We start from the raw sequence: 72,089 nt of genomic DNA, 5'->3' as shown, positions 1-72,089 counted from the left end.
ATCACTGTCTTCAAGCTTTTTACTTCATATTTCAAACAAAAAATTTTTTCCCATCTTTCAGGAATTATTAAGTTCATAAAACCTGACTCAACAATAAAATATAATCTTGATTCATGTAACACTGCCTTGTATTTCAGTTACAGAAACACTACTTGCAACAAGCTATTCTAAAATCAATTCATTATTCCCCATTTCCTTCCTCATCTTAACTGATCATTATTCCCCATTTCCTTCCTCATCTTAACTGATCAAGTCATTATTCCCCATTTCCTTCCTCATCTTAACTGGAGTGCATTTTAACAAACCACTTAGTTTGAACTACAACATTTTAAAACATGTGAGTACTTCTTAAACATGTCTCTTAAACCAATTCTTTATAATGTAGGAATTTTCATTACAGTTCATTTGGTTTTCACAAGTACCCTGTGAAAGGGCTCTAGAAATCATAAAGTTGACTATTCTTAATTTAGTTATTATCTTTACACTACTATAATCACAAATGAAGGCCCACAGCCTTTCTAGGGAGTCAACAAAAATCCTACCTGGAAATCTTTTTTTTTTCAGGAAGTCAACTGATTTCCAGTGAAAAACCTTTTGGAATCAGCAATTTGTATAGAGCTTTACAGTTTACAGAACACATCCACATAAGTTATTATTTCATTGCAACTTCATTAACAATTCCCTGAAGCAGGAGCTAAAGCAAGTAATAAAATGATTCATCAATGGTGCTCCAGGCCAATGGCAACTAGACCCCCAAAATTCAGCTTTTTCATCTTCTTCCCTGGGTGCTTCCACTCCACATGCTGCTATTTTTAAAATACTTTTCATTAAATGAGTAAGTCAGGAGGATAAAGTCAATGGTATTGTAATAGTCTTGTATGGTGATTGATGGTAGCTACACTTGTGGTCAGCATAGCATACTGTATACAGTTGTCCAGTCACCACTATGTTGTACACCTGAAACTAGTGTAACACTGTGCTTCAACTATACCTCAATAAAATATACATAGTAATAAGAAACAAATAAAAATACCTTTCATTAGCTCAATTATTTATAAGGAATTTGTACTTGGTAAAAAATGTCATACTTTACAGACCACTAAACGTTAATGGTTATGTTTCCGCAGTCACTGGATGCTTTCTAAGTGCAAATCAAGTTTGAAGTAAAACTGTTTAGTGGCTTCTTCATTACATCAGAAAACAGTAAATGCTCCAAAACTCCTTACCTGGGTTCTGAGCTTTAAATATGGGTAGCTGTTCTTTAGAAAATCGAACGTATGAAGTCAGAGGCTTCTTTGGATAACTATTCACGGTGGATGAAAAACATCTCGGTACATATGCAAAACTACGTATAAAGAAAATAACCAATATCAAGTATTTAAGTGCCAATATTCACTTTTAGATGAACACAGATTCCCCCCAAAAAGACACCATCAGGATGCTATATATGGCACGGTGTTAGTGACTTTTAAAACCCTGTCCTAACCAGAGAAAAGACCTGCAAAACTGAACTCTCAAAGCTCCATCTATGCCTGTTAAGAAGGGCAGAGTGGAGGAAAGCATCAGCACTTCAGCTCCTGGACCCTGCCTCCTCAACGCCTCTACTGATGGAGAGAGACTCTTTGGCGCGCGACTTCGCAGAGAACTCTGAACGAGGGCTACAAGGTTGGACAGCGCGGAGCGGCGGGAAGGAAGAGGAAAGGTGGAGGGTGGCCGGAAAGTAAGACTGCTGGATAAGGCCTGGTCGCAAAACCACCAGCCCCTTCGCAAAGTCGAGGCATGATTCAAAGCGCCACGGTGGCCCGGACCACCTAGGAGACACAAAAAAGTGTACGAAAACGTCTACACTCCAACCCAGACCGTCCTGAGCCGTGCCGCCTCCTGAAGTGCAGGCGAGAAGTCCTTACCTGAAGGGAGAGCGCAGCCGACTTCCACAGCCCGCGCAGAGGTCCGCTCCGGACTTTCCCAGTGCACTCAGCACGCTCCACACGCCCCGGAAAAGCGCCATTGCACCAACTTACAAGGCAGCGACCAGGCGCCACCTTCCTACACCCCCGCGGCACAACAGAACTCCAACAATGACGAACAGAACCCGCTGGTGACCCTCTGTAGTTTACTCTCATGCCCGCCACTCGCAAGGCACTATGGGAAATCGGCTAACATCCGGTCAGTAGCTGGGGAACTAGGCAGGGCAGAATTGACGCAGGCGCCGTAGTAGCTTCCCGGTGGGTGGGGCTGCAAAGGAGGAGGGCTCGGGGGCGGAGAAGGAAACCGCAGCCCGGCTTGCCTGCGGAGGGCTCTGGCCTAGAGGAGGCGCAGCTGAGCCACCTCTGCCCCCGGCCCTCCCCTCCGCATTCGGTTCCTCCGCCCGGCCTGGAGGCTGATGGAGGCACTGTGGCCACCTCACCGCGACAGTGCGAGGCTGGCTGGCGTCCGCCTGTGACGACCGAAAGGGCCAGTACGTAACAGTTTTACCGCGAGGACGCGGGATAGCTGTGCGGCCTGCGCTGCTCCGAGGTCAAGCTTGGCGGGTGCTGCGCGACCAGCAGAGCCGCTGAGTTCAGGCCCCAACTGACGCTCAGTACCCAAAACACTGATGGGGCGGGGGAAGTGGGGCACGTTTCAAACCTAAAAATGCAGATTTCCTGGACTTGCTGCAGTGCCTGATTCAGTATATCTGTGAGGCCCATGACTCTGTTTTCAACAGGTTCCTCATTGTTTAACAATTTCTGATGCCAGTGGTCATAGGACCACGTTTAAAGCAATACTGAACTAGACCCTCGTCCCCTCCACTGCAACTATCCCAGACCCAGTCTTCAACGCTGTCATCCAACCCTGCTTAATTAGTAGGGAGGAAACTTTGGCTGATTAGTCGTGCAAAGACTCTATTCCCATTATTAACGTTAAAGTCTTGATCCGAAAATGTAGCATTCCCTAAGACTCACTTTCCCTCATTGCAGATGAGGATGTTAGACTAGATTAGTTCTTTCGAAGTCCTGAGAAAGTGTGACAAATATGCCTTGAGATATTGATCGATATGCTGTATAACCATTTTCTGTGTCGGCAATAACATGAAAAAGATTGGGAAGACCTAAACGTATATAAGGATCAGCTTTTATATTCCAATTATTTCCTTCTGAAACAGCCTCTATTGGGTAGCTATATTTGTTAGAAAATTCTTACCACTGTAATATTAAGCTGAGAGTCAACTGCTTTCTGTAGCTTTGAAACATTGGCCCTTGATGCAACAAAGGAAAAGCCCACTTTTAAGTGGTATGTAAACAACTATCACTACTCCCTTTTCTTAGTCTCTCAGGGTTGAAAGGAACTTTCCAGGTCATCTGTTCAAACTTCTCATCTTGACATGGGAAAACAGCTTTTTTTTTCTGATTACGTAACTACGTACAAGGCCCCAAACTTAGGTAAAAGACACGACATTCCCCCACTCCCAATAAAGTCTGACAGAAGGAAATAAACAATTATAATGCACTGCCAAAGCAGAGGTAAGTATAGAATATGCTTCCTTATAACATTTTAGCTGGGTTCTGAAATAATTTGTTTTCTCCATATTTTCTAGAATATTTTTGTTCTTTCAGTTATTTGCTAAAAAAACTATTGCAGGTTTGGCTTATCACATTGGGGTCACCAATCGCAGGTTTAGCCTATCATCAATTGTGGGTTCAGCAGAAAAGATTACTCAAGACTCCATGCAAGTCAAGAGAGATGAGAGGGAGGCTAAGGGAAATCTCCCCGACATGATCTCCAGCTCGTGTATATATTAAGCATACATTATAGGGAGAACATTGCACAATATGTCTTTGGCTATGTGCCAGTAAGATCTATAGAAAGTGTGCACAAAAAACAAGACATTCCCAAGACCACCAAAGAGCAGATGCAGAAAGCAGGGTGGAGAACAAGATAAAATATTCCATAGATAACATGGTCTAAGGAATTCATGAGCACAGGAAAGACCCAACCCCTAAATATGCACTAACTAGATACTGGTCAGCTGTTTTCAGCAGGGCCAGAAAGCAGTGTAATGCATTCCCTATAATCTCCTTAACCAAGACATAGCTATTTGATTTCCCACAAAACTTCTTTTGGATATTTAAAAAATCTTGTTGTTTTTTTAGAGTGTCATTTTGATCTTACTGTAAAGGTCTTATAAATCTGTTCTATAATATTTGTTTTCAGCAAATACCAATATTCCTTAACAGTCATTTACATTGCAGCAAAATTTTATTCCAAATGCAGCATTTACAAAGAAAATATAATTCTACCTGTTACTCAAACTATCTTTGAGTTTCACTTATGAAACATGAAGACTTACCACAGCCCTTCCTAGGGTTCTGTTCTTTTATTTTGTTTTAAAAGTTTATCTACTCCCATGACTTCAGCTATCAGTTATATCCTCATGGTTCCCATATCTTATATTGAATCCATTTTAGTCCCAAATCTACATAAACACTGTCTTCTGGACATTTTTACCATCATGTCTCACAGATACTTCAATTTTTCATTAACAGAATTCACTATCTTTCTCCCGTTTTGAACAACTTCTCTTCTTAAGAAGCACCTGTATCCCATTTGAATCATCCAAGATAATAACTTGATAAATCATTTTATAATATCTCCCATTGACACTGTAACTGAACTAACATGAGTTTGGTCTTTGGCGAGTCACAGATAGAAACTATACTAGATGGAATTGTGACACAAAGTAAACTTTTATTTGCAGCAAATAAGGAGATGATGGGGAATAAACTTCCAAAGCTATGACTCTCTGAGCAAGGGTGAATGAGTTCCTTTTATTTAGGGTTAGGATGAATATTTAGATAGGGAAGCTTTGTCATTGTATGTAGAGGTGGGCATAAGGTCGTGCGTGCACCTTAAAGAAACATGCCTATACATACATCATATGTAAATGAGATTTGTGTTCCTCCTTGGATGGAGATTTTAGTATTATAATGAGGTAAAGGTAACTGTCAGTCATTCCATGGTCCATCTGTGCAGGTGTGAGTTGGGGTTAATCTCAAATTAGTCTGGGCTGACTGAACTCTTTGCCCAGGCAGTTGTCATTGCTTGAGAGGTAGTTTCGGTTTCCTTCCCCTTGTGTCTTTTGCCTGAATTAAGAGAGAAGCTAGAAAGAAGAGCTTAAGGAAAAATGTGGGACAAAGGTCAGTAGGTACTAGCAGGTGAGCAGTAAAGGTCAGGGGTCTAGCTGGTGACATAACTTCTCCCCCATCAACCAGCTAATGATAAGTGTTGATGATTCTACCTCATTAACCCCTCTAGTAAGTATTCCTTCTTCTCCAGTCCAATTGCTGCTGCTTTTGTTCAGGACAGTAATATGTTGGTAAGTCAGGTCTCAAAAAGAAAGCCCTAATTTGTGTTTGCTGAGGTCTGTGATATAGACACTCCTACCATGGCTGATTTCAAACTACCAACTTGGTATCATTACTCCTGAAGTTGGGAAAAGATATATATAATTGATTGTCCAGGCCAGTACCAGCCAGCTCCTATGTGCCACTCACTGGTTCAGGCTCTGACATCTTTTTCCAAACTCTTACAAGTACTTTTCCTACTTTCAGGCTTACTTCCCTCCTAATCATATTCCACTCTGTCACCAAGTCAGTCTTTCTAAAAGGCAAATCTCATTTATTCACTTGTTTATTAAGACAGACTCCATGCCAGGCAATGATCATGCTTCTATATTTGAAACCTTCAGTGGCTTCTGATTGCCCATGGTATCAAGTTTAAGTTCTCATACATGGCATACAAGCCCTCCATGAACTGGCTTTTTTGTTTCCCCTATAGCTTCATTTCTCACTTCACCCTTGCTTAAAAATAATTTATTATTTAAACATCTATTTCTTCTGACTTAAACCACTTCATTTGGCTCTGAGTTTACCATTGCATGTTGTGTGATATGCCAAAGTTATGGAAATTACTGGATAAGAATACAGACTCAGAAGTTAGATCTAGGTTTGAATCCTGCTTTTGTTATTTACTAGCTGAGTGACCTTGCCAAATGACAATTTCTGTGACCCAGAGTTTTCCCTTCTGTGAAATGGGGATAATAATGTTTGATTCTTTGGATTGTTACAAAGATTAAATTAGAAAATGTACAAAAAGTTCTTAACAGAGTCCCCGGGACATAGTAAGAGGGTCAACAAACAGTGGCTATAATTATCCTTATATTACTCATAACAATTATTATTAGCTTTTAAATAATTATAGGTATAGTATGAATTTTCCCCAAAGTCAGATTTGCATCACAAACCTGTCATTACTTTGTCATTTTCTGTCTCTATTAAATTACATACACTAATTAGTAAGTTGTGAATGTGAAAACCTGGTCTTCCAATTCATTGTCTTAATGCTTCCCCCATTGTATAAGACTATCCCTCAGACTCATTCAACATACATTATTCCAGCCCCAAATATCTTCTTTGAATCTTCTATAGTGTGTGAGCTTGTATTATTTACTTGTGACATATACTGCTCTGGTGTTTAACCTTTTTTTATGTGCAGATGTGTTTTTTTTTTTCCTCAATAGATGGTAAGCTCTTGAAGACAAGATCAAGTCTTATACTTCTTCCAATCACTTATCAGTTGTAGTACCTAGCATAGTATATTAAGCATGACAGATGGGTAAGAGGGAGGAAGGGAGGAAGAGCAAGAAAGAAAATGTAAAAAGATTTGTATCTGCACAAATTACCTATATGCAAATTTGGCCTTGTAGAAAATAGCAACTACCTGTTAGAAAATAGCAGCTGCCAATAGAAGGGACAGTTATGTGTGGAGATAGGAACCATGTAAAATTTTGGAAAATATATATGAAAATAATGATCATTGTTTATTGATACTTGGTACAGTTGAAGATAGCAACAATAAATAGCAGCAACAATAAATAGCAGCAGAGACCAAGATAATTCCCTACTGAATAATGGAGTTAGATACAGTGATATCACTCAAAGAAAAAATAGTCCTAAAAGAAAGCAGTTTTGCTTTTGTAATTATAATGAATAAATAAACTCACTAAAATAAGAGCAATCACCTGATAGGTTTAGCACAAGGAATAGATGCATTCTGAACTCATAAGTAAATGTAGAAATAAGAAATAAGATTATACTGTAAACACCACATGTAAAGACAATTTACTCAATTAAATAGCCCTGCATAGGTATTGGAAGTAGCACAATAAGTAAAAAGCTTACCTTTTCTATAAATCAAGATTTTAATTAGTTACAGTAGAAAACTGTGTATGTAAGTTTTTCTTTCAAAAAATTTCCATTTGGGGCGCCTGGGTGGCTCAGTCCGTTAAACATCCAACTTCAGCTCAGGTTGTGATCTCACAGTTCTTGGGTTTGAGCCCCACATGGGGCTCTGTGCTGGCAGGTCAGAGTCTGGAGCCTGCTTCAGATTCTGTGTCTTCTCCTTTCTCTGCCCCTCCCTCACTCACACTCTCTCTGTCTTAAAAATAAATAAACATTGAAAAAAAATTTTTTTAAATACATTTTCATTTACTTAGTGTCTATTATGACCACACTTGAGTTTGCCTTAAAATAGTATACAAAAGGATAGAAGGGAGAGAAAAATTAGAAAGAAAGATCTATTGCATATTAACAGTTCCCAGATATCCAAATTGGTTTATAAATTATTTCTCAAGTAGAGCAAAGTGTAGATGCAGCCTTAATTATTAACAGCATATCAAAGTTATTTTTAGCCATTGCTGTGGCAGCATTATGCAAAATAAATATAGCTTTTCTATTTTAAAGTTGATTCTATGAGTCAGCAGGAGGTAGGACAAGTAAAACAGGATAGCTATAATTTTATGCAAATTATAAAACTCAAATTCATATTGCTGGATATTCCTGAAAGCTGACATAAAGAATGGAAGAAATACAGAATGATTATATTGATGGAATAATGCTATTAATAAACAGGATAACTTAGAGTATTTGCCCTCACATTATTATAAAAACCTGATTGATTCAAATTATAATTTATTGCTCAAATATGTGCCAAATGTTTTATTTCTTGGCTATTTACATACTTTTTTTAAGTTTTTATTTTAATTCCGGTTAGTAAACATACAGTATTATATTAGCTTCAAGTGTACAATATAGCAATTGAACACTTCCATACAACATCTTGTGCTTATCACAACAAGTGCACTCCTAGGGTGCGTGGGTGACTTGGTTGGTTGAGCACCTGACTCTTGATTTCTGCTCAGGTCATGATCCCAGGGTCATGGGATTGAGCCTCGTGTCAGGCTCTCTACCTGCTTAATATTCTCTCCCTTTCTCCTCTGCCCCTCCCCTGCTCACACTCACTCACTCTCTGTTTAACATAAACTAAATAAATAAATAAATAAATAAATAAATAAATAAATAAAATCACAACAAGAGCACTCCTTAATCCCCATCACTTATTTAACCCAACCCCCCACTCACCTCCCCTCTGGTATGTGCCAAACATTTTAATACATTATCTCTAATCATTCAAAATCCTACAAGTTGGAATTCTTTGTATTATACAGACATAAAAACTGGTATTCAGAGAGAGAGAGAGAGGAAGGATTCTTGTTCTTGTTGCATCTTATTAAAAATTTCCACCTGTGAATCCATAGTTTGCAACTTTGAAATTATATTTTATTGTATGTAAGGACAATATAAGCTAGTGAGTCATCAAGTTACAGTAGTTTATTTTTTCAATACTCATATACTGTTCTTTTCTATCCCCTTAAAGGCTTTCTTGACTTCTTTAACTAATGAGTAGACTGTTAAAATAACATCTTGCAGTCTGTGGGTTCGAGCCCTGCGTTGGGCTCTGTGCTGACAGTTCAGAGCCTGGAGCCCGCTTCAGATTCTGTGTCTCCCTCTCTCTTTCCCCCTACCCCACTCATGCTTGTCTCTCTCCATCTCTCAAAAGTGAGTAAACATTAAAAATAATAATAACATCTTAAGCTCCTTTATTCACTCATTCATTCAAAAACATTTAGGCTTGAATTTTTTTTGACTATGCACATACATCCACATGTGTGTGAATGCATTAAAAAGTATGCAAAATAATACACACAAAATTGGGCTTACTGGTGATTATACCTGAGAATTGCATGAGTGTGTAGATGGTACTCACTTTTTACTGTATATAAATCTGTATTGATTTACATTTTTTCCCAAAATATAACAGTAATATTAATCTTTTATAATATTTTTTTAAATACTGCAATAACTTCTAAAAATACAAAGATGACTAAAGCATTATCCATCTGTTTAAATCTCCCTGGGGGAGGAGGGGATGGCTTCATAAAGCAGGTGACATTTGAACTGTTTTTTCCAAGTCGGGAAGGGTGGAGGTGCATTTCAGAAAAAGGAAACAGTAATTTTCAAGTCACAGATATACATGAGAGCATGGTATACTTTAAAAATCTGTATGTATGTAGAAAGGAGTTATATGACACAAATCCAAAAGGTTGTGAAGGTCTGTGTGTAATATGCTAAGGAGTTTGTTAGCAAAAGATAAACAACTTTTTAGGTAGGTTAAACTTGTTTTTAGATAAATCTCTTTGGTAGGAGCACAGAAGGTGATGGGAATGAGGAAACTTTAAAAAAGAGGAGTGAGGAGATTATTGCTATAATCCAGGAAAGAGATTGAAATTCTAAACTAGCATGCTGCTACAACTCAAAATCCAAAGGCATTTCTCAGTACAACCAGCAAGCCAAGAATGACTTTGAGGATTCTGGTATGACAGACTGTTCCAATTTAAATCCTATACTGTGGTAAATAAATATCCCTAAACAAATGCTCTTATTACATAAGTTTTCTGGCTAAAAACTTACACTGACTTTTTATAGGCTATCAAATCAAGGTTTCACATCCAGTAGATCTGCCTTCTCCGCCTAATCTTTTCTCTCATTAATTGCACACAGACCTCCAAGGCCACTATTTATTTCTCTTATTTCTACTTCTACTTTATTATCTTTGCTTGGTTTCACTTATCTTAATTAATGCCTTCCCCATTTAAATATGCCATTAAAAATTCCAAGTATCTTCTGTTGCCTAATTTATTTATTTATTTATTTATTTATTTATTTATTTATTCAATTAATAATTGAAATCTTATGTGCTAGATATTGTGCTAAGTGCCAGGGAGTAAAAAGTGGAAAACACAAAGTATTTCACAGTTAATGATACTGATAATATAGCATGGTAAGGGCAATTATAAAGATACACACTGGGGGTGGAGTGATGTCAGCATTATGGCTGAATAAGACATCCCTCATCTGTGTCCCCAACAATTTGACATCCATCCATGAATACAAGTGCCTAGGTGGGAGCTGTGGAATCTAGCACTATTTGCCAAGGGATTTGGGAGGAGTTCCACCCACCTGTGTGATGGGTAATAGGCATATTGACCTTAGTGTCAGCTGTGGACACTGCAGTGGCCTGTGAACCACTCCAGCCCCTCTAAGCCACAGTCTAGGAGTCCCTGCAAAACACTGCCTTAGACAATCAAGGCCAAAAGAGCCATTGTAGAAGTCCAGGTTTCCAGAAAAAAACTTTCAGCAAAAAAGCAAACAAACAAAAAAAAAGTTTTGACACATTGGAAAAGGTAAGAGGAACAGAGTCATCACCTCTTTCTTAAGACAGCACAGCATAAGGCCAAGAGAAATCTGAGCCCACACTTTCTCCAACAAGGGAAAGTGACAGTATGTGAGTGAGCAATCCACTTCCCCAGCTGTGTAGAACACTGTTAAAGGAGCTCATTCCAGAACACTGAATCATAAACTTCAGGACTGGGGAGTAGGAAGAGGCTGAGAGAGTGTCAGATAGGATTCTCAGAGGGCATTAAAGGAATGTGAGTATTACCAATGGTGTTGTGGACTCCATCAAGAAACCAGCCCATCAGCTATTGGGGATGCCTCACCCATGGATCCTCTCAACTGCCATGGGCACCCCCCAGCCCTCGTTGCAACACACACACACACACACACACACACACACTACACACACAAATTTATGCCCTGTGTCCAACTTCCTGTGTGCACTTCTGATGACAGCAGTAAGAGCAAACTTTGACATATGGCTAGTGAGCACTCATGGAGAACCACGTGGAATCTACAGGCCAAAGAGAGACCACAAACTTGAGCTTTAACGCCACCTTTGGGAAAACAAAACAGAAGCTATCAAGCACTCAACCTGGTGCATTACAGAATCAAGATAAGGCATATAAATTTAAGAATTCTGCCACAAGAGGGAGCAAGAAGCATGGAACAGGTATATCCATAATCTAAGAAAGCCTCAGAATCCCTAGCAGGGCTGATGGAAGTTATTTCTCTCCTGAAGGTAGTTAGTAAAGACTAGAGGAGGTACTATCTCAGATGTGAAGGTGGCAATGCAAAACTTTGAGGAACATTAAAAAAATCAAGGAAAACAATGCCACCAAGGATCACAATAATCATCCAGGAACTGATGATCCCCAAAACATAGAGATCTGCAATTTACCTGGTAAAGAATTCAAATAGCTATTTTAAGGAAACTGAATGAGCTACAAAAAAGGGGGGGTGGCACCTGGGTGGCTCCGTCAGTTAAGTGTCCGATTCTTGATTTCAGCTCGGGTCCCGATCTCATGGTCGTGAGAACATGCCCCAAGTTGGGCTCCATGCTGGGCATGGAGCCTGCTTAAGATTCTCTCTCTCTCTCTCTCTCTCTCTCTCTCTCTCTCTCTCCTCTCTCTCTCTCCCCCCACCCCCCGCAAAACACACATGCGCACACAAAGACAATTCAACAAAATCAGAAAACAATACATGAAAAAAATGAGCAGTTTAACAAAGAGATAAAAATCATAAAAAAGACTAAAACAAATTCTGGAACTGAAGAATTCAATGAATGAAATGCAAAATGCTATGGAGAGCATCAACATCATAATGAACAAACAGAAGAAAGAACCTGTGAGTCAGAAGACAAGACCTTTGATGTTATTTAGATGGAGAACAACAACAACCACAATAAAAACAATGGAAAAGAATGAAGAAAGCCTACATAATCTATGGGATATCATACGAAGAAACATTCTGAAAATTATCGAAGTTCTAAAAGGAGAAGAGAAGGAGAAGGGGAAGAAAGCTTAAAGAAATAATTGCTGAGAAATTTCTAAATCTGGGGATATTTGGATTTCCAAGTTCATGAAGCTCATAGATCACCAAAGACCTTGAGGTCTTTCATCCATTTTGAATTTATTTTTATGTATGGTGTAAAAAAGTGGTCTAGTTTCATTCTTTTACATGTCGTCATCCAGTTTTCTCAACACCATTTGTTGAAGAGACTGTCTTTTGTCCATGGATAATCTTTCCTGCTTTGTTGAAGATGAGTTGGCCATAAAGTTATGGGTTCATTTTTGGGTTTTCTATTCTGTTCCATTGACCTATGTGTCTGTTTATGTGCCAATACCATACTTCCTTGATCACTACAGCTTTGTAATATAACTTGAAGTCCAAAATTGTGAAGCCTCCAGCTTTTTTTTTTTTTTCAAGATTGCTTTGGCTATTTGGGATCTTTTGTGGTTCCATATAAATTTGGGGATTGTTTGTTCTAACTCTGAGAAAAATGCTGGTGGTATTTTGATAGGGATTGCATTAGATGTATAGATTGCTTTGGATAGTATAGGCATTTTAACAATATTTGTTCTTCCAATCCATGAGCATAGAATATTTTCCCATTTCTTTTTTGTGTCATTTCCAATTCCTTTTATCAGTATTTTATAGTTTTCAGAATACAGATCTTTTATCTCTTTGGCTAGGTTTATTCCAAAGTATCTTAAGGTTTTTGGTGCAGTTGTAAGTGGGATTTATTTCTTGATTTCTCCTGCTGCTCACTATTGGTATATAGAAATGCAACTGATTTCTGGATATTGAATGTGTCCTGTGACTTTAGTGAATTCGTTTATCAGTTCTAGCAATTATTTTGTGAAGTCTTTTGGATTTTCTGCAAATGTCATCTGCAAATAGTAAAAGTTTGACTTCTTCCTTGCTGATTTGGATGACTTTTCTTTGTGTTGTCTGATTGCTGAGGCTAAGACTTCCAGTACTGTGTTAAATAAAGAGTGGGCATCCCTGTGTTGTTCCTGACAATAGAGGAAGAGCTCTGTTTTTCCCCACTGAGGATGGGTTTTTCATATGTGACCTTTATTATGTTGAGGTATGTTCCCTTTTTCTCTACTTTTTTGAGGATTTCTGTCATGAATGGATGTTGTACTTTGCCAAATACTTCTGCATCCATTGAGAGGATCATATGGTTCTTTTCTTAATGTGGTATATCACATTGATTGATTTGTGAATATTGAACCACCCTCGCAAACCAGGAATAAATCCCACTTGATCATGGTGAATGATTATTTTAATGTACTATTGGATTGATTTGCTAGTATTTTGTTTAGAATTTTTGCATCTGTGTTCATCAGGGATATTGGCCTGTAATTTTCTTTGTTTTAGTGGGGTCTCTGTCTGATTTTGGACTCAGTATAATGTTGGCCTCTAGAATGACTTTGGAAGTTTTTCTTCCATGTCTACTTTCTGGAATAGTTTGAAAGAATAGGTATTAACTCCTATCTATCTATTATCTATCTATCTATCTATCTATCTATCTATCTATCATCTAGCTAGCTAGCTATAATTAATTTTATTTATTTTTAAAGATCTTATTTTTAAGTAATCTCTACACCCAACATGGGGCTCAAACTCATAACCTCAAATTCAAGAGTCACATGCTCCACTGACTGAGCCAGATACATGCCCCAGTATTGACTCTTCTTCAAATGTTTGGAAGAATTCCCCTGTGAAGCCATCTGGTCTTGGACTTTTGTTTGTTGGGAGATTTTTGATTACTGATTCAATTTCTTTGCTAGTTATTGTTCTGTTCATATTTTCTATCTCTTCCTGTTTCAGTTTTTGTAATTTATATGTTTCTAGGAATTTATCCATTTCTTCTACATTGCCCAATATGTTGACATATAACTTTTCATAATATTCTCTTATAATTGTTCAGATCTCTGTGGTGTTGGTTGTTGTTTCTCCTCTCTCATTTGTGATCTTTTCTTTTTGATAAGTCTGGCTAGGAGGTTATCAATTTTATTTTTTCAAAGAATCAGCTCCTGGTTTCATTGATCTGTTCTGTTGTTTTTTTTTTTTAAGTAGTTTCGTTATCATTTATTTCTGCTCTAATCTTTATTATTTCCCTTATTCTGCTGGTTTTAGGCTTCATTTGGTGCTTTTTTTCTAGCTTCTTTAGTTGTAAGTTTAGGTTGTTTATTTGAGATTTTTCTTGCTTATTGATGTAGGACTGTATTGCTATATGCTTCCCTCTTATGACCCCCTTGCTGCAACCCTTAGGACCATCATGTTTTCATTTTCATTTGTGCCCATGTATTTTTTTTTATTTCTTCTTTAATTTCCTAGTTGACCCATTCATTCTTTAGTAGCATGTTGTTTAAGCTCCATGTATATGTGGTCTTTCCATTTTTTTTTTGTGGTTGACTTCAATTTTCATAACATTGTGGTCAGAAAATACGCATGGTATCATCTCCATCTTTTTGTCCTTGTTGAAGTCTGATTTTTGACTTAGTATGTGATCTATTCTGGAGGACATCCCATGTGCACTTGAAAAGAATGTATATTATGCTGTTTTAGGATGAATTGTTCTGAATATATCTGTTAAGTCCATCTGGTTGAGTGTCTCATTCAAAGCCCTGTTTCCTTGTTGATTTTCTGTTTACATCATGTATCATTGTTGTAAGATGGCTATTGAAGTCTCCTATTATTGTATTATTATCTATGAGTTGCTTTATGTTTGTTACTAATTATTTAACATATTTGGATGCTCTCAAGTTGGTAGCATAAATATTTACAATTGTTAGAATCTTATTGGATAGTCCCCTTTATTATGACATAGTGCGCTTCTTCATCTCTTATTATATAGTCTTTGTTTTAAAATCTAGTTTGGGGGCGCCTGGGTGGCGCAGTCGGTTAAGCGTCCGACTTCAGCCAGGTCACGATCTCACGGTCCGTGAGTTCGAGCCCCGCGTCAGGCTCTGGGCTGATGGCTCAGAGCCTGGAGCCTGTTTCCCATTCTGTGTCTCCCTCTCTCTCTGCCCCTCCCCCGTTCATGCTCTGTCTCTCTCTGTCCCAAAAATAAATAAACGTTGAAAAAAAAATTTTTTTAAATCTAGTTTGTCTGATATAAGTATTACTACTCTGGCTTTCTTTTGACATCCACTTGAATGGTAAGTGTTTCTCTATGCCCTCACTTTCAATCTGCAGGTGTCTTTAGGTCTAAAATGAGTCTCTTGTAGGCAGTATATAGATGGGTCTTGTTTTCTATCCAATATGATACCCTTGTCTTTTAATTTGAACATTTAGTCCATTTACATTGAGTAATTATTGGTAGATGTGTATTTAGTGCCATTTTATTACTTGTTGTTTTGTTGTTTCTGGAGATTTTCTTTGTTCTTTTCTAGTCTTTGTCACTTTTGGTCTTTCCTTCCCATTCAATTAGTCCGCTTTAATATTTCTTGTAGGACTGGTTTAGTGGTCAAGAACTCCTTTAGTTTTTGTTTTTCTGGGAAACTATCTCTCCTTCCATTCTGAATAATAGACTTCCTGGATCGAGTATTCTTGGCTATAGATTTCCCCCATTCAGCATGTTGGATATATCATGCCACTCACTTCTGGCTTTCCTAGTTTCTATGGAGAGATCTGCACCTAGCCTTATGGGTCCTTCCTTGTAAGTTAGGGACTTCTTTTGTCTTGCTGCTTTAGGATCTTTTCTTTATCACTATATTTTGAAAATTTAAGTATGATATGTCTTGGTGTTGGCCTGCTTTTGTTGATCACGATGGGAGTTCTCTGTGCATCCTGGATTTGGATATCTGTTTCCTCCCCCAAATTAGGGAAGTTTTCTGCTATTATTTTTTCAAATAAACCTTCTGCCCCCCTTTTCTGTCTTGTTCTGGGACTCCTATGATACAAATGTTATTATGCTTGATGGAGTCAGAGTTCCCTTACTCTACTCTTGTGATCCATCATTCTTCTTTCTCTCTTTTGTTCAGCTTTATTATTTTTCATAATTCTATCTTCTATATTACTTATTCATTCCTCCACTTCTTCCATGCTTGTATTTATTATGTCCATCTGTTTTGAATCTCAGCTATTGCATTTTTCTTTTCTGTTTTAATTCTATCTCTGCAGTAAGGGTCTCTCTGATGTTTTCCAAGCTTTTCTCAAGCCCACCAAGTATTCTTATGATTGTTGCTTTAAATTCTCCATCAGGCATATTACTTATATCTGTTTCACTTAGATCCTTGGCCCTGACCTTTTCTTGTTCTTTCTTTTGGGATGAATTCCTCCATTGTGGCATTTTGTGTTTCTTGCTCCTGAGAGTGATGTCTTTATAAAGAAGGGGTCATATAGTGTCCAGGGCCTGGTGCTTCAGAGAATGTCTGATGTGTGCTGTGTGCACTCTGCTGATGTGTTTTGGCAGCCTGTTCCTCAGGTCAGTCATATGCAGAGGTTCTCCTTGCCAGGAGTGGGTATTTTTGGACCTTGGCCAGAGTATGATGAGTTTTAACTAGGGGTACTATGGTCTCCTTGTTAAATGAGACCTGATGATACTTCCACTAGAACTGAAGCCTTGTAGAACTCTATGGTGGTAGGCAAGGTGCATGCATGGTTTGTTCTATTCTTCTGGAGAAGGGGCCTGTTGCTCTAGTCCCTAGGCACACTTGCCTGAAAAAAAGCAGTATCAGCAGAGCACAGCAGGGCAGGACTTGCTGTAAGCCAGTTAGGCAACCAGTGTTTGTGTTGTGCTGTTTATTGAAGTTGGTTGATGCTGAGGGGTGGGGAAGGGAAATGGCACCAGCCAGCTGCTTTGTCCCCTAGAGGGGAGCCCATGCTTCTTGCTCTCAGGGAAGCACTCCCAGAAGAGTGAATAATTTCCCCTCCTGCATCCCAGGCATTTTTCAGATCATTGTTTTCATGCTGTCTCTGGGTTGCTTGCCCACCTGAAGCAGAACAGTGCACTTTGGGCTCTATCCCAGCCAAGCCTGGTGACTTTATAACTCCAAACTTTAGGGTCCTTGAAGGGCAGGGATACTTGCACTAGTCTTCTGGGGGTGGGTCTCACCATGCTGCAACTGATGCAGGTTTGACCAACAAGGGCAGTGGCACTCAAGTTCAGGGGTATGGGATTTGGAACAAAGCAGACTAAACAGCCAGTATCTGGGTTAGTGGTCCTCAGCAGGTCTCTGCACCTATTCTGAGGAGCAGGGGGGGGGGGAATGGTGCCCCCCTCATTCTTTGGTCCCAGGAGAGGCTTCTCTGTGAATGCTACCTCTCACAGATGCACTCCAAGCAGAGCAAACATTCTCTTCCCGCACACCTTAGGAGATCTTCAGATCATGCCCTCTGCCCCGAGGTTGCTTGCATGCCTTCTCTCCTGGAGCAGGGCAACACCTTCAGTGATCTATCCCAGCCAAACCTGCTGACATCTGAAACTCCAGTCTTTGACCCCAATGGTTGCAAAAACTCATGAAAATATCAGTGCCTCTCGTTTTCCCAGCCACTGGCTTTGGGGAGGTGTTCTCCTTATGCATATCCCTGTGCACTCCATTCTGTCTTGCCTTTCTCCTCGACCAGGGCTCCCTCCCCTCCGCAGCACTTACAATTTGTTTCTTCTCCCACTTCCTTCCTGTGGCTGACCTCTTCTCTCTGTCTAGTTGTGCAGTTTGTTCTGTCAGTCCTCAGGTCAATCTTGGATATTCAGCATTATTTGATAGTTATCTAATTGTGTTTGAGGATGAGCCAAGCCTAGGGTCCTCCTCCTATGCCACCATCTAGCTCCCACCAGAAGTCAGCGGTTTTAGAAGAGGATAATGCATCTCAAAGGGGGTTTAGTCCAGAAATGTAGAGATAACTTAACATTTGAACATCAGTTAACGTAATTCATACTACATTGAGAAAAGGGATAAAAAGCACAATAATAATCTTGATTGATGTAGAAAAAGTACTCAATAAAACTTAACATGTAACTCAACAGTGGTAAAAATTATCCATAAATTAGCAATAGATGGTAATTTAGTAATAAACAGACATCATATTTAATACTGAAAAGATGAAAGCATTCCCTCAGAAATCAAGAAAGGATGCTTGCTGTCATTTTTATTCAGCATGATACTGGAGGTCATAGCTAATGCAACAAGGAAAGAAAAGGAAATAAGAGACATATATATTAGAAATGAGGAAGTTATCACTATTGACAGGTTACATAAATATAATTGCAGAAAACCTTAAAATTCTACAAACCATTAAAAAGGAATTGAACAAGGTTGCCAGATACAAGGAAAATATTATAAATTGATCTCTATACAGTAAGAACATAGAAAATGAGAAACATTTTAATACATTTTAAAAATCAGATACTAGGAATAAATCCAGTGAAAAATATGCAATACCTCTATGCATAAAACTATAAAACATTCAACCATTAAACATGAATATATATTCATGTAATGGAGGAATTCATAAGATATGGTAGTGACCCCAGATTTTCTCATGGAAAGGTGGGAGTCTATGTCACCTTCCCTTTGAGAGGGCTTATAACTGCTTCAACCAATGAAGTACAGCAGAAGTGACACTGTAACTTCAAAGGTTAGATCATAAAAGGTCATGCAGCTTTCTCCTGTTCTCTTGGAACACTGCTCCCCAGATGCTCCCTCTTAGAGCTGAGCTGCCATATTGTGAGAAGTTCAAGTCACATAGAAAGTCTTTTAATAAGTGCTCTAGTAGACAATACTTGTCCAGATGCCAACATCTGAGTGAAGAAACCTCCTGATGGTTTAAGCGTCCAGTCCCTAGTTGCCCCCAACTGAGGCCTAAGTATCATGGAATAGATAAGCCATCCCTACTGTGCCCCATCCCAAATCCTTACCAACAGAATCCATGAGCATAATAAAAAAGGTTTTTCCTTTACACTACTTAATTTGGGGTTATTTGTCATTCAACAATAAATAACCAGAACAAAAGCTGTCTTTACTAAAACCTCTCTATAGATTCAATACAATCCCAATTAAAATCTCAGCAGAAGTGGAAAAGCTGACCCTGAGATGCATTTGGAACCACAAGGGACATGAAGAGTCAAACTATCACAAAAGAACAAATTTGGAAGACCCATAATTCCTGATTTCAGAAGTTACTACAAAGCTACAGTAATTAATATAGTATGGTACTAACATGAAGCATGTAGATCTTAGAATATAGAGTCCAGAAATAAACCTGTGTCTAGTTGATTTTCAACAAGAGTACCATGACCATTCAAAGGGAAAGAAAAGTCTTTTCAACAAACGGTGCAGGCCTGATCTTTAGAAGGGCTTGCTTACAAGATTGACCCTCAGCAGGCATCTAGAACTTGGTTTTGAAATTTTCTTTATGTGCAAAGGTTGTATAGGCTGTGCTAGCCTGATAAGACTGTTTAAAAAACAATATGATTTATGGTGAATACTTGCTTTTCTTTTGGGAGATTAGGATTTTGGAGGGCAAAATGTGCCTATATGATTTAGTCTCCAATAAAAACCCTGGACTTTGAATTTTAAACAGGTTTCCCTGGGGAGAAACAGTGTGCCCAGATTAATGCATTGTTGGAGGGAGTGCACTCAATGTGGCCCCTTCAAGGACAGCGTAGGAAGCCTGAACATGGATTCCTCTAGACTCTAGTCTTTTCCTCTTTCTGATCCAGCTGTGTATCTTCACTGTGTCACTATAATAAATTTTAGGTAGGAGTATGATCACATGCTTAGTCTTATGAATTACATTGACACGTTGAATGTGTGGGTGCTCACGGGACTGCTAAAATGAGTGGGTCAGAAGTGCTAACACAAGTGGTGTCACAACTGTTTCTCATAATATGTATATTAAGAATTTACAATACTGTATTTCATACACAGCTCATCGTGATCCTTTGCACTAAAGAGATTGTCACACAAATAAATTATATGGGGAAAGCATAACTCAGAATAATAAAGGCAACTTCCTCCTGAGGTAAAAAAGGCACATCCCTTCCTCTACAAGTAGAACCTAATAGAGTGCTAAAGTAAGTTTTTAAAGAAATATATCTTATTGTATAAAAATGCCTCCAAATGCTAATAGTTTTAGGTGAATATTCCCTCCTCATTTATAATTTAAAACTACATTCTTTTTTTTTTTAATTTTTTTTTCAATGTTTATTTTTTATTTTTGGGACAGAGAGAGACAGAGCATGAACGGGGGAGGGGCAGAGAGGGAGACACAGAATCGGAAACAGGCTCCAGGCTCTGAGCCATCAGCCCAGAGCCTGACGCGGGGCTCGAACTCCCGGACCGCGAGATCGTGACCTGGCTGAAGTCGGACGCTTAACCGACTGCGCCACCCAGGCGCCCCTAAAACTACATTCTTATATATAACAGGATAATGGCAGCAGAAATTTAAATGTAATATAATACAACTAAGTGATTTAATGCTTAGGTTGTCCTGAAGATACTTTTACACTAGATTATTTCTACAACCAAAAACATCAGCTGTCCACAAATTTTTAATTGTCACTACTACTGAAAAAACTTCTGGTGAAAGCACATCAATTGTGTAGGAAGTTTGCCAACATCACTCAACGCACACACACACACACACTAGTTATCTATACATAGCAATTTTTACAAGTGAAATTAGATGAATCTTCTCTCATCTGTGCAACTATTAGAACTATTAGAGAAGCACTATTAAAAAAATGAGAACGGGGCACCTGGGCGGCTCAGTCGGTTGAGCAACTGATTTCTGCACAGGTTATGACCTCACAGTTCGTGGGTTCAAGCCCCGCGTCAGGCTGTGCTGACAGCTCAAAGCCTGGAGCCTGCTTTGGATTCTGTGTCTCCCTCTCCCTCTGTTCCTCCCCTGCTCGTTCTCTGTCTCTCAAAAATAGATAAACGTTAAAAAAAAAAAAAATGAGAACTTTAGGGTTGTTTGGTGGCTCAGTCGGTTAAGTGTCAGACTTCAGCTCAGGTCATGATCTCCCGGCTTCTGAGTTCGAGCCCGTGTAGGGTCTATTCTGACGGCTCAGAGCCTGGAGCCTGCTTGGATTCTGTCTCCCTCTCTCTGCCCCTCCCCCACTCACACTCTGTCTCTCTCAAATTAAATAAACATAATAAACAAAAAAATTTTTAATGAGAACTTTCACAAATGACCTGCATTATCCTTTAGGGCTAATGAATTGCATTTAAGCCTCTGTTTTAAGCAAACATTTTTTGAAAATCCTACTTTGGTAGAGTAGGATACTCTATCAAACCAACAATCTCTTTCATGACCAACAATCTCTTTTAATCTAAGAGGAAAATTAATATCCCCAATCTTTCCATCTTAAAAATACAGAACTGTGAGAGCAGGATCCTGCATAACATCAATGACTGAATCATATACAAAGATAAACAGATCACTGTGATAAAGTAATAAAAGAAATAAACTACGTGACATTTTTTTCAAGTTTTTTTAGAAGTTACTCTTTTGAATATTAACTTTCAGGGTTCCTCTTGTTTCTGTGTTTCTTTCTCACCTGATGCTTTATGATCCTTTGCAATTTATAAGTAGTTGATCTACAAAGTAAATTTTTCACTTTCCTTAAACAGTTTAAGGATCGGGGCAAGGGGGTAACTTAAAGCAAAAATGAATAATCATATATGGTTTACATAGGTAGGTGTAAAGCCTGTACCGCAGGAACCACATGCTTTTTAGTTGGGGGATGCAAGTCAGGTTACCCTTAAAACTTGTATTACTGATTTACTATATGTGGCAGTTACAAGTGTCCAGAATCCAATTTGAATATGGTTTCCAACTGTCTTGGACCACCCAAGACTTCAAAAGGTTAAAATCCTAAATCTCCAAAGACTATTCATTTTCCTCACTCCAAAGCAGTCCCTAAATTAATGGTTAATCCATGGAGGAAGTTCCCTGCTTTGAACTTGCAGTTGTACAAGGTAATTGATGCACTCTTTGTCAGAATTAAGCAAAAACAACACAACCAAAATGGTGACCTGGCTAATCATTATGCCACTGTTGAACTCTTAAGGTTTTTATTTAATTATGGTAACTTGTGTTCACTCTTCCAGAATCTGGTCGTATAATTCAGATGTAAGCAAAGGCAAACAAGAGTTAGACGACTTTCAAAAACTTTAATAAAGAAAAAAAAAAGCCACTTCCAAAAATAAATGCCACACAAATCAAAGTTTTAAAAAAGTGGAAGATATTCAAGAAACAAAATCCTTTACTATCAAAATACACTAAATACTGAAATCTAATGATGTTGAGTGTTCAAATTCTGGGTGAATGTAGCTTATAATCATATAGGTAGTAAAGCAGTGTTTTTCATGATATGTCTGTTTCAAGACATTACTTAATAGTACTTTTTAAGCCTCTATTTTCTTAAACATCCACTTCACAATTCATTTAATTATTTTTACATTCATTTATAAAAACACATTTTCTAACAACAGGTTATTTTGTGCTTTAATAATAATGATCCATGATAAAATACTTAAGTGATTTAAATGCTTTGCTAATGACTACATCAATCACAGATTCTTGTACACTTACACAGCTACTGCAATAATCCAAAGAGCTACAACTCTTCTTAAAAATGACACCCACTCAAGTTTGGTAAGCATGCTAAATAATTAGAAATGTATTTTTTTCAAGTTAAAACATTAAACTTTCTAGCTTTCTTTAAAATCTGCAAAGATAACCTGTTTATTTAAATCACTTTTTAACTGGAAATTTATAAAAACAGAGGAAAGCATCATTTTAGAATTTTCTTTATAACATCTTTAGTAAAAAATGGATGTCCTCTTTCAAACTGTGATGACACCAAATGATAAAAATTCTAGCTTTTAAAATGTTAAGAGATACAATGTCTATTTCATCTAGAGGGGCATTTTAATGAATTAAACTAATGTATTTTTCAGGTCTATACTTTCGTCAATGTGGGTGACACTGCCTTATACTCATCACAGTACTTTAGTAAATAATCTATTTAAAATGTGATCCAAGACAAACCTCAGCGTATTCTAAATTCTCTTCTATAACAAGGGACCAATGTATATCATCCTCTAGACTTTTAATACAGTAAACAGATACAAACCTAAAGAAATAGAATTTTTAAAATCAATGGCAATTAATGCTAAACACAACAGACCTCATTCCCACAATTTGGAATTAATTTTCATGCAAAATTTTATAGTTTTTATCCTTACTTATAGATAATTTATTTCTTTAAGTAATCAAGACAAATAGTAGAAAAAGCATTTTATTTATATGGAAAAAGCTACATTAATATCTGTAAAAGATGTCAATATAATATTGCCTATACAGAAAAAAAAATTCAAATGTGAATAGCAACAAATAAAAGTTACACATCTTCCTACTTAGCAGTGCAATTAATTCACATTGCAATAAAGTTAAGTCAAGTATAACAAAATCAAAACAAGTGTTTCTCCATAATCAGGATACTGAGAATTACAGTGTAAAGATCATTTCAGGTTTAAGAAATCTGCACTCAATCTACAGAATACCCTAAAACAAGGGAGACAGACAGTTAATTCATTTAATTACCAGTTGTTGGGTTTTTTCAATACTGTTCACAGGAAAAAGGTAACGAGTTTAGGTACATGTACATAGAATATATTTAGTCTATACAGTAAAAAAATACAAATTATAAAGTGAGCTAACAAAGAATGAAATCTGAATACAGATTTATAAAACTGATAACATCTTAGACAACACATACAGTATTTCTCATGTAAAAACATCTAGTTTCAGCAAAAAATAATTTGGTTGCTTTTCAGATGCACTGCAGATCTTGTAAGCTGAAGATGCAGATGTCCAAGTATCTTAAAAACCATAATAAATGTCTTTCTCAATGCATACAAAATGACAAATGCTCTCATCACAGTCTTAAGGATATTTTTGGAAGTCTGTCTTGCTTCAGAAATACATGTAAAATGGATAAAAATCAAAGATTTCATGGTACAATGAAACAGTAAACAGTGCTCAATTTACCGCTAATGTTGAAAAAAACCTAGATTTTACAGTACTCTGGTATATATGAAAATTTTTTTTGTTTTTACATTGCATATTTCTGAGTCCATTCTCTTGCATGTCTGTTGTATCTGTGGGCATACAAAAGGGATATAGTAAAAACATACAAATTGAACCTTTTAGAAGACCTATTTTATATAAAACTGTATATTCTACCATCTTATACTTAATTGCAATAATCGTTCATATGCCAATTATTGGGTCAATGTTAGACCATACATTAAATAAAACAGAAAACAAGTGATTTTTTAACTGATGGATTTCTCTACAACCAATATAAAAAAATACCTAAGTTATAAACAAAAAAATGAAGAAACCAATTTCTAACAAATCTATAAAAGCCAACCCTGAATGGGCATTAATCTGTAAACTGTAAATGAATCAATGGTACCAGCAAAATGAGGCAGCTTGAAAATTAGGTCAGGGTGGAGGCAGTTAGGGATATCTTCTCTTCTGGGGAGAAGATAAGGAATATAGTATTCAATGCTTTCCAATTATCAAATACTTTTATTTTAAATTTATTACCTAGAACTATGTATAGTTCTTTCTATCAAAAAACATGACATATCATGCAAATATAAACATGTACTATTAAATAGTAAAGGATTAAACACTATGTAGGAAGGAACAATATTTTTTATAAAAATATTTTTAAAAGATTTAAAAAAGATTTTTAAAAAATTTTTAAAGGAACAATATCTTCCTTAATAAGCACAATTAAATGGACTTAAATATATTAATAATACTTATGTTTTGGCAGACTACCTAGAAATACTTCTAAGCAGAAACTAATATAAGTAAACACTTACTTTTCTTTGTCTGATTTATAGATTTGTGCAATATCTGGTACTAAGGGGTCATCGGGATTAGGATCACAAAGTAGAGAACATATGGACAATAAAACTAGATTGAAAAGAGAACATCACATTAGATAATGATCTATTTTATACAATCACATGTATGAAAATGACTTTACTGAATACAGACAATGAACTTACAAAGAAAACAAAATAAAATAAACATTAAATTACATTTTAGATTATCTTTGGTTAGGAGCAAGTATTTTTAATATTTAAAATTATAAAATTACCATACAATGTATATAACAAAAAATTACTAAAACTTTTGAAGTTTTAAATTCTATTTGAATTTGTACTTATTTAAAAAATGTGCATCTCTAAAGTAACTATTAACAACATTTAAACTCGAGAGTTCTCTACAAAAATATTTTTAGGTAATACGTATACACCCCAAATATGGTACCTAATCAAAACATTGTTAGAATGTATCCTAACTTTAGATATTTCTTAGAGATATTTTTGTATTTTAATGAGAAAATTATCTAATGCAGAAGATCTATGTTCTAATCAATTCAAATTAAAGCAATCAAATTACAGTTAACAGTCCACAAACCATTTCGGACTCATGTTTATGCACTTTTTTACTTTGACTTGGTGCTATAGTTTGCCTACCAAGAAGAAACATTTGTCAGATTTTTTAATGAATCTTTTATTCCATACACATTTGTATCACTCATTTAAACATAATGTGAACAGTTATCAACACATAGCTTGTATAGTATATTAAAATATAAGTGAAAATTGAAAAAGTAGTTGTTTACTGCCATGTCAAAATACAAATTCAAACAGCTACATTTAAAAAAAAATCTAAGTATCTGAAAAAGTAAGGAACAAGGACTCTGGTTCCTCATTTGTCTGCTTCAATTGCATGCTACCACTTCTGAGGGGGTACAAGGAGTCTTTGGAATAATATTTCATCTTCACCCACCTCTATGTTCCTTTACCTTTTCCTACTCTTACAAATCCACAAGTGAATGTATAAAGCAGAGTTAATTCTTAAATGATACAGACAAGGGGTTGCTCAGGGCTAATGAGAAAACTAATATTTTATTCATCTTCCTTATCTGCCCAGTGAAATTTTATGCCTTGTATATTAAACCAATAGGGTAGATTATCTGGGCCCACATCCCTAGAAAGTTTCCATACTAAACTCATGATAAAAAGCAAAATAAACCATTTAAAATATTAAAAAGTGAAAAATGCACAAATGAGCAAAAGTATAAGCTACCCTATAAAATAACCAAGAGGGAAGTTCTTCATTCCCCACTCTTGCTGTCAAGAGCCAGGTGCCCTGATTTCACGATCATGCACACAAATCAAATGTTTTAAGATAAGGAAAAAGGTAGTAATAGTTAACAGTCATTTGAGTGCTTACTATGTGCCAGATGCATAGTGACCTTATATGGTAATACTATTATAATCCCCATTTTACAGATGAGGAAACTGAGGCTATTAGAAATTCTTCTTAAAGGATAGTTTCCAGAAGCCAACCATACTAATTAATATTTATAAAAAGCTGCAAGAGTTAGGAGATAAATGCTTAACATCTGGCAGTCTGCCATTTCTTTTATATGTGTAAGTACTTAAGCACTTATGCCAAATGAATTTCATTTTGTGATACCATTCCAGGAAAAGAGTATATTAATTTGAATAACCCTTCGACAGAAAATTTTTCCTACATCTACTGCATAACAGTTACACTATGTGAGATTTTTAAAAAAGACACTAGAATCGACATGAACATTTTAAACAAATATTTTAGGTCAGAAAAGCTGCCAGTCATAATAACTAGCTGACCTGAAGGGCTACTACTTACCTAATATTTGAAATAATTATGGCTGTGGATGCTGCTTCCTATAATCCTTATCACTTTTATAAAAAATAAGTTAAACATTCAGGTAGCATTTATTTAAAAGACATTTTAAATGACCATAGATTCCTCCCCTGAATCCTTCAAGAGAAGTAAGTTTTCCTAAATTTTAAAAAAATTTTACAAAAAGGGAAAACTACCAAGTTACTTCAGGGGCAGATGCTTCTAACTCAAAACAATATTTTGAACAGTCAGGTTCTCTTCTGCTAGAGAAACAAGACATGAATTAAGAGGGCTGGCACAGCAAATAGTATTGGCTAATAACAAAAAGGCTTCAGACAGTCTAGGGTACATATCTGATAATTTAGCAAAGAACAAAACTATATATCTGTGAAAGATGAGAATCCGCAGGGATTAGGTTATCAGTCATTACAATAATGTTATTGATTATTCAAAGTTTAGACTAACATGCTAAATGTAGAGCATTATTCTAAAGAGTGAAATGTGTCATTCATTTTAAATCAGTTATCAGCCTACTCAGGTATTTCCTAGATGAAGTAAAAGATACAAAGCTTTACTCATTACATCAACAATCCCACATAATAAATGAGGCAGCTGGTCCCAAAATCTTATTTTTACTCTATCTCTGTCTCTCTCTTTAAAGCCCAAACTAAAGGGGCAAAATGTCAACAGGCTTATCCAAATTTCTAGCTCTAACATTTAAGATTTCTCTCATTTTATCATTTATATTTGCCCATCAACCCCTCCCCATAAGTTAACTGCTAAAAGCAAAAGAGTAATAGAAGAACTAGGTAAGAAAAGCAAAATCAAAGCAGGAGAAAACACAGATTATTTTTTTTTTTAACTTTAGTCCCTGAATACTTCTGCTAATACTTCCCTAAATATTTAGTCCCTAAATATTTTTTCTGTCTCAATGTTATCAGCTGTTATAAATCTGATAAATAAAATTACCTTTTGATACAGTCAGAGCTGGTGACCATTGTGACCTCAGGATATCAAGACAAATACTTCCATTACTGTTTATGTTTGGATGGTAAATTTTTGTTGTGAAAGCAATCTAAAAACAAAACAAAAATGTGACAATCCATGATCTATGAACAAAGAGAACCAATTTGCTCTAGAATTTTATATGACCTTAGAGGAGAAATGTATTCAACACAAATTGAGCATCTACTTTGTGCATACATAGCTACTGGGAGTATGAAAGCAAAAAGAGTCAGTATCCCCTTTCCCCGCCCCCCCCCCCCCCCGGGGAATTGAGAACTATTTTTGGAATATAATAAATAAGCCTATAATAGCTGGTATGACTGGCTGAGTAGTACCTGAATAATTAACCATGGCTTCCATCATCTCTCAAAGTAATCCTTTTCTTAATTTGAAAATCACTGATACTTACAAGTGATGCCTGGATCTACAAATAGAGTGCTGACATTGTTCCAGAGGGAAGTTGAGGGGCCTCAGCCTGTTACTTATCCTAAGGAATCTGCTAACAATTCTAATCTTCCACAAGAGTTATTGTTATATTGTTTCATACATATAATGTTAATCAGGTGTTCTTAAAAATATAAAATAATTATTTCAAGTGACAGAATTTGTTAACAAATCTGTCCCTCCTTGATGTCACCATCATTTATTTTCTCTTCAGGTCTAGTCTAAATTTAATTTAATAAGAACATGTTTTTATTTTCCCTACCATACTTAATAAAGGGGCTGTGTCATATTTACTTTTGTAGTCCCCAATGTAACAGAACATTGGAGGTGCTCAATAAATTTTTGTTGAATACTTAAGAACTGAGAAATAAGGTCAACTTTGGAAAGATAATCCTCTGAACAGAAAAGTCTGATTTTTGGGGGCACCTGGGTGGCTCAGTCGGTTGAGTGTCCGACTTCGGCTCAGGTCATGATCTCACGGTCTGTGAGTTCGAGCCCCACGTCGGGCTCTATGCTGACAGCTCAGAACCTGGAGCCTGCTTCGGATTCTGTTTCTCCCTCTCTCTCTGCCCCTCCCCCGCTCATGCTCTCTCTCTCTCTCTCTCTCTGTCTCTGTCAAAAATAAACATTAAAAATAAAAATTAAAAAAAAAAAGTCTGATTTTAGATCATTAAAAAATTTCCCAAACTACATATATATCTAATGAGGAGGGGGGAAAAAAAGGTAAAGAAGCTAATTTATAGTATATCAGATACCACCTTTTGTTTTACAGATATAGTCCATTATTTGAGTAAGAAAGCATATTTTAGATTCAGTGATTTTACAGAATAGTTTGAACATGCTAATTTACCCAAAGTCTCTGACATCATGAACATATCTTGGGGTAGAAAGTAAAATCCTTGATAAAGGAGTCACACCAATCATAAAACTAAAAATACCTTTGGTGGCTTAAAAGGATAGTCTGTCGGAAAATGTACAGTGAGAAAGAAGACTCCACCTTGATAGGCGCTATCAGGCTGAAATTACAAATATTTGCATCAGTGTTTGGTTATTATATTTATTTAATAACCTAAGATGATTTCCCCCCAAATATATTTGAAAAAAAAAATGCCATCATTTTGTCATAAGTTCAAATCATTTACCTTGAAAACAGGTTTCCCTTTGCAGGTATGAAGGAAGACAACAATCATGATGGTTAAACATAAAAATCGCACACACACAGTGGTGTGACTTACTCAAACAGGTCTGTTTGTGAGTAAAGAGTTTTAAAGATCAGTATACACGCAAGATTGCTTTGAGAAAAGAAGAATTTTCTGCAACAGTAATCAGTATGGGAAAAAAGGTTAGGGCTATGTTTACCTTTTTATTTATAAAACTTAAGTTCTGATAGTCCTATAAGAAAGGGGCAAGAATAGAGATAAACTAAAAAGACCAAGTTATAAAAAGGAAAGGCTAAGTAACACACAATGCAGACCTCCAATCTTCACTTAGTAACAGTTAAACCCTAAAATTCTATTTTGACTCCTTTATATTTAATTAAATTTATCATGTTAAACTACCACTTTGGTAATAACAGCAAGACTATCATTACTTCCTTAAGTTTCTGCATATACATTAGAGAACTGTACAGTGTAATTATTCTTACTAGTTTAATTCTAGTTCATCAAAAATTATAAGGAATGTGGAAAATTTAAGTAATTACAATCAACAGATATGGTCTGCTCAGATATTCAAATCATATTATAGAGTGGCATGTATGCATTACTAAAATAAGGGGGGATGAGTAACATCATTTGTAACCATTTGCTACATGTGATTCACCTAAGAAATATCTGTGAAGGGCTATAATTCAAGTGGTTAGGGTGGGCCTTTTAATAATAGTATTTTGAAGGTTCTTAGTAAGCAATGAAAAACAAATACCTAGATTCTTACTGTTGTTATTTAAATAAATATGTTGCATTTTACCCTTTGGTAAGCTAACTTAATATAACAATTTAGTAATTTGAGACATTTTCCTAGGACTCCAGCTCTGAAAATTCAGTAATTGCTATTGTTTTTAAAAGTGAAACATGGGGCGCCTGGGTGGCGCAGTCGGTTAAGCGTCCGACTTCAGCCAGGTCACGATCTCACGGTCCGTGAGTTCGAGCCCCGCGTCGGGCTCTGGGCTGACAGCTCAGAGCCTGGAGCCCGTTTCCGATTCTGTGTCTCCCTCTCTCTCTGCCCCTCCCCCGTTCATGCTCTGTCTCTCTCTGTCCCAAAAATAAATAAACGTTGAAAAAAAAAGTTTAAAAAAAAAAAAGTGAAACACAAGGCAATATGATTAAAACCTCTATGGTTTACTAGATACAGCTCTTTCAGGGGAGGGAAGAGAGAATGATGTTCATGGAAACATGCTACTAGTATACTCTCACCCAGAAGGTTGTCAATGCCCATTCTTATGCAATCAGTTTTTTGTGCACGAAAGAAAAGCCTGTTTCAAGTCATAACTGCCTCTTAGGTATAGAAAGAAATAATCTTAACAAAGGTGGTTAAGTGTTAAGAAAAGCCAATCATAAAATCACAGGTAATTCTGAGTTCAGTACAATACACCAAAACTAAAAACAACCAATCGTGAGGTGGCAAAGACAGATCCATTGCAATATCTCATCCGTTCTCTCACATATGCGAACAGTGAAGAAAGTTATTGTAAACAGGTGCTTGTTACTTGCAGGTATTCCATTACTGAGTTAATGAGACTCATTTCTAACCTACAAAACTTGGTGATGTGACAATAATGCTTAGTTCTGAACAACTGACTTTTGTGTTTAAAAACAGATGGGGTGCCTGGGTGGCTCAGTTGGTTAAGCGGCTGACTTTGGCTCAGGTCATGATCTCGCGGTCCGTGAGTTTGAGCCCCGCGTCGGTCTCTGTGCTGACAGCTCAGAGGCTGGAGCCTGTTTCAGATTCTGTGTCTCCCTCTCTCTGACCCTCCCCCGTTCATGCTTTGTCTCTCTTTGTCTCAAAAATAAACAAATGTTAAAAAAAAAATTTTTTTTTAAACAGATAAAGCAAATACACGGCCTGGTTGCACTATGCATGATCCATGACTGTGTAATGATCAAGGATGTGGCAAAGGAAAAATCACAGTGATCCTAGCAAGTATTTGCCACCATTGCTTTAGAAAATTATCATAAATCCTTTAACCGTATTTTTCTTCCTGAGTGATTCAGAGTACAAAAAAACTCCACCTTAGCCACAAACATCTGATCACAGGTGAAATGGCAAGAATGAAGTATGGCTGAGAGAATTAATTTCATATTTGTGAATCATACTTACAGGTCCCATAATAGTTGCTTGCCAGTGGAACACTGAAACAAACAAAGGAGTTTTGGAGTCATTAACAAGTGTTCAAACCTATATGATTAATGGTAGCAAAATCCTAGCAAGAAAGCAATGCTTACAGTCATCTCCCACAGGTCCAGCTGAACAATGAGCAGGTGGGTCACGTTGTAGATCACTTAATTCCTGTAGCAAAGCAAAAATACTTAAGGTTAATTGTTTTTCCAGTGACACAATCATAATAATTCATGAAGACACAAACTATTGTCTTTGTATAGAATAGACACAAACTATTCAAAATAATTTTAGGCAGTTCTATTCAAAATATGAAACAGTCAATGTACTGACTGGTAGAAGAGGATGGGAGGTATGAAATTCCTTCGTGAGATAGCTCCAAACCTTGAAAAAATTAAATTGATTACAATAGTTTTTCTCTAATATTCCTAAGACAAAAATATTTATGAGTATCTACTGTATGCAAAGTAATATATGTAAGTGCTAGATATATAAGAATGCTATAGAGGTGTCTTGGTAGCTCAGTCTGTTAAGCATTCAACTCTTGATACCAGCTCAGGTCATGATCTCATGGTCATGAAATTGAGCCCCATCCCTGCTTGGGATTCCCTCTCTGCCCCTCCCTTGCTCATGCAAATGCTCTCTCATGTAAAAAAAAAAAAAAAAAAAAAAAAAAAAAAAAGCGCCTATACTATAAGAATATATGAAGAACAACTTCAGTAGGTTTACAACCTACTTTGGGAGTGATGGCTGACAGCCAAATGGATTTTGAAAGAACAACCTGAAGATTAAATGGAAAGAAAGGAGAGAAGTCAGGCCATATTTGAAAGCCTGGCACATTGATTCATATGCTCTTTTCTGCTCTCAAGGCAGCAAATGAAGGATCATGGAAATGACAGTTGGCCAGTCCTGGGTTGACATTCTAGTTCTGCCATAACTAGCATCACAAGCCTTGGAGAAATCATTTAACTTCCTTACCTTCACCCCAAATTTGAAAGGTATAAATTCAATATAAAAGATTATACATTAGGACTGAAGTACCCACTTCAAGTTTGGAAGATCAGAATGTCTTTGAGGAAGTGGCATCTAAGTTGAAAAATAAGGATGAATGGGAATTTGTTTTGGGAGAAATGAGTGACACTGTGAGGTAGAGTGGCAAAAGATGAGGCTGAAAATGTAGGCCAGGCAGACAACTGAGAACAATACACATCATACCAAGGATTGGGGGTTTTAAGAAGCTGCATGATCTGATTTGAAAGATGGCTGACTGGTCTTTGTATAGAACAGATTAGAGATGCAAAAGAGGAGAAGCTATTAGTATAGGTCAGAAAAATGAGGGCTTGGGGTGGAGAAGTAGCAATGAGATAAAAGTGGATAGAAATGAGATGTTTTGAAGAGCTTACCTCTCACAGGGTTTCATGATGAAATTACATGTATAGAGTTAAGGAGAGAGGTCACAGATATTTATCATGAAGATTAGTGGCAGCTAACATGTACTCCATGTTTTATTGTCGTAACCACTTCAGGGGGTAGGTGTTATTATGGTACCCATTTTACAGGTGAAGAATAAAGGCAAACGTTTCACTGTGTCTCTTTATAACTAGTATAGGGTAGAAGTCGGATTCAAAACCTGGCAAACTCCTAGCTTTTTAGCTTCACAAATGTAGATTCCATTACTGAGATGGAATACTAAAAGACAAGTTCGTTTGGAAAGTACACATATTGAAACAGGGATCCCTGTGGTATCAAAGGGAGATTCAGTTAATCATGCATGCAGATCTGGACTTTAAAAGAGAACTAGGTTAGAAACTGGAAAATCGTTGTCTCTACCTGGTACTTAAAACTGTTGGATTGATATAAACCTTTCCATGGGAACACATTTAAATACTGTGTTTCATCAAATCTAAGATGCCATCAAACATAAATTACATCCTTATTTTCTGTACCAACAATTAAGGAGAAATGCTACCAATTAAGATACTATCAATTATAAGATGAATCTAGATTTTAGACATGCTACAATGAAAAATATGTGCACCTTAGAATCATTGTATAATTACAGCAATGAGTTCAGTGTTCTAACAGAGACAAATATGGAAGAGGATGTGGTAGGAAAGGCCTTCCTAAGAAAGTGACATATGAGCTTAAAACTGAGCCAAATGCAAACTCTGGTCTCCTTCTTCCAAATCTTCTCCAGTATATCTTGGTACTTTCATTTTGTTTTTGTTGCTGTTATCTTCACAGCTGGTGCTATATTCTTCTTCCTGATAAGAATTTAACAGTTAGCAGCTTCTTTGCTCCAGGTATAGTTGAACAATAAAGAGGAAGATTTCAGTCTTTGACTTAGCAAAAATGGTCAAAAAGCAAGGCTTGGAACTTCAAGTCCAGGTGCCATTACTCACTTGCCATATGATCTTGGGCAAAACATTTTTTTTTTTCCTCTCTAAACCTTCAATGTAAAGTGGCATTTGTACCTTTATCCATAGTTTCTATAACAAACAAGAGAAATGATACATGTGAAATGTACAGCAATCCCTGACATGTAGTAAGCATTCAAGTAAATGTTACGTTAATACGGAATGGATAACTGTACAATTCTCTAGTAGCAGAATGCAATTATTGAACAGTTTAAATGATTGGGGGAGGGGTGTTCCCAAGTCACAGATCCATTTTAGATGACTGTGCTTTATTTAATAGTTTTCTAATCTGGGCTTTTAGGAGATTACTTCTGAAAATATTAATCACGTTGAGTTTTCTAAACATTAGTGTAAATGGATAAATAGGACTAGTTTGCCCTTATCTTAACTACAAAACTAGTTGTTTAGAAAATGAGTTTCCATAGTTAAAAAACTGGAAGTTATAAATAACTTCCCTACAGCTTTTACAGAACTATTGTATGTGTGAATATATCAAATATACATAAATACATAAATTTATTTTGTATACTAACAACTCCATATTAATTTTATTTGTAATAGCCTTGAATCATGTTCAAATTTTAAATGTTAAACTGTTCTTCAAATCTCCTTAACATATTATAGAAAAATAAAGGTTATCTTGTTTTTATATTTTTGTGCCCTGATTCTACCTCCTGTTAGGAGCAGTTAGAGCTCAGGACAAGAGAGAAAATCTCACAACTGAACTGTAAAGGTTACGTTCTTAAGTTGTCTATTTAAAGCTCACTTATTATAGGAAAGAAGCAGCTGACAGTACATCAAACATTCTTAACAGTGAGATTGATCATTACTTACTAATAATGACACTAATGCTTAGGTGAGGAGACTAACACATCCTAGACTTTTTAGGCGTCTAAATATCTAAGGTTCTATACCTTTCTTAAACCACATCTCTAGAAATATGCCCTGATATATTTGGAAATATATAAATGGAACTATTTTGTCTAGGTACAGACAGAACCAACAGAAAACAAAAGGCTCAAAATATACTCTCCCTCACCCAGAAAACTACAGATTCCTAAAACTGAATAAAGAAAAATGAGGAATTCTGAGACTTGCTAAGGGGGTGAAATATATAACAAACAAAAACTAAAACCAAAGAAACCAAAACCCCACCCTTTTGTTCTTAGTCTATTCAGCAGCCAGTGTACTTTTAAGATAGGAGACACACACACACACACACACACAAAACAAGAACCACTTATCCTTGTTAAATTGTCTCTTCTGATTTAGTTTACTCCAAGTTTTTCAAAAACTGTCTTATTACTGATTTATAGTTTTTCTGATTTAATTGGCATTCTTACTTATCTACTTCTATCATCACAGCCACATAAATTTTCTATTAAAAATAATTTAGTGATTCTTATGTTATTTCAAAAGGAAATTCTAGGATTAGTAATCTCTTCCTTTGCTCCTCTCTCCACTGTCTCTGTAAGAATCATCACTGAATTATACAAATTGCTCAAGTCCATAAGATCCTCATGTAAGAGCCAAAACCTAACTTCACATTTCTTACTGCTCATGGAAGCCGCTCTAAAATACAGTTCACAACCCGACCCTGGCTCTGACTTCCTGAACACTTCTTCCTATTCCACCAAGTACCTCGAAATCTAGGATGTACACTATATGTAGTCTCCAAATTACTGTTTCATTTTAATCCCTTGCCTAGGCCTCCTCATGGCCATGCTTTTACCTCATACTGACTAAAGGCAAAAGGTCTCAAAGACAAAGCATTTAAAACCATTTATTTTTTTAAAATATTTTTATTATTTATTTTTGAGAGACAGAGAGACAGACTGAGAGCAGGGGAGGGGCAGAGAGAGAGGGAGGGGCACAGAATCCAAAGCATGCTCCAGGCTCTGAGCTGTCAGCACAGAGCCCAACCCGGGGCTCGAACTCACAAACTGCAAGATCATGACCTGAGCCGAAGTCGGACGCTTAACTGGCTGAGCCACCCAGGCGCCCACTTTTGTAACTTTTTAAAGAAAAAATAGTGAAATTTTATTCAGGTTCTTAGGTATTTTTAAAAAGATGAAAAGATACTTTTTTTCCACTACACTTAAAATAAATATCTTCTCTTTTCACTAAATAATTTTTGTAAGAGGAAAACCGAGGAACTATCTTAGTACATATCTTAATACATATACAATATATGTACTAAGGAGACATAACAAATAAATTCAGTGTGGGGTCCCAGAATGGATCCTCAAATAGGAAAAGAACAGTAGAAAAACTGGTGAAATCTGAGTTAGGTCAGGAGTTTAGTTTATAGTATTGTACTTAATGTTACTTTTTTCATTTTGATAGATGTACTATGGTTATGTAAGTTGTAGATATTAGGGAAAAATAGGTGAAGGATACATATGAATTTTTTGTATCATTTTTGGTAACTTTTCTCTAAGACTAAATTTATTTCAACGTAATAATAACGTAAAACATTTTTTTTTGTAGATTTTGTACATTTTTCTAAAACTTAATCCACTACTTTCCTTCTCAAGCTTACTTCTTCTCCTGTGTTTCCTAGATCTACTAATAGAGTATTAGTCTCCCAGTCACAAGGCTCAAAAATCTCAGCATCGTTTTGACTCTTTCTCTTGTCCTTCATGTATAGTCAGATGAAGAGTACAATATATTCTCAATATCTGTTACACTGCTTATCACAGTTACCTCAACAACCAATTATAGTACAACTATAATTGCTTCCCAAATCTATGCATTATGTGTAGAATAATCTTCTAAAAGCACAGCTCTATTTCATCTTCCCTTAGAAAATTTCAGTGGCTCCCACATTGTTTATTAAAACCAAACCTAACCAATGAACTCAACCCTACATACTCAATTGGGTTCTCTTTCACAAGCTTGCCCAATAATACTCCAAAGAAGTCCCATGGGTTTTCTAAAACACCTTCAGGAGGTCTATGCAGACAGCATTAATTTCATGATAAAACTAACATGTTGTTTACCTTTTTTCACTCTCAATATCTCATGAGTATACAGTGGAGTTTTCCAGTTGTATGGCATGTGATATTGTAACAGACTGAATTCCTAAGCAGATATGAGGATTCAACTATCATCTAATTCTTAGATTTTGATTTTTTTAATTCTTATTTATTTTGAGAGAGAGAGCACAAGCGGGGGTGGGGCAGAGAGAAAGACAGAGACGGAATCCTAAGCAGGCTCTGCACTGACAGTGCAGCTCCAATGTGGGGCTCAAACTCATGAACCGTTAGATCATGACCTGAGCCGAAGTCAAGAGTTGGATGCTTAACCAACTGAGCCACCCAGGTGCCCCTGGAAAAGTTATTTTTAATAAAAATGTTACTTGATGTTAATATGTAATGGTTCTGTTATTTCTAAATTACTATTTTTAAATTTGTTTTTGTTTCTCATATGGTAAATATTAATAGATATAACCCATACAAACAAAAAAGCTCTTTGAAGCCCTCAATGCTTTTAATACAAGGAGGTCCTAAGAACCAAAAGTTTGAGAGCATCTAGTCAGGTTCCACCTGATTACTTGGTTGTAACAAGGCTAAATTTTCTGGCCTTCACAATTTTCTTTCTCCTAAAATAATCTTTCTGTTTCCCTATGCCCAAAATTTCTCCTTAATAGTGGCCATCTTCTCAACAGTCACTGACCACAAGTTTTGGGGTCACACTTGGATGAAATCTGGCCTTGCACTAACCTTTACTAGCTGTGTGACTCTGGGCAACTTAACCTCTTTGAGTATCAAGTGCCTCATCTGGGGACATCACTGGTAACCCTGAAGAACTATATTGAAAATTGAATGAAAATGCAAAAGTACCTAAATATTTGGCATATATAATAATAAGAACTTATTTCTTCCCTCCTTTTCCTCTTCTACCAGAATGTTTTTTTTTTTAAACTAGGGTTTTAATGCATCTTATTCATGGATTCCTCCATAACCCTTAGCACAATGCCTTTCATATAGGGTGTGTGATATGATTTCAGCTAACCAATAAAATTTAAGGAAAAACATGATCAGCAGGGAATAGACAACTCAAATTTTTCAATCTTTTAGAAATACAAATGATTAGGGTGCTTGGGTGGCTCAGTCAGTTAAGCGTCCAACTTTGGCTCCATTCATGATCTCATCTCCAGTTCGAGCCCTGCATCATGCTCTGTGCTGACAGCTTGGAGCCTGGAGCTTGTTTCAGATTCTGAGTCTTGCTCACTCTCTGCCCTTCCCCCGCTCATGATCTGTCTCTCTGTGTCTCTCTTTCTCAAAAATAAATAAAAACATTAAAGAAATGCAAATAATTAGACTTGGCAACAGAATCAGAATCAATTATTCCCTTAGGTAGCCATGTAGACTACATATAATAAAAAGAGTATTGTAATAACAGGTGTTAAGAGAGAAGAGAATGCAGTTCACTTAAAAACACCGAGGTGGCCTTTTAAGTAACATATAATCATACCTAAAAATGAATCTCAAAAGAATATTAATCATTAAAGTATTAAAAATCATGCTACTGCTGCAACTATTTTCAATTTACAGAATGTATGATATTCTAGTAAAATAGCCAAAGCCACACAAAATTCTCATTAGTAATTTTTGGGTTTTTTTTCTGGTTTAGAAGACCTCATAACTCTAAATATTCCATCCTTATTGTTTATTTAGGATGCTGCTGACCTAATGTCAGGATACAGCTTTTGGTTGCTTTTCTGACAGGAGTTAGGGGTTTGTGCTGAGTTGACCAGGCTCAAAGTAAGGTATCTTCCAACCACTGGCAATCCTTGGTGACAGAGCTGCCCAGGGATAGGGTTGCAGTTTGTGGCAATGACAGAGTTTTTTGTTTTTGTTGTTTTTTGTCCCATGATTAATTTAACCAGTGGACTAATTATAGCAAACGTTTATTAAGCAGTTCCACATCCTATCTAATAGGGATTATGATTCTGTTTTTATACTATTATCCCACCTTTACCCTCCCAATATTTTAAAGACTTAATGATATCAGGTTATGATGCTTATAAAAATCCTCCTAAGTCACCAGTCAGGCATATTTGTTGATGATTAAACTGAGGCATGAAATTCAAGGAGAACTGATTTGTGGAAAAAAATAACTTCATAAGACACAGTTTAAAAGCTATAGTAAAGAGGGCCTCTAGATTCTTAGAAACTTAAAAATGGTTCTGTCTCCAAGCAAATACATTTAAGAGTAGCCATACACCTCAAGAGTCATCTTCTGAATGTGTTTACTCAAGTTTAGAACATTCTAAGGATCTTAGAAAGTTTCTTCCTAGGACAGAAGTGTGATCTAGTAAGGAACTGGCATAGAATATCTGGACTGACACTAACTACCTTTTAAATAAAAAATAAGTACAAGTATGAAACATTAATAAATAAGGTTATATGATCTAGTAAATTCGGGAAAGCCACATATACTACCTCAAAGACTATCTCCTACTCTACCCCTTTAAACCTGTGGCATACTACAATACTATACTTAAATAAAAATAACCCTTATTTGCAAAAGGTGGATTGCTACAGCACAGAAAACTTAATGTATTTTGTTTTTGTATTAGCCAGTTATTACAAGTAGCAGTTAGGGCTGCCTCATTTTGCCACACAGGGCATAAGCCAAATCCAGGGGGTATCTTTCACACACTTTAATGGGGTGGTATCTCCCTAGGGCTCTATAAAGTTTAACTGCAGAGAGTTGCACATGAAAGAAATGGACAATATATCCTTTAAACCCAACTTAGGATATTATCACTATTTCTGATAAACAAATAGCACTTTTGATGTAGAAGCAAAAGTGATGGTGTTTGACATATGAGTGGGACCATGAGTATTTACTTTATTTATCAATGTATTTCAAATGGAAAGAAAACAATGGCAAACCTAGCCTTCAAAAATTAAAGGTGAAGTCTGCAGCATTCTAGTGGAGGAAAAGAAAAATTTTTTCAATAGATGGTCATCTGGGTATCCATATGGGAAAAAAATAAACCTTGACCTCTCCCACTTCAAACCATATCCAAAAGTCAATTCTAACTAGATCATAGGTTTACATTTAAAAGATAAAATAATGCTTTTAAAAGGAAACATAAAATGTCTTCATGACCTTGGAGGAGACAGAAACTTCTTAAGCAGGACGCAAACAAAGAGCACTACCCATAAGGGAAAAAATAAAAAATTTGGACTGGACTAAAATCAAGAACATTTGTTCATCGAAAGACACATTAAAAGTATTAAAGGGCAAGCAAACCATCAAACAGAAGAAAATATTTGTAATATACATATCTGACAAAAGAACCACATCCAGAATATGTAAAATCTTTATCTACAGATCAATTTTTAAAAGACAGATTCGAATAGGCACTTTATAAAAGAGACTGTGAAAGAAAGAAAGAAAGAAAGAAAGAAAGAAAGAAAGAAAGAGGAAAGGAGGGAGGAAGGAAGGAAGAAAAAAGAGAAGAGAAAAGGAAAGGAAAAGACAAGACAAGACTATCCAAACAGCCAATACATATATGAGAAGGGGCTTGGCTTCATTAGGCATCAACGAAAAATGTAATTAAAACCAAAATGTGATGCCACCACAAACCCAGCAGAATAAAGTGAAAAAGCCAGAAAAAATTTAAGTGTTGGCAAAGATGGTAGGCAACTGGAACTCTCATGCTGCTGGTGAATGAGGCAAAGTTTGACATTAACTACCAAAGGTAAACACAGGAATACTTAATGACCCAGCAAGTTTACTGTCAGGTATATACCTAACAGAAATATGTAGAAATCTTCTAATGTTAACAGATGTCTATCAAACAATGAGACTAGTTATGAATCCATATATGAAAAGAAATTCATTATAGTCAACAGACTATGTGGGGTGTGTGTGTGTGTGTGTGTGTGTGTGTGTCTAATGTATGGGTGTATCTTCCAATTTCATTTCCAGTGACTTTTAAAATCTAAAATTGAAATACATAGTTGATCCAATTTCCTTCTTCTCCTTTGAGACAAAGTAAATTTAAAACAAACTAACCTTATACCTAAACACAGATCAGGCAATAAATACCATCAAACTGGTGAAAGATGCTCCAGACAAAAGTAATCTTTCAGTGAAGCAATTTTCTATTCCAATGTGATTAACATTCAAATAAAAAAACTAATTAGGGTATCTAAATTTAAAGATAAAAATATAAGATATTGTATATGAAAGGCAGATTTTGACTGGAACTATAGAAGCATTATACGTCCACAAAAATGTGTACTTAATGGATTTATATAGCCTTACATGGCTAAGCACCTCTATTCCAGTTCAGATTTCTATAACCAAGTAGACACAAAGGAAAGTACTAAGAGGTCTGAAACTGAATTTTAAATTGATACAGATGGCATGTTTATAACACCCCCACAATATGCTGAGTGTTCTCCATAAAACCAACCTAGACACAGTCCTGCCTCTAGGGAATTTAAAAATCTAAAAGTAGATGAGGCAGCCTAATTCAAAGAAAGTAAACAAATAAAAGGAAACAAAGAAGGGAATCTAAGAGAAGAGAGGCTTGCATTAATCTCTCAGTTCCCAGAAGGCTAACAGTCCAACCTGAACAGTGGAGAATGAAAGCTAACAAGTCAGAGCTGCCTTATTTATTTACCATCAAACTTAATATGACACTATGCAGTAAATATTCTCTAAAAAATTATGCTGACCAGACTGAAAAAGCTTGGTTGTTCTCTAGCTTCAATGTTCAGAAGGTCTAAATCTCTGTAATAGATACAATATATACCCCACTGGATGTGTGTAAAGGACATTAATGCACAGCCTGTTCATAGGGACTGATTTACAGTCCAAAATCTAAATTACTGAACCCAAAGCATATGAAAACATTATTTCATAAACCCTGGCTCAACAGGCAATTAATTCATGTGACACAACTATCTTTACCTGAAAACTCCTAAAACAAGACAGTGATTCTTACCACATTGTATTTTTGATGTTGTCTCTAAAGGGATATATGAGCTATATTTGATTTGTCTGTAAATAAACATTTCACAGGCTTACAGTTCAGACTCTGGTCTCCTTATCCAGCTGACTAGAGCTATTTCAATAGAGATATCAAACAATTGTCAGAAAGGTCTCCATATACAGAACCTCCTTAAACTCTTGAATTAAAGAACAGCTTTATTATTAACCATGCAGATTTTTCCTGGAAGACTTCAAAACGCTGATGGCATCCAATTGATTAAGTCATAGGAACTACTCATTTCAACACAATGGTCCTAGCTGCTTCACTGTCTCTGGATCAGATATCTCTGGTAAAGGCTATTTATTAAAAAATCAGTCAATCAATCAATAATAATAATGCAGCCAAATTCCACACAAAAAAAGATGAAGAAAGCAGTTATGCTACTGACTTTGTTATATCAAAATAGTATTTATTGAACCAGAGTTATAAACAGCATAATTTGGAATAAATGTTTGAGGTCAAGATTAGGGACATCATCTACCCAATATCTCAGATCTGCAACCACTTTTTCCCAGTGATTTCTACAGCAGTCATAATGACTTTCAATTTCCCACAATATTATCTTGCCTGTAGTTTAAAACATAGCTTCCTCTTAAAGAGAAGACTCCCAGTCACCTCCTTTACATATATTTCCATCACAGGAATTACATAAATAAAAATGCATCTCAGATAAATCTAAGATATCCCAGTAAAAACTGTATTTCAGTCTTCTTTATGAAGTATTATGATAAAAATATACTTTTTCCAGTAATCCAAACTCTAAACTTTAGAATCACCATCTGATTCCTTCATCATATCCCACCCCACTCTCCCATCCCTCATATTAGTCAGTACAAGTTGTTCAGATTCTCCTTCAGTCCAAATCCCTCCCACTGAAAGGGTCCCAGAATATAAAAAACTGAGGTCCAATGGACAAAAAAAGTCTGAGAAGAGCAAGATGAGACATTTCAGCATAAGAAGCCAAAGGTTCAAATCAGGGAGACACTATTAAAGTATCTGAGAACAAATTGGGTAGTAGGGGTCTGAAGAGACTGCCTTGACCACCGAGCTTTAGAGATCTGATCTGAAAGGCCAAGTAGGCATGGGTGGGTCAGACCAACTCAAAAAGGCCAGGGTTTCTCATATAACCCTCTTTCCAAATGTCTTCTGCCACCATCCTAGCTCAGACCCTCTTTGGATCTCACTTAAACAAGTGTAGTGGGTTAACTGACTTGTCCTATTTCTCTACCAAGACACTGTAGTTAAAATCATCTTCTCAAAGTACCAAGTTGAACCCTTTCAATATTTTTCATTAGCTTTAACATAAAATTTATAAATCCTTAAAATGGCTTATTACCAGGCCTTCTAGCATCTGACTCCTCTCTGCAACCATTTTCCCCCAATGCTCTCCATACCAATCATAACTTTAAAGTCCCCCAAATGCTATTTTGTCCCTTGTTTCCTTTTAGATAGAAGACTCCTAAGCACCTCCCCACCACACACACACTCATTCACTTTACCTACTTTCCTTTTACCTTTAAAGTCTCATCTTAAACACATTTTCTTAAGGTTTTGCTTGAACACTTCAAAGGGTCCCTGCTATATTCCCAGAGAACTCTATACTATGACATTCATCAGATTTGTAATTATAAATGGTAAACAATCCTATGTTCTATGAGGGCAAGAATGGATACCTAAGAATATGATTAAGAATGTTACTTCCTTACTCAAAAAACTTCAATGGCTTCCCAAACTTTCCCAAATTTGAAGCATTAAGTACACATTTCTCATGATGAGTCTTCAAGGCCCTCCACTGTATGAACTTGTATGTCTACTATTCCCCAAATGCTTCCCAAAGGCAGGATTATCTGTTCCTTCCTAAACAAGACAAGTACTTTCTGGTGCTTTCATTTCTGTACCTTCCTTTATGAACCTCATCTTTAAAAATGCTACCCATTCTTCCAAACCTATATCTAATTCCATCTGCATAATATTTTTCCTGATCTTCCCTAAATAAATTTGGTCTCTCCCACCTTCAACTCTCTTTCTGTTCAAATACGTTACATTTTCCTTATTGTACTTTCATAAGTCTACCTAATAATTATGGTATCTTTCTCACTATTAATAGTTTTAAATTTCTTAGGTTCATGCTAGCTATACATCACTTTTCCATGTATCTCCTTATTTCATTTCGTATATGCCTTATATACAGAAGGTGCTCCATAAATGCATTAACTAGAATCCAAAAAAATCTACTACATGGAAGGTAGCTGTATAAGGCAGTTTTCTAAATATGTGGATAAAACGATCTCTATACTTTAAAGATACCTGTGAAACAGATGGAAGCTAAATGGAATTAGAAAAGCTTGTTATGATACTGGTACAAAAACAGAAATATATCTTATTTGCATCACAAATAACTGCTTTTTAATCAAAGAGTAAGACATCTTAAAAGACTCATTATAAATCAGAAAGGACCACGGAAATGATCTAGTTCAATGCATCATTTCTAGATAAGGAAAATAAAGACTATGAGTATCTTGGCCAAGGTCATAAAGCCAAAGTTAGAACAAAGGCTCAGACCATCTGATTTCCACTCCAGCACTCTCCCCACCCTGAAACAATACTCACCTCAAGGCTACAGTAACTACAGCCCATTATTCTCAATCAATATTGGAGCCAACAATACTCTGGTACTTGAATTAAGGCCACTTGTACAGTTTCAGCCATACTCAAGAAACACAAAAGTGTGACAAGTGAGGAAATGAAAAGGGATTCTTTTTATCTTTTCCCAGGAACTCTAATTTTACAAAAGGTTAGAAATGAACACTACTCCATAAGCTTTGAGGAGTGTTTTTGTTTAAAGATACTCTGCGAGGCAAGAAAAACATGATAAAAAATTACAGACAACTTTTCAAAATGCATAATACAATTCTAACACATAATGTAACATGCAACATAGAGCATTTTCAATGCTACATTATTAAAAGTTACTATTTACTTCATAGTAACCAAGAAAGGTGCTTCAGGAAAAAAAGAAAGAAAAAAAATGAAAGAATAAAAGCTAGCAGCCTATTTCTTAAAAACTACTTAAAAGACCAACATATCTTTCAATATTTGCCAAATATTTATTATGTATCACTTCTTACAGTTCTATCCCAAATAACTGTTATACAGCAGGCATTTAATAAGTATTTGCATAATAAATCAATTAATCAGTATCACTCAGCACTATTCTTGAATACTGTGGTTATATATCACAAATGCTACAACTTTTAGTAGAAAACAATGAGCATTGGCGGTTTGTAGCAAATACAATGGTTTCCAAGGCTACAGTACTTTATACTGTATATGTGAATATATATATACATATATATATGTATATGTGTTTCTATGTGTATGTATGTCCATTTGCTCTCTCTATATATACACACATACGAATGTGTGGCATATATTTCTGATAATATTAATTTTACCTAAGGATCTTATGCTATTGAACAATCATTTTCATACTTTTCTTACAGCAATTCATAACAAGAAAAATATGATACATATAGTACAACCTAGCACACATACACACAGGCACACGGCACAGGCACAAATATATAATTAAAAAAAAAAAGTTTCATGAAACACTACCACTCTTACTATACCTAAAGCATTAATATTCCATTTTCTATTCCATTTTTTAAAATGATGTTTATGACCCACTAAATTGGTTTCATCACTCCTGTTCTGGAAGCTCATAAAAGTGCAAGAAGACATCGGGAAGGTTTGGCATTCATTCCTTAGAAATAAGCTAGGCTCTACAGACACCAACCAGAAACTGGCAAAATGAAGTCTGGAATTCATTAAATATTTTCATTCAAAAGCTATGTTGGGCATCTGAAGGGCATCACTATTATGGAAGGATAAAGTACAGACCATACACTGGGCCATAAAACAAATCCCAAATATTGAAAAGGAGTCAAATAACAATTTCTTTGTTCATAACGGAATTAACTCAGAATCAATAACAGAAAGCTATCTGGGGGCGCCTGGGTGGCTCAGTAGGTTAAGGGTCTGACTTCGGCTCAGGTCAGGTCCTGGCAGTTTGTCATTCTGAGCCCCACCTTGGGCTCTGCTGTCAGAGGGAAGCCCACTTCAGATCCTCTGTCCCCGTCTCTGTCTGCCCCTCCCATGCAGGCTCTGTTTCTCTCAATAATAAACATAAAAAAAAAAAAAGACTGAAAAGAGAAGAAAACTATCTGTAAAATCACAAGTATTGGGAGAATAAATAATATACTTCTAAACAACTCAAGGGTTGAAGAATCAAATGGGAAATTAGGAAATATTTTTAACTAAATGAAAATACAACACATCAAAATTTAGGGGAAGCAAAAACACAGGCCAGAATTTTACTGGTTTAGAGAAGAACAATGAGCACAGGCCATCAGGTCTTTTTGGTTCCCTCTAAACAAAATCCAGACTCCGCTCACATAAGGAGGTAGTCATTTGCACTGAGAATCGTCAGATTGTTTGCACTACTAAGTAAGTTTAAAGTGAAGGAAGCAACACACCAACCTTATCCCTGTTGGAAAGGTTTTCATAAATCCGAAAGGATACTAGGCATCTAATAAGCAATGTGGTACACTGAAGGGAAAGAGCCACAAAACAAAACAAAACAAAACAAAACAAAACAAAACAAAACAAAAAACAGAATAATATGAATAGAGAGCAGTGGAGGAAACATCCAGAAACACGATGGGTAGCACTAAACTAAGCTTCAGGATGGTAGCTTCCTCCCCATACAAAGGACAACTCCAGAACACAGTAGCCTCTAATACTGTGTAATGTGTTTAACAGAACCTTCAAATTCATCCCAGAACCAATTAAATGCAGAAAAAGTTCAGCTTTTCAGAGGCCATCTTGACCAAGAGTGGCTAGAAATAGAACCTGTTTTGCCTTCAGACAGATGTTCTGAGGTAGCCTGAGGATCCCTCCAATTCCCTGAAAATCTGGATTGTATATTCTAGCATCTTTTATTCCAGCATCACAAGGTTAAGAGGAGACAGGACAAGTATCTCAATACCTGTTTTTAATTAATGTAATATCAGTTCACCCACTGTTAAAAAGAAGGTGGGAAGACAGGAGAGCTAATACATCATAGACAACCATTAATTCAGTTTGATGGAAAGTACCAGGCTTATTATTTTGATTAGTAGCACTCATTAAATATGCTTTCTATGTGTATTTCAGGGAACTAAAGCATGTAAGGATGCTACTCTGCTTTAGTGGGGGCAATCCCACATCCTGCTAACTTGGTTTTTATAATATGTGTTTGGCTTCCTAAAATAGGCATAAACAGCTTCATTTAGATCTATGCTATTTATTTCCACAGAGAAGGACCTCAGAACTCTTTACCTATAATAGGTTATCTTGTTTTTTTACACTTTTGTTGTGATTAAGAAAGAAAAATACATGATACCCAGGGTAAAAGGAAGACTGAGCTTAATTGCAAAGATTTAGAAGCCAAAAAAACTGACATTGTGGCTTTTTAGAAAAAGAACACTTTCTTCCTTTCATCTCAAGGAAAACCACTTCATCTACCAAGAAGCATAAATACTGTGTTCTTCCTTTCTAAAATTTTTGTTAAAATTATATCCTTCTTTTTTTTTAACGTTTATTTATTTTTGAGAGACAGAGACAGAACATGAGTGGGGGAGGGGCAGAGAGAGGGAGACAGAATCCAAAGCAGGCTCCAGGCTCTGAGCTTCTAGCTCAGACCCGGACATGGGAGTTCAAACCCACGAACTGTGAGATCATGACCTGAGCCAAAGTGGATGCTTAACAGATTGAGCCACCCTGGTGCCCCAAAGTTGTATCCTTCTTTACTGAAAGAATCTGGAGTCCTAGACCTAATCTTGTAATCTGCAAGTCTTCCTAACATATTTGTGTCATCTGAACAGTCGACTGCTACTCAAAGCCACTAGAGGGACTAAACAGCTGTATCAGTTCATAAATAGTTTTCTCAAATGAAAACTTCACAATGAAATGATACTTTGACAGAATATTTATAAATTCCAAACAATTATTCTAAATCCCTTTGGAGGAGAAAAATTTTAAGTGACAGAACAAGAATAAACAAAGTTATATTACTCATTTACCATGTTAAATGATTCAGCATATGTTACTTGAGACCAGAGATTTAAAATGCCCCTGATGAATATGGATGCAAAAATTCTCAATAAGATACTAGCAAATCGAATTCAACAGCATATAAAAAGAATTATTCACCATGATCAAGTGGGATTCATTCCTGGGATGCAGGGCTGGTTCAACATTCGCAAATCAATCAACGTGATACATCACATTAACAAAAAAAAAGAGAAGAACCATATGATCCTGTCAATCGATGCAGAAAAGGCCTTTGACAAAATCCAGCACCCTTTCTTAATAAAAACCCTTGAGAAAGTTGGGATAGAAGGAACATACTTAAAGATCATAAAAGCCGTTTATGAAAAGCCCACAGCTAACATCATCCTCAACGGGGAAAAACTGAGAGCTTTTTCCCTGAGATCAGGAACACGACAGGGATGCCCACTCTCACCGCTGTTGTTTAACATAGTGCTGGAAGTTCTAACATCAGCAATCAGACAACAAAAGGAAATCAAAGGCATCAAAATTGGCAAAGATGAAGTCAAGCTTTCGCTTTTTGCAGATGACATGATATTATACATGGAAAATCCGATAGACTCCCCCAAAAGTCTGCTAGAACTGATACATGAATTCAGCAAAGTGGCAGGATACAAAATCAATGTACAGAAATCAGTTGCATTCTTATACACTAACAATGAAGCAACAGAAAGACAAATAAAGAAACTGATCCCATTCACAATTGCACCAAGAAGCATAAAATACCTAGGAATAAATCTAACCAAAGATGTAAAGGATCTGTATGCTGAAAACTATAGAAAGCTTACGAAGGTAATTGAAGAAGATTTAAAGAAATGGAAAGACATTCCCTGCTCATGGATTGGAAAAATAAATATTGTCAAAATGTCAATACTACCCAAAGCTATCTACACATTCAATGCAATCCCAATCAAAATTGCACCAGCATTCTTCTCGAAATTAGAACAAGCAATCCTAAAATTCATATGGAACCACAAAAGGCCCCGAATAGCCAAAGGAATTTTGAAGAAGAAGACCAAAGCAGGAGGCATCACAATCCCAGACTTTAGCCTCTACTACAAAGCTGTCATCATCAAGACAGCATGGTATTGGCACAAAAACAGACACACAGACCAATGGAATAGAATAGAAACCCCAGAACTAGACCCACAAACGTATGGCCAACTCATCTTTGACAAAGCAGGAAAGAACATCCAATGGAAAAAAGACAGCCTCTTTAACAAATGGTGCTGGGAGAACTGGACAGCAACATGCAGAAGGTTGAAACTAGACCACTTTCTCACACCATTTACAAAAATAAACTCAAAATGGATAAAGGACCTAAATGTGAGACAGGAAACCATCAAAACCTTAGAGGAGAAAGCAGGAAAAGACCTCTCTGACCTCAGCCGTAGCAATCTCTTACTCGACACATCCCCAAAGGCAAGGGAATTAAAAGCAAAAGTGAATTACTGGGACCTTATGAAGATAAAAAGCTTCTGCACAGCAAAGGAAACAACCAACAAAACTAAAAGGCAACCAACGGGATGGGAAAAGATATTTGCAAATGACATATCGGACAAAGGGCTAGTATCTAAAATCTATAAAGAGCTCACCAAACTCCACACCCGAAAAACAAATAACCCAGTGAAGAAATGGGCAGAAAACATGAATAGACACTTCTCTAAAGAAGACATCCAGATGGCCAACAGGCACATGAAAAGATGTTCAGCGTCGCTCCTTATCAGGGAAATACAAATCAAAACCACACTCAGGTATCACCTCACGCCAGTCAGAGTGGCCAAAATGAACAAATCAGGAGACTATAGATGCTGGAGAGGATGTGGAGAAACGGGAACCCTCTTGCACTGTTGGTGGGAATGCAAATTGGTGCAGCCGCTCTGGAAAGCAGTGTGGAGGTTCCTCAGAAAATTAAAAATAGACCTACCCTATGACCCAGCAATAGCACTGCTAGGAATTTATCCAAGGGATACAGGAGTACTGATGCATAGGGGCACTTGTACCCCAATGTTCATAGCAGCACTCTCAACAATAGCCAAATTATGGAAAGAGCCTAAATGTCCATCAACTGATGAATGGATAAAGAAATTGTGGTATATATACACAATGGAATACTATGTGGCAATGAGAAAAAATGAAATATGGCCTTTTGTAGCAACGTGGATGGAACTGGAGAGTGTAATGCTAAGTGAAATAAGCCATACAGAGAAAGACAGATACCATATGGTTTCACTCTTATGTGGATCCTGAGAAACTTAACAGGAACCCATAGGGGAGGGGAAGGAAAAAACAAAAAAAAAGAGGTTAGAGTGGGAGAGAGCCAAAGCATAAGAGAGTCTTAAAAACTGAGAACAAACTGAGGGTTGATGGGGGGTGGGAGGGAGGGGAGGGTGGGTGATGGGTATTGAGGAGGGCACCAGGTGTTGTATGGAAACCAATTTGTCAATAAATTTCATATATATAAAAAAAATAAATAAATAAAATAAAATAATTTGTAAAAAAAAAAAAAAGAAAAAAAGAAAAATTATCTCACAGAACTAGACACATACAAATTAGCCAATTATTTTAACACTAACTGACATTTTATTTTTATGTTACTTAAAATTATATATAATTAGGTATAGTCTTTATTTTTTGAGGAACATTTAATACTAAGACTAAAACCGTACAGATTCTTAACACATAAATCTATAAGCAAATCTTACCAATAGATGCAAAAAAATTTTATTTCAAAGTATATTATAACATCCCATAATTTATATAGGAGTTATCATATTTATGCAAGAAATAGTATTAATTCATAAATGAAGTTAATTAAATTTGTAATTAAAGTACAGCAAACATATATATTATGCTATACACACCATAGGACATTTTCATTCATTTCTTTCAAATTTGTGTCTTCAATGTGAGCTGTGACTTTCGGACACTTTACAAAAAATTAAGTATAATTTACAGACTGATAACTAGCAAAGACATTGAGTCAGTAATCGAAAAAATTCCCAATGAACAAAAGTGCAGGACCAGATGGTTTCACAGGTGAATTCTGCCAAGCATTTGAGGAAAAGTTAATACCTATTCTTCTCAAAATATTCCAAAAAATAGAAACAGAAGGAAAGCTCCCAAATTTATTCCATGAGGCCACCCTTATCCTGATACCAAAACCAGGTAAAGACACCAGTAAAAAAAGAGAACTACGGTCCAATTTCCCTGATGAACATAGTTGCAAAAATTCTCAATACCATACTAGCAAACTGAATTCAACAATACATTAAAAAAATAATAATAAAAAAAAAATAAAATGCACAACACAGTGTGATGCATCAGTGAAAATGATTAAATATGCCAAGGTTTAAATACCACTTTACATATGTATAGAATAGTCCAGTTTGCAAATCATGACCATAAACTCACTTGACTCTATATGTCTATCAATTTAAATACAATAGATATAAGTCCATTTGGATAAGAAAAGCCATGTACTAAAATGGTTAATAGCATGGAATCTGAAGCCAACTGCCTGGTTTTGAACCCTAGCACTGCCACTTATTAGATATGTGATTCTCAATACATTACTCAACTTTCTGTGCCTCTGCTGCATCATCTGCAAAACAGGGATAATAATTATTTCAACTTCTTGGATTCACTAATGGTTAAATCAATTAATATATGTCAAACACTTAGAACAGCATCTATCACAGAGTAATCATTATATATTACATGCTGGTTGTACTTAGCTACAGTATCATTATATGGATAGGGAAACAGACTAGTAAGTCACAGAGCGAGAAATAAAAAAACAGATCTTCTTCTCTTTGATGCTCTATCCACAAAGGGCTTGGTTGTTTTTTGAAGTATCCTAAGATCTCCCAGACTGATATAAAGAGTATATTGTGGAATTGTACAAATAAAAAAATTCAGCAGCTCAAAACATTTATAAAGTTGTATTTTAATCTTCTTACATAAGAAGTTTAAGTCAAATTACTATTAAAAAAGCAAATATTCCATTTTGAGGATAGAACTATACACTAAGGAGTAGTTATCTGTGTTGCTATATTTGCAAAACAAAACTTCTTTGTTTCACTTTTCAAAAGACCAAAAAAGCAATATCATATCATGATAGTATGATGATCATAACTTCAATTTATCAAATAAAAAAAATCTAGAAAAAAATATACTAAGATGATAATAATGACTATATTAGGATCTCCTGTTTTTCTTCTGGTTTTCAAAACATGCAGTATTATGACATAACATTCATAATTTTAAAAGTGATTTCCAACAAAAGCTTATCAAGGATTAAACATAGTATTGATAAGAGAAACACTTAGAAATAATTCTAGAAAATAATAGATGCCCAGCTAAAAAACTATCCTCTTTTTTCAAATATATCTTAGGTATCTTTCCTCAGACTTTGTCCAAACTTTCTCCCTTTAGTGACTTAGGTGACTGTGATAACATCTTCTACTGTATCAAAAAATAGGGTATGGGTGTGTAAATTTATGAGCTGAAATGCAAAACTGGCACTGGATGTCTAAATAAGAGTATTAAGTCATTTAGCATACTTTACTATAAAAATATATTTTAAGCATTGATATCTACATGCTTCGTATATACATACAATTTTAATTCAACCATCTTTAATCTTTTCACATGAGGTAAAGAAACGTGAAGTCATGACTTTTTCAACATTCTCAAGTCACTTCTTCAGAGATTAACTTAAACAAAGCATTCCTTCACTCCTGGCCTCAGGTTCCTTCTCTGAATAATAATTCTCAACCTTCTTTCCACCGCAGCCTATCTGAGGGATTCAACATCTTTCCATTTACAACAGTGGGGACAGTCTGAAAACGTCCCACAGTTATTTCTAATACGCTACCCTAGAAGCAGTTCCAAAGCTATTCTGAAGCTGCCCCTACCCTCCATTCAACTCCAAAATGCAGAGTTCTCAGTAGTTCTACACAACTTTAAGGTCTGCCACTTTAGGAAAGGAAAATCACAACCCAATGACCTGGCAGGTATTGGATAGTGTTATTTTCATACACTTACAGAGAAAGGCCAAAAGTTAATATTCATCTTCTTTAATATTCATCTTCTTTGGTTGGAACATGCCAAGATTCAAATATAAATTTATATACTGATGATATAAAAAAAGGCTTTGTTACTGTTCATAAGGCAAACAGCACACCTTACCTGGAACTGGTTTCTAATCAAGGTGTGAAAAGTAAGAAAAGTGGGAAATCAAACAAAATAACACCTCTTAAAGTTTGAGGGAATGGAACATGTGACTAGTGGAAAGGGAGATTTGTGCAAGTCAACTTTTCTGATAACAAAAAAGGAAAGCCAAAGACTGACACATAGAGATGCGACATTATGTGATCCCCAATTTATTCTCCAAAATATCAATTTGTTACAGGCCTAACATCAATTTTATGTGATTTTATTTTTTACCAGGCAACTCTGTTATAAATTAAAAATATGATTTGGGTGTATTCCATATTCTAAATATAAGCCAAATACATTGGTTCAGCATGGTGACGGACAACTGTCCAGTAAAGTATTCACAAATAGTGTCCATTTTCTTTGTCTACTTGCTGTGGACAAATTCTACATTATTTAAAAGCAATGGTATATGCAAAGTCTTATGAAGAATTGTCACAAGTAGGAAAGGAGGAAATGGAATTTTAAAACTTCCTTGGAACATGTGTGTTGTTTAATTCAAATGTAAGCCAGTATTACATCATCATTTGTAAGTATACAAGGCATGGCAAAGATGCTGATTAGGGCTTCAAAACTAGGATAATTTTGAATGTATAATTGCATTATCTTCAAATCAGAAAACATTAATCAATAGATGTGGAGTGTTAGCTTTTATAGTGAAAGTTAATTAGTTAGTTTTAATGATGTTAGTTTTATAGTGAAAGACCCTCAAATGGCACGCGCACACACACACAGTATTTTACAGATTCAGTGTTTGAACAACAAAAAAGTCTGGACCTGAAAGTTGCTGTCCTCTGTACTAGAAGATGACAGCACAATGTATATATATCTCTATCACTTCATGCCTGAAAAACCTAATAAAAATTTTCTGTAGCACTGATTTCTTCTAAAATTATTTACAAGGCATGCTGTCTGTTGTTGGCTTAACTTGCTGAAACATTCCCCATTTAAGATATAAATTCTCAGTGTTCTCCACATAAACTATAGCTATAAAACCTTTTTAAAACTTGTGTCAGTGAACAGACCAATAACCCAACAAAAAATAAAATTGAACAGAAAAAAAAATGCCCCAACCCCAATTTTGTGGGATGTCCACATCTGAAACAGTAGCAATAAATACAGTATTATGCAAGAGAAGATAATTCCTTACACAGAGTTGGAATGGATAAATATTTGTCGAATGAACATACACATTTCTTCTTCATTCTATACTCATGTGTCAAAGCATCAAACAACTTAAACTGTGGCAGTTTCTTTGTGTTTCGAACTTTACATGTAAGTTTATCATAAGGGGTAAAAAACCTGTTTGGCTTGACTCACGATGAATCACAGCCAGGAGGTCATCTTGTTGTGTATCAGCAACTATGTTTTCACTACAGCTATGTGACCTGAAGTGGCAGCAGAAGAGGTACCAAAATAGAAGAGGCAAAGAGGCTTCTCCTGGCTTCTGGGCCCCAAATGGGCTTTTCCAGCCCGTTCGGGGATCTGAGCAGGAGCCAACCGCAGAGGAGAAAAAGAACAAACCCACAGCACCGAGGAGAAAGGCTGCAGGCCCACCACACCTTCCTTGCCCTCTCCCGGAGCCCGGGGAAGCAAGAACATAAGAGAACGCGCTTAAGAAACAGCGTGGAGGAAACAGCATGACAGGGGCCAAAACTAGACCGGTATAGGGCAAAATCCAGTCGTGACCGTGAAGCACAGATTTCGGGAAGGTCTGAAGCCCGAGAAGGATGTCCACCCTAGGGCTCCCGGCTCAGCTCCTGCGCGAGCCCGCAGCGGGGCCCCCGCCTCCAAGCACCTCCGGCCACCGGGGACCTGCTCCTGCTCCCACCTCACCTATCCAGTGCCCTCTGGCCGGGCCGGCATCTCTGGCCGGATCCCCGCCCACCCTCCCATCTCGTGCCCTCTCAGCGCGTCTTTCGGGACCATCGCCCGGGTAAGTGTGGACAGGGAGCCGAAGCGCACCCCGCCGCTCCAGGCCTGGCCTCCGCACTCACTTTCTGAATCCTCTTCAGCGCCATGGGTCAGGGAGGGCGGCGAGGACACCGGCCGGTTGGGGGCGGCTGCAGAGTTCGGGGACGTAGGGTCGTCGTGGGCTCTGTTCGCTCTCCGCTCGGCTGGATCAACCCTGCAGGTCCCCGGCTCGCTGCTCGCCAACTCGCTCCGGCAGCCGGTGACTGCTCCGAGTGCGCCCGAGCGCGAGTGTGCGCGAGTGTGCGGGAGGGGACGCCGGCGAGACTCTTTTGTTTCCGCTTTTGCTTCTGGGAAGGAGCCTGCGCCCTCCCCGCTCGCGCCCCGCCCAGCCTGGCACACTGGGAAGTGTAGTTCCAGCCGTGTCCCGGGCCGCCGGCCGCTGGCGAGGTCGAGTTACTGCTGACTTCAACCTAGGTTAAGAACTTCGCGGTCATGAGTTGGTCTTTGCAATTTGATTTTGATCAAGTTACTGAACCTGAAGTACCGAATCTGTAAAAGAGGGATAACAAATTAGGAATTTGTAAGCTTACAGGGATTTCCAATATGTGCTGCAGCTGATCCTTTATTTTTACTTTTGTAGATTTCACTTTCAACCGTATAAACTGCCCAAATTTCTCACACATGCACAGACCTACCAATTATGACTCCTTTCTTACCTCCTGAGTTCCTATTTCAAAAGGCGCCCACTCTATCCTGCTCTATCCACTGCTAATCCCTCATGCCTGCTCCTCCTTGGAACTCCAAATTCTGAGGTATGCCATCACTATTGGCTCCTAACCTTGTTGACACAGCTCATACTCAATACGGTCTACTGACACTCCTCACTCCCTCAATTCTTATGAACTTGTGTGCTCATTAAAACCTGGCTTATACTGGGGCGCCTGGTGGCTAAATCAGTTAAGCGTCTGACTTCCAGCTCAGGTCATGATCTCAGGTTTGTGAGGATTTGTGAGTTGGAGCCCCTGGTCCGGCTCTGTGCAGACAGCTTAGAGCCTGGAGCCTACTTCAGATTCTGTGTCTCCCCTTCTCTCTGCCCCTCCCATGCTCATGCTCAGTCTCTCTCTGTTTCTCAATAATAAATAAACATTAAAAAAAAATTTTAAACTTGGCTTCTACTTTCAGCACCAGCAGAATTGGTTTTCACCAAGGTCACACTTGAGCTTCTAATTACCAGATCCAATTCACTCCTCATCCTTCCTGATGTTTTTGAACCATTTGACGGCTGGACACCCTTTTGCTTTTCAAAGTACTCACCCACACCCATAGCACCATGGTGGGTCTTTCCCTTTTCTTTGGCTAGCTCCTCTTCTCAAGAGCTGGAGTGCCCCAGAATTCCAAGTCTTGATCTCATCATTAATATCTTCCTAGAAGATAGACCTCCTGAACTCCCATAAACTGGGAGGCACCCCAGGGTTGATGGAGGGGCATGGGCTTTGTAGACTGATCACTCTGACCCCTACCCATTGCATGACAGTGGCTAAGCCACTTTATCAACGTTTATTTATTTTTGGGACAGAGAGAGACAGAGCATGAACGGGGGAGGGGCAGAGAGAGAGGGAGACACAGAATTGGAAACAGGCTCCAGGCTCTGAGCCATCAGCCCAGAGCCTGACGCGGGGCTCGAACTCACGGACCGCGAGATCGTGACCTGGCTGAAGTCGGACGCTTAACCGACTGCGCCACCCAGGCGCCCCGGCTAAGCCACTTTAAACTCTCTAAACCTCAGTTCCCTCCTCTGTCAATACATCTTTGGATGTATCAAAATTAATTGGTATTGATATATATAATGTGCCAGTACCTAATATGTTGGAAGTTTTCTATAAAAATTACTTCCCTTCGGGGAGCACCTGGGTGGCTCATTTGGGGAAGCGTGGGGCTCTTGATTTTGGCTCAGGTCATGATTTCATGGTTTGTGAGGTCGAGCCCCACATCTATGCTGTCAGCATAGAGCCTTCTTAGAATTTTCTCTCTCCCTCTCTCTGTCTCTCTCTCTCTCTCTTGCTTTCTCAAAATAAACTTAAAAACCTTACTTTGCAATACAAAGCAATCTGTACATTTAATGCAATCCCTATCAAAATTCAAACAGCATTTTTTTTTCAGAGAGCTAGAACAAACAATCCTAAAATTTATATGAAACCAACAAAAAAACTTGAATAGCCAAAGCAAACTTAAAAAAGAAAAGCAAAGCTGGAGGCAGCACAATTCTGGGCTTCAAGTTGTATTACTTGAAGCTATAGTAGTCAAAACAGTATGGTACTGGTACAAAAAAAGACATACAGATCAATACTACAGAATAGAAAATCCAGAAATAAACCACAGTTATATGGTCAATTAATCTTTGACAAAGCAGGAAAGAATATCCAATGGGAAAATGACAGTCTCTTCACCAAATGGTATTGGGAAAACTGGATAGCAACATGCAAAAGAATGAAACTGGACCACTTTTTTACACTATACACAAAAATAAATTCAAAATGGATGAAAGACCTAAATGTGAGATATGAAGCCCTAAAAGTCCTAGAACACAGGCAGTAACCTCTTTGACATTGGCTGTAGTAACTTTTTTCTAGTTATGTCCCCTGAAGCAAGGGAAACAAAAGCAAAAATAAACCATTGAGACTATATCAAAATAAAAAGTTTCTGCACAGCAAAGGAAACAATCACCAAAATTAAAAGGCAACATACAGAATGGGAGAAGGCATTTGCAAATGACATATTCGATAAAGAGTTAGTATCCAAATATACAGAGAAGTTATAAAACTCAACACACACACAAATAATCCAATTAAAAGTGAGCAGAAGACATGAACAGACATTTCTCCAAAGAAGACATCCAGATGGCCAACAGTACATGAAAGATGCTCAATATCACTCATCATTAGGGAAATGCAAATCCAAACTATAATGAGGCATCAACTTATACCTGTCAGGATGGCTAAAATCAAAAATACAAGAAACAACAAAGAAACAAGAAACAACAGATGTTGGTAAGGGTACAAAGAAAGGGGAACCCTTTTGCACTGCAAACTGGTGCAGCCACTGTGGAAAACAGTATGGAGGTTCCTCAAAAAGTTAAAAATAGAACTACCTTATGATCTATTAATTGCACTACTGGGTATTTTTGCCCAAAGAATACAAGAACACTAATTCAAAGGGATACATGCACCCCTATGTTTATAGCAGCATTATTTACAATAGCCAAGACATGGAAGCAGCCCACATATCCATTAATTGACGAATGGATAAAGAAGAGGTGATTACACACACACACACACACACACACACACACACACACACACACACAGTGGAATATTATTCAGCCATAAAAAAGAATGAAATGTTGCCATTTGCAATGACATGGATGGAGCGAGAGAGTATAATGCTAAGCAAAATAAGTCAGTCAGAGAAAATGAATACCATATAATTCCACTCATGTAGAATTTAAGAAACAAAACAAATAAGCAAAGGGAAAAATAAGACAGAGAGAGAGGGGAAAAAATCAAGAAACAGACTCTTAATTATAGAGAACAAATTGATAGTTACCAGAGGGGAGGTGTGTAGGGGGATGGGTTAAATAGGTGATGGGGATTAAGGTGTGCACCTGTCATCATGAACATATGGTGATATATGGAAGTATTGATTCACTATATTGTACATCTGAAACTAAGATAACATTGTATGTTAACTAACTAGAATTAAAATAAAAACTAATAGAAAAAAATTACTTCCTTGTTTTTATCTATATGATGATGATCTCTTTCCAGCCCAAACTCTCACTCCAGTTTCAGTCTTATATTTCTAAAAGCCTATTTGACATGTCCACCTTTCTTCCCTGTGGCCAGGGATCAGACCCTTTTACTACAAGGTAAGAGTGGTGGAAAGCTTTTCAGGAAGCCCAAAACAATAGCTACCATAGCATTCTAAAGGCTTACAAAGAGTAAAGAACAGAATTCTACTCATGTAACTTAAAGGAAAATGTCCAAGGGAATAGGCTAGTGGAATAATGATAGAAATAATTTATGGGACTTTAAAGTTAATTTGGAATTCCTCCATGTAAACTCGCCCCCCCCCCCAAAAAAAACCTAAGACAGGTATGGAGGCTGAGTACTCTTACTTTCCCTTTCCTGGGGTCTCCGTTCTCTCTGCACATTGGCCCATTCTCCTTTTTTCAGCTCCTTCTTAGCTTCTATTATACTTGGCTTGGGTTTGCACTTTTTGACACTCATTTTTTGACACTCTTCCAAAAACTGCTCCTGCTGCTAAATGGGCAAGTACCTTTTAGTACTCCCTATTTCATTGCCCCAAAAGGAAGAATGTCAATGATACAAATCACCTTGTTACTCTAGGCTATGAATTGTCAGCTAGTGAACAACGTATGGGTTGACCTACCCCTGGTCCAATCAGGTGTGTAGAGTTTGAAATATTTTTGGACAAAGTGACTTCTGAAACACACCAGCAAGATCTCATCCTGAAGAGAGATATATTTGGGCTATTTTGATGTACCATTTTTGTGCTTTAGGAAGTGGGATCCTACCCCCATATTACTCTTCCTTTTTATAGGGAAAGTATGGTAGTGTCCTTGTAAATAAGGGAGAAACAGTCTGGAATTGGTCACCAGTTACTTTCGGAAGTTGCTCTCCCAAGCTGATAGCATTTGGGTACCATGTCAGAAGTGAGGCTATGTTTAGATGCTACCACTATGGAGAAGCACTAGTTGCAGGTAGCTCATTGCAAGGGAACCCAGAGAAAACCTTTAGGGTCATTCAGTGTACAGTCCTGATCATCATTTGACAGATAACTAAAATACACACTGAAGCAGGGGATATGCTCAGAGCAATTTCATTCAAAAGGCATTGAGAGTCCAGGACATTGGCATCAATTTCTTCCTATTCCAGGATATCCTACATACTACTAAAAGACACATTAATCATATCATTCCATTACTTTAAAACCTCTATAGGTTTGTGTTATGGAAGCCCAATGCTTCAGCTTACTCCAAAATGCCCATTGCAATTTGTCCTTAAACCCCTCCTTTCCATCTTTAGCTTACACTCTATAGTCAATGTCATGTGCCTTTGCACAATGCATTCTGTCTGCATAGAATGACCTCCCACCATTCACCTGAAAAACTGCTACACAACCTTCAAGATCCATTTCAAATGATACATGCTTTATGAGATCCTCTTCTACCTCTATTCACTGAGGTGGTTTTATTAATATTTATATTATTCTTTTAATTCCAGAAGCAACATATTTGCAATTTAGGGATATCACTTATCTTATTCATGACTTATTATCTCAGTAGAACATGAATTCTAGGAATATATGGGAAAATATCTTTTCAAAAATGAGTTAAATTTACACACAGTGAGACACATACATCTAAGTGTACAGTTTTATGAGTTTTGACAAGTGAATATACCTGTATAACAACATCACAATCAAGACATAAAACACTTCTATCACTTCAGAAAATTCCCTAGACACCCCTTCTGGTCCCATAGGGAACCACTTTTCTGATTTCTATCACCATAGATTAGTTTTGTCTGTTTTTCAATGTCATGTGCATAGAAAAATACAATACATACTCTACTGTTTTAATTTTTAAGCTTACATAATGTTTTTGAGGTTTTCCCATGTTATATGATCAGCAGTTCATTCTTTTTCATTGCTGAGTAATATTTATGGCATGAATATACTAATTTTTTTTTCTCCTGTCTCAGGTTGATGAACATTTGGGTTGTTTCCAGTTTGGATTTATTATAAATAAAGCTGCTATGAATATTCATGTACATCTTGTTTTATAGACAAATTGTTGACATTTCTCTAGGACAAAATCTTAGGATTGGAATTGCTGGGCGATAGAACAGTGTATATGTTATGGAAAAAAAAGGAGACAATAGTATATATGTATATAAGAAACCACCAAAAAGTTTTCCAAAGTGGTTGGATAATTTTTAGTTTTCACTTGTGCTCTTCTTCAACCTTTCTATGTGTTATTTGGAGTTATAATGTTTTGCTTTGTTGTTGTTGTTTTTAATTTAAATTCAAGTTAATCAACATACAGTGTAGTATGGTTTAATTTCTAAATATTTAGGCTTTTCTAGACATCATATTGTTACTAATTTCTAAGTTGTTGTGGTCAGAGAATATACTCTGTAATATTCAATCTTTTGAAGGTGATTCTTATTTCATGCCCCCACTGGGAGAACATTCCATATACACTTGCAAAAAATGTAACTTTTGCAAGTGTTGGGTACAGACTTGAAGAACTATCAATCAGGTCAAATCTTCTTTGTCCTTAGTAATTTTTGTCCAGTTCTTCCAATTACCAAGAAGAATGATAAAAATCTCCAACTGACTATAGATTTGTCTATTTCTCCCCTCAGTTCTTTCAAATTTTGCTTCATAGATTTTGAAGCTCCAGTATCAGATGCATATATATGATTATTAAGTCTACTTAATGACTATTTTATCTTTCCAATAAGGTCCTTCTTATTTGGGGTTGTACACTTTGTCTTGAAGTCTAATTGTGTGATATTAATATAGTCCATTTTTGTGATACTTACTTGGTGTATTTTTTTCTATCCATTTACTTTTAATTTATTTGTGTCTTTATATTTAAAGTTAGTTTCTTTTAGACACATACAGTTGGGCTCTCTTTCCAATCAGTCTGGCAATCTATGCTTTTTTAACTTGAATATTTAACTCATTTATATTTGATATCACTGAGTTTAGGTCTACCATTTTGCTATTTGTTTACAATTTACGTTGTCTTTTCTTTCCCTGTTCTTTCCTCCCTAATTTTTTAAATAGTTAAATATTTGTTAATATCAATTATAATTCTTTGAATGGTTTTTTTTGAAGTCTTACTTGTATTATCTCATTTAATCCTGTAACAAACCTATCTCTTATAAATAATTAAAATGCAATACAACAATAGCCAAATTATGGAAAGAGCCTAAATGTTCATCAACTGATGAATGGATGAAGAAATTGTGGTTTATATATACAATGGAATACTACATGGCGATGAGAAAGAATAAAATATGGCCTTTTGTAGCAACATGGATGGAACTGGAGAGTGTTATGCTAAGTGAAATAAGTCATACAGAGAAAGACAGATACCATATGTTTTCACTCTTATGTGGATCCTGAGAACCTTAACAGAAGACCATGGGGGAGGGGAAAGAGTAAAAAAAAAAAATTAGACAGGGAGGGAGCCAAACCATAAGAGACTCTTAAAAACTGAGAACAAACTGAGGGCTGATGGGGGGTGGGAGGGAGGGGAGGGCAGGCGATGGGTATTGAGGAGGGCACCTGTTGGGATGAGCACTGGGTGTTGTATGGAAACCAATTTGACAATTAATTTCATATAAAATAAAATAAAATAACATAAAATAAAATAAAATAAAATAAAATAAAATAAAATAAAATAAAATAAAATGCAATACATAGAATTTGGCTCATAAATGGTGGAGCTGGTATTAGGAAATGGGCAGACTAGCTAGACTACAGAGTTTCTAATTTAAAAAACAAAATCTTAGGCTTAAATAAAAGTTGAAAGTAGTATAAAATACTTATTCTTGAACAATATCAGAGTAAGTTGCCTACATGATACCGTATCACCCATGAGTACACTAGTTTGTAATTTCAATGAAGAAGGATATTTTCCTTCATAACCACAATACAAAGATCAGGGAACTAAAATTGACATAAACTACCATCTAATTCTCAGATCCCAATCAAATTTTTCCTGTTTGTTCCAAGAATCTTTTTTACAGAAAAAGAATCCACATCAGGATTTTGTGTTGCCTTTAAATTTTTTTAACATTTATTTTTGAAAGACAGAGAGAGAGCACCAGAAGGGGAGGAGCAGAGAGAGAGGGAGACACAGAATCTGAAGCAGGCTCCAGGCTCTGAGCTGTCAGCACAGACATGGAGCTCAAACTCATGAACTGCAAGATCATGACCTGAGCCGAAGTCGGATGCCTAACCAACTGAGCCACCCAGACGCCATTGTGTTGCCTTTAGTTGTCATGTCTTTTAGCCTTCTTCAAGCTGGAATTGTTCTTCAGTCTTTCCTAACTTTATTGACCTTTACTCTTTTGAAGATTATAGGTCATTTACTTTGTAGGATGTTCCTTAATTTGATATCTTGTCATGATTAGATCCAAGTTATGCAATTTGGGCAAGAATACTAGGGAAGCAATGCTGTAACACTTCTCAACTAATTTGAAATTCAATCTGACCCACTAATGATGGTGTTCTTTTTGATCATTTGATTTAAGGTGCTGTCTAGGGGATTCTACCAGAAAAGTTACCCTTTTTTGTTTTGTTTAATAAGTATTTTATGAGTGAGGATTTCCAAGATGGCGAAGCAGTATAGAAATTCTCAGCTTGTCTCTTTCCTGAAGCACAACTAGATCAATACCAAACCATTTTGCACACCTAGGAAATTGATCTTAGAATTAACACAATAATATGCATAAGTTGAGCCAAAGAACTCAGCAAGCATACAGTGCAGAGAGGTGAACTGGAGGAGAAAAAGCTGCAGAGAGCAGGGAGCTGTTTTTGGAGAGAGGACAGAGAAAGAGAGAGAGGGAGAGTGCAGCACACTGGGATCATGCAGGAAAAGCACTCCTCCTGAAAGTAGCAGGAGAGAAAAAGAAAGAGTGGAAACACTCACAAGGAATTGAACAAGAAATATATTCCCTAAAACCATTGATAGGGAAAAAGGAGAAGATTTCAATTACCATTAGGATTCTATAAAGAGTGAAGCCCAGAGTCAGAAATTCTGAAGCTCAATACCTGGCAGTGCTCTGGTGAGGACTGAATCCTCAGGATCAGGCAGTGAGGTATGAGGAGTCTGTGCATCACACAGGGAGAAGTGGTTCCCCTGTTTGGAGTGCATTTGGTAGAGGCCATATGGCCTCCCCACAGGCAAAAGTCCCATTGGAAACTGGAGAGCTGCCATGTTTGCTGGTAGTGGGACAAAGGTGCCAGAGTGTGGTGAAACCTGGAGCTGGCTATGTGTTATGATTTGTCATAATCTCTGAACCTCTGCCACTGGGTAACCACATGAACCTATCCTGGGGCAAACCAGGACCCAGCTGTTGTGGGTCCAAGCCACAAGGTTCTCTGAAGTAAGGAGTTTGGAAACATAGCCCCATCTGAGATAAAATTCGGGAGGGAGGTGCCACCAGGCAAACTGATGGCTTGGACACAGGGTACGGGTGCTTGACTGCAGATCAATGAGAGCACAAATTTCCTGTGCCAGACACTAGGAAGTTGGATGAAGCCATTACCACCCCTCCCATGCACACACATACATGCGAACATACACGTGCCAGACAGATCCATCCCAGTAAGCAAGACAGTGCCACCAGGTGGATAATGGAGCCATTACACCAAGCTCCACCCATCTGTGCCCTCCAAGTACATGGCACTAGAAGACCAGCACAAGTCACTCTTCCTGCTTAGTGTACAGACTATAGAGTGCTTCATAGTTTGAGTTCTAGGGGAAATTGGATGTAACTTCATTTGGGTTTCATTCTGTTTGCTGGTGCACCTATTTGGGTTAGTTTGTTGTTTTTTGTTTTTGCTTCTTTGTTTAAATTGTTTTTTTTTTTCTCCTTTCTTTTCTTTTTCTTGGATACAGAAAGAGAAAATTTTATTTTTATTTTCTTTTTTAAGTTTTCAAATCCTTTTTACTATATTTTCTTTTTATAAATCTTTTTATTCTATTTCACTTTCTGCATTTCATCTTATTCTATTTTATTATATACACTTTTTATAATTTTTAAACTTTTTCTTACCTTTTTTGCCTTTTTTCTTAACTTTTTTCCCTTTTTTTCTTTTCTTTCTGTTCTTTCCCTTTTTTCTCTATTCTATCAAGTTTTGTTCAACAACCAGACCAAAACACATCTACCATCCAGGTTTCTTTATTTGATTTTTTGTGTTGTTCATAATTTTTTAATTCTTAATTTTTATTTTATTATATTATTATTATTTTCTTATTATTTTTCTTCCTCCAAAGTGATGAAATGAAGAAATTAACCCCAAAAGATAGAACAGGAAGAAATGAGAGCTAAGGGCTTATTCAACACAGATAGAAGCGAGATGTCTAAACTAGAGTTTAAAACCATGAATACTAGCTGGGGTTGAAAAACACATAGAATCCCTTTCTTCAGAGATAAAAGAAGGAAAATCTAGTCAGGACAAAGTTAAAAATGCTATAACCAAGATGCAATCTTGAATGGATGCCATGGTGCAGGGATGGATGAAGCAAAGCAGAGAAAAAATGATATAGAAGAGAAAATTATGGAGAATAATGAAGAAGAGAAAAAGAGGGAAACTAAGGCAAAAGAGCACAATACAATAATTAGAGAAATTAGTCACTTATTAAAAAGGAATAACATCTGAATCATAGGAGTCCCCAAAGATGAAGAGAGAGAAAAGGGGGTGGAAGGTTTAGGTGAGCAAATTATAGTGGAAAACTTTCCTAAACTGGGAAAAGACACAGACATAAAAATTCAAGTGCAGAAAACTCCCATTAGATTCATCTAAAACTGACCATCAGCAAGGCATATCATAGTCAAATTCATAAAATACACAGACAAGGAAAGAATTATGAAAGCAACAAGGGAAAAATAGTCTTTAACCTATAAGGTAAGACAGATCAGGTTTGCAGCAGGCCTATCCACAGAAACTCAGCAGGCCAGAAAGGAGTGGCAGGATATATTCAACCTGCTGAACTGGAAAAATATGCAGTCAAGAATTCTTTATCCAGCAAGGCTGTCATTCAAAATAGAAAGAGAGATAAAGAGCTTCACAAACAGAAACTAAAGGAGTTCATGACCACTAAACCAACCCTTCAAGAAATTTTAAGGGAGACTCTGAGGGGAGAAAAGAAGAAACAAAACAAAAAAGACCCAAACCAACAAAGTCTAGAAACACCATCAGAAACTCCAACTCTACAGGCAACTTAATGGCACTAAATTCATACCTTTCAGAACTCACTCTGTCAATGGACAACACTCTGATCAAAAGACATAGGATATCAGAATGGATAAGAAAACAAGATCCATCTATATACTGTTTACAAGAGGCCCACTTTAGACCTAAAGACACTTTCAGATTGAAAGTAAGAGGATGGAGAACTATCATGCTAATGGTCATGAAAAGACAGCTGGAGTAGCCATACTTATATCAGACAAACTAGATTTTATTTTTTAATATAATTCATTGTCAAATTGGCTAACATACAATGTATAAAGTGTGCTCTTGGTTTTGGGGTAGATTCCCATGATTCATTGCTTACATACAACACACAGTGCTAATCCCAACAAGTGCCCTCCTCAATGCCCATCACCTATTTCCCTTCTCTCCCACTGCCCACGCTAACCCTCAGTTTGTTCTCTGTATTTAAGAGTCTCTATGGTTTGCCTCCCTCCCTCTCTGTAGCCATTTTTTCCCCTTCCCTTCCCCCATGGTCTTCCATTAAGTTTCTCAAGTTTCCCATAGAGTAAAAACATATGATATCTATCTTTCTCTGACTGACTTATTTCACTTAGCATAATACTCTCCAGTTCCATTCATGTTGCTGCAAAGGGCATGATTTCATTCTTTCTCATTGCCAAGTAGTATTCCGTTATATATATAAATCACTTCTTCTATGTCTATTCATCAGCTGCTGGACATTTAGGCTCATTCCATAATTTGGCTATTGTTGAAAGCACTGCTGTAAACCCTGGGGTACATGTACCACTATGAACCAGCACTCCTTATCCTTTGGATAAATTCCTAGCAGTGCTATTACTGGGTGATAGGGTAGTTTTTTTTTTTTTTTTTTTGAGGAACCTCCACACTGGTTTCCAGAATGGCTGTGCCAGTTTGCATTCACACCAGTAGTGCAAAAGGATTCCCGTTTCTCCACATCCTCTCCAGCATCTGTTGTTTCCTGATTTGTTCATTTTAGCCACTCTGACTGGTGTGAGTGGTATCTCAGTGTAGTTCTGATTTGTATTTCCCTGATGATGAGTGATGTTGAGCATCTTTTCATGTGTCTGTAGGCCATCTGGATGTCTTCCTTGGAAAAGTGTCTATTCATGTCTTCTGCCCATTTCTTCACTGGATTATTTGTTTTTTGGGTGTTGAATTTGGTAAGTTCTTTATAGATTTTGGATACTAACCCTTTATCTGATATGTCATTTACAAATATCTTTTCCCATTCTGTCAGTTGACCTTTAGTTTTGCTGATTGTTTCCTTTGCAGTGCAGAAGCTTTTTATCTTGATGTGGTTCCAATAGTTCATTTTTGCTTTTAATTCCCTTGCCTTTGGGGATGTGTCAAGCAAGAAATTGCTGCGGCTGAGGTCAAAGAGGCTTTTTCCTGTTTTCTCCTCTAGGATTTTGATGGTTTCCTGTCTCACATTTAGGTTTTTCGTCCATTTTGAGTTTATTTTTGTGTATGGTGTAAGAAAGTGGTCTAGTTTCATTCTTCTGCATGTTGCCGCCCAGTTCTCCAGGCACCATTTGTTAAAGAGACTGTCTTTTTTCCATTGGATACTCTTTCTTGCTTTAAAGATTAGTTGGCCATACATTTGTGGGTCCAATTCTGGGTTCTCTATTCCATTCCATTGGTCTTTGTGTCTGTTTTAGACAAGCTAGATTTTAAAATAAAGACTGTAACAAGAGATGAAGAAGGGCATTATATCATAATTAAGCAGTCTATCCACCAAGATCTAACAATTGTAAACATTTATGCTCCCAACATATAGTACCCAAATATTTAAATCAATTAATCACAAACATAAAGAAACTCATTGATAATAATACCATAATAGTAGGGGTATTCAACACCTCACTTACAACAATGGACAGATCATCTAATCAGAAAATCAACAAGGAAACATTGGCTTTGAATGACGTACTGAACTGGAAATAACAGATATATTCAGAACATTTCGTCCTAAAACAGCAGAATACATATTCTTCTGGATTGCACATGAAACATTCTCCAGAATAGATCACACATTGGGAGACAAATCAGCCCCAACAAGTACAAGATTGAGATCATATTTTCAGACCATGATGCTATGAAACATGAAATCAATCACAAGAAAAAATTTGGAAAGATCATGAATACTTGGAGATTAAAGAACATCCTAGTAAAGAATGAATGGATTAACAAGAAATTAAAGACAAAATTAAAAAGTACACGGAAGCCAGTGAAAATGAAAACATGACAGCCCAAAACCTCTGGGATGCAGCAAAGGGGGTCATAAGAGGGAAGTATAAAGCAATCTAGGCCTTCCTAAAGAAGGAAGAAAAGTCTCAGATATACAACTTAACCTAACACCTTAAAGAGCTGGAAAAAGAACAGCAAATAAAGACCAAAACCAGCAGAAGATGGGAAATAATAAAAATTAGAGCAGAAATCGGTGATATCAAAAAAACAAAACAAAACAAAACAAAACAGTAGAACAGATCAATGAAACCAGAACTGGGTTCTTTGAAAGAATTAACAAAATGGATAAACTCCTAGCCAGTTTTATCAAAAAGAAAAAGGAATGGATGCAAATAAATAAAATCACGAATGAAAGAGGAGACAACACAACCAACATTGCAGAAATACAAACAATAATAAGAAAATATTATGAGTAATTGTATGCCAATAAATTGGGCAATCTGGAAGAAATGGGCAAATTCCTAGAAACATAAACGACCAAAACTGAAACAGGAAGAAAGAAAATTTGATCAGACCCATAACCAGTAAAGATATTTAATCAGTAATCAAAAATGTCCCAAAACACAAGAGTCCAGGGCCAGATGGCTTTCAAGGGCAATTCTACCAAACATTTAAAGAAGAATTAACACCTATTCTTTTTTAAAATTTTTTAAAATGTTTATTCACTTTTAAGAGAGAGAGAGAGATGTGGAGTGCAAGCGGGGGAGGGGCAGAGAGAGAGGGAGACACAGAATCCAAAGCAGGCTCCAGGCTCTGAGCTGTCAGCCCAGGGCCCAATGCAGGGCTCAAACTTATGAACAGCAAGATCATGACCTGAGCTGAAGTCGGAGGCTTAACCAACTGAGCCACCCAGGTGCCCCATAACACCTATTCTTTTGAAGCTGTTCCAAAAAATAGAAACTGAAGGAAAACTTCCAAGCTCATTCTACAAGGCCAGCATTACCTTGATTCCAAAACCAAAGACCCCACTAAAAGAAGAACTGCAGGTCAATTTCTCTGATGAACATGGATGCATAATTTCTCAACAAGATACTAGCCAACAGGATCCAACAATACATTAAAAGAATTATTCACCACGATCAAGTGGGATTTATTCCTGGCATATAGGGCTAGTTCAATATCCACAAATCAATCAATGTGATACATCACATTAATAAAAGAAATAATAAGCACATGGTCCTCTCAATAGATGCAGAGAAAGCATTTGACAAAATAAAGCATCCTGTCTTCATAAAAACCCTCAAGAGGGGTGCCTGGCTGGCTCTATCAGTTGAGTGTCCGACTTCGGTTCAGGTTGTAATCTCGCAGCAGCACAATGAAGACAACTCAAGTGGAGTCCACCAGGTCCATGGAGAAGAGACTGGGGGATCGCCATTCCCCCACCACCACCTGAGGTGGGGCCTCAGAGATCGGTCCTCGGGGCCCACAGTGGATGTGGGAACAGCATACACCAAATCATGCCTCTCCCTGCTGGGTAACTCTGTACCTACTCAAGCGGGATAGATGCTGTGGACCCAGACGGCTCCATCCTCCAGACCAGCACTGCTGCACAGTGTGGATTAATTCCAGGACAATTCTAGTTATTTAGATATATTCTCCCTTCTTATTCCCCTTCTTATCTCTTCCCTCCTCTAGGCTGGTTACTCTGGTTGTTGGTTTGTTTAAGCAGACATATTTAATCCATTCTCTTGATACATGTTCTACACCTCCTTCTTTACTTTCTGTATATCTGGAATAATCAAGCCACATAGTTTCTATGTCTGGGTAACCATATCTTCATTTCCTTTTCCCCACCTCCTTATTTATTTTCTTTCTCTCTCTCTCTAGATTAAACCATTAAGTCTCTCTGTCTGGTCAATGTTTTTTTTTTTTCTCTTTGTCCCCACCCCTGTCATTTTTCTCTTTGTATGTGCTCTTCCATCAGCACCACCTCCACTCTGTTCTTTACTTATAGCTGGTGTTTCTGTTTTTTTTGCTTTTGGATTGTTTGGTTTTGTTTTGTTTGTGTGTGGTTTTTTTGGTCTGTTTTGTCTGTGTGTTTGTGTGTTTTGTTTCCTGTTTGTCTGTTTTCCTTTCCACAGCTTTTTCAAGGAACAAATCAAAGCACACCTCGTGGAGGGTCCAAAACATCACTACAAGTAGAGAAATAAAATAACCAAAGTCACAACGACATAGAGGAAATAACACTCTCCAAAATACACCTCCTGAAGGGCCAGGACCCGGATGGTGTATGACCCCCACATTAATACAGTAGTGCTTGCAAGTGCAGAGCACATAACAAGATTTTTAAGGAGAGAAACCTAGCCAAAACTATGAAACAGAAGAATTCTCCTCAAAAGAAATTCCAGGAAGAAGTGACAACTAAATAATTGATCAAAACAGATATAAGCAATGTAACTAAGCAAGAATTTAGAATAATAGTCATAAGATTAATCGCTGGGCTTGAAAAAGGCATAGAAGACAGCAAAGAATCTATTGCTGAAGAGACTAAGGAACTAAAAAATAGTTATGACGAATTAAGAAATGTTATAAATGAGGTGCAAAATAAAATGGAGGTGGCCACAGCATGGATTGAAGAGGCAGAGGAGAGAATAGGTGAATTAGAAGATCAAATTATGGAAAAAGAGGAAGCTGAAAACAAGAGATAAAAAAAATCCAGGATCAAGAAGGAAGAAATAGAGAACTAAGTGATGCAATAAAACAGAACATTATTTGTACCATAGAAGTTCCAGAAGAGAAAGAAGAGAGAGAGAAAGGGGCAGAAGGCATACTTGAACAAGTCATAGCTGAGAACTTCCCCAATCTTGGGAAGGACACAGACATTGAAATCCAAAAGGCACAGAGAATTCCCTTCAGATGTAACTTGAATCGATCTTCTGCATGACATATCACAGTGAAACTGGAAAAATACAAGGATAAAGAGAGAATTCTGAGAGCAGCTGGGGATAAACAGGACTTAACATACAAATGTAGACATATAAAGTTAGTAGCAGGCGTATCTACTGAAACATGTCAGGCCAGAAAGGAATGGCAGGAAATCTTCGATGTGATGAACAGGAAAAATATGCAGCCAAGAATCCTTTATTCAGCAAGTCTGTCATTCAGAATAGAATGAGAGATAAAGGTTTTCTCAAACAAACAAAAACTGAAGGAATTCATCACCACTAAAACAGCCCTAGAAGAGATCCTAAGTGGGACTCTGTGAGTGAAATGTTGCAAGGACCACAAAGTAGCAGAGACATCACTACAAGCATGAAACCTACAGATAACACAATGACTCTAAACCCATATCTTTCAATAATAACACTGAATGTAAATGGACTAAATGCTCCAATCGAAAGACACAGGGTATCAGAATGGATAAAAAAAAACAAGACCCATCTATTTTCTGTCTACAAGAGACTCATTTTAGATCTGAGGACACCT

The 72,089-nt window shown here is 36.9% G+C and overlaps 2 protein-coding genes across 3 annotated transcripts in view; both read right to left on the bottom strand.

Moving 5' to 3' along the window:
• Positions 1-2,164, bottom strand: part of TFAM (transcription factor A, mitochondrial) — a 13,682-nt gene extending 11,518 nt beyond the window's left edge. Inside the window, exons 1-2 of one of the 2 annotated variants that reach the window (XM_047072809.1) lie at positions 1,908-2,108; positions 1,227-1,345 (exon numbers count right to left, since the gene is read on the bottom strand). In XM_047072809.1, the coding sequence (XP_046928765.1) occupies positions 1,227-1,345; positions 1,908-2,008 (220 nt within the window). In that variant the 5' untranslated portion in view covers positions 2,009-2,108. Of the gene's footprint in view, positions 1-1,226; positions 1,346-1,907 lie in introns of both variants that reach the window. The other variant, XM_047072810.1, reaches the window with a different exon arrangement.
• A 21,199-nt stretch (positions 2,165-23,363) lies between these two features.
• Positions 23,364-55,659, bottom strand: UBE2D1 (ubiquitin conjugating enzyme E2 D1). The gene is made up of 7 exons (XM_047072808.1): positions 55,436-55,659; positions 31,733-31,796; positions 31,608-31,639; positions 29,231-29,308; positions 27,813-27,918; positions 24,980-25,073; positions 23,364-24,241 (listed from the first exon to the last, which is right to left on the bottom strand). The coding sequence occupies exons 1-7, from the start codon at positions 55,457-55,459 to the stop codon at positions 24,196-24,198; spliced, it is 444 nt and encodes a 147-aa protein (XP_046928764.1). The 5' UTR covers positions 55,460-55,659; the 3' UTR covers positions 23,364-24,195.
• Between the last annotated feature and the right edge of the window lie 16,430 nt (positions 55,660-72,089).

This window comes from Lynx rufus, unplaced genomic scaffold, assembly GCF_022079265.1.
Source record: "Lynx rufus isolate CCGP_SWC_20201006 ecotype Redwood Valley unplaced genomic scaffold, mLynRuf1.p SCAF_11, whole genome shotgun sequence".
NCBI classification, from domain to species: domain Eukaryota; kingdom Metazoa; phylum Chordata; class Mammalia; order Carnivora; family Felidae; genus Lynx; species Lynx rufus.
This window is presented reverse-complemented; position numbering and strand designations above follow the sequence as displayed.

Bases quoted from the DNA above. Each gene is read 5' to 3' on its own strand.
- UBE2D1 (XM_047072808.1), bottom strand. From the start codon at position 55,459: ATGGCGCTGAAGAGGATTCAGAAA. The intron at 31,797-55,435 runs GTGAGTGCGGAG...GCTTTGCTACAG, and splicing joins CGCTGAAGAGGATTCAGAAA to GAATTAAGTGATCTACAACG. The intron at 31,640-31,732 runs GTAAGCATTGCT...TGTTTGTTTCAG, and splicing joins TGGACCTGTGGGAGATGACT to TGTTCCACTGGCAAGCAACT.